The sequence below is a fragment of the Euleptes europaea genome, chromosome 8, assembly GCF_029931775.1.
Source record: "Euleptes europaea isolate rEulEur1 chromosome 8, rEulEur1.hap1, whole genome shotgun sequence".
In the NCBI taxonomy this organism is placed as follows: Eukaryota; Metazoa; Chordata; class Lepidosauria; order Squamata; family Sphaerodactylidae; genus Euleptes; species Euleptes europaea.
The window spans coordinates 15,821,031-15,892,708 of record NC_079319.1 but is presented as its reverse complement, the minus strand read 5'-3'; the positions used below and the strand labels follow the sequence as shown (position 1 = coordinate 15,892,708).

General features: G+C 45.9%; 2 protein-coding genes across 2 annotated transcripts in view; both read left to right on the top strand.

Moving 5' to 3' along the window:
- The window catches only part of COLEC10 (collectin subfamily member 10), a 23,205-nt gene extending 4,502 nt beyond the window's left edge, over positions 1 to 18,703 (top strand). Inside the window, exons 2-6 of the mRNA XM_056854377.1 lie at positions 3,569 to 3,640; positions 10,698 to 10,769; positions 13,466 to 13,519; positions 16,527 to 16,622; positions 18,309 to 18,703. Of these exons, the coding sequence (XP_056710355.1) occupies positions 3,569 to 3,640; positions 10,698 to 10,769; positions 13,466 to 13,519; positions 16,527 to 16,622; positions 18,309 to 18,700 (686 nt within the window). The 3' untranslated portion in view covers positions 18,701 to 18,703. The remainder of the gene's footprint in view (positions 1 to 3,568; positions 3,641 to 10,697; positions 10,770 to 13,465; positions 13,520 to 16,526; positions 16,623 to 18,308) is intronic.
- Positions 18,704 to 41,780: 23,077 nt separating this feature from the next.
- Positions 41,781 to 66,974, top strand: MAL2 (mal, T cell differentiation protein 2). The gene is made up of 4 exons (XM_056854736.1): positions 41,781 to 41,942; positions 53,905 to 54,075; positions 62,328 to 62,504; positions 66,786 to 66,974. Exons 1-4 carry the CDS (start codon positions 41,808 to 41,810, stop codon positions 66,855 to 66,857), a joined length of 555 nt encoding a protein of 184 aa, XP_056710714.1. The 5' UTR covers positions 41,781 to 41,807; the 3' UTR covers positions 66,858 to 66,974.
- The last annotated feature ends 4,704 nt before the right edge of the window (positions 66,975 to 71,678 follow it).

Here is a 71,678-nt window from a genome sequence, read left to right as displayed (position 1 = left end):
TGCTGTGGGACTATTTTGTGAAATACGTTTGTTGTATATATTTGTATATATTGTTGTTCAGTACCACACTTTGTTCTTATACCCTTATTGCATGTTATTTGATAGTTAGCTGTTTTGTTGCTCTGTTCTTGTCATATATATAAATTGTGTTTGCTTAAATACTGTGTGTGCTGTAGCTTGTTTTGAGTTACTCTCATTACAGCACCGGGTGATTCTTATTTTGCCCTAGTACCTGGAGGTTGGCAACCCTAACTATGCCACACTGGCTCCCATAGATAGAAAACTTCTTCAATGAGTCTGCAAGTCTTTAGGGATGCCACAAGAGTCTCTGTCGTTTTTTGCTACACAGGATGCTCCCAGCCGCCCTTCTGGATCACGGCCGTGTGGTTGTTTTCAGCAGTATCCAAGTGGCAACTCCCTGTACCCTCGATGAACCTCCTCGAGGCCGTAGGGAGGTGCAGCTTCACAGACATATTGAAGCAATTGCCCACGTCAACAAGGAGCCCAAAAAGGGAGTGTACGTGCTAGCTCTAAGCTGCCGGGATCCTTCTCCAGCACTTCAAAGGGGTCTGAGTTAGGTTTTTCATGTTGAATGGAACGGCAGGCGATTTGAAAGGGACGAATGGGAGTGTTCTCCGTTCGCAATGTGGTGTGTTTCAAAAGTCCCCCTTTCATTATTCTGACAAGCGTCAATTATAAACATCTCAACGGCCGCCGGTGCTTCTGAGTCCTGCTTCTTGTGGTCGCCAGTGCCGCGCTCCATCTTCCAGACCTAATAATTGTGCTTCTGCAATTCTCTTTTTGGAAAATATCAAGTTCAGTCTGACACACAGTTCGCCCACAGTCTGAGCTCTCTGCTGGAAATGCCCAAAGTCCTCGCCACTAAAGGCTAGCCTAGCTGTTCTTCCTGGCATCTTCGGAATCATTCCTTCTTCTGTAGAGCTTGCCTGGCCTTATACGTATTTGTTGGTTTCTTGGTTTCTTATCAGAATCCTGTGGCAAACAAACCCCAATTCTGCAGCATGCATAAATTAGGCCAGTTGGCATGATCTCTCTTATTTTGCACTACTGGTTTCGCTTTTGATAGGTATGGGGAGGGGTAGAGAGAGGTGACCAGCAACGATTCCCTCCACTATTGAAAATTTTATTCCAGTGTTCCTTTAGTTCCGGTTATTTCACCACACGTTAGCAGGTTTGGAAAAGACTGCAGAAAAACCTTGCTTGATGAAGCCATGGAAGGGCTAAAAAAATACAGTTTAGGAGTCAGAGGCAGAAAACTTCTGTGCAGAAATGGCTGCAGCGCCCACACTTTTGAGCAGGGGTGTCAAACATACGGCCTGTGGATCGGATCTGGCCCCTTGTGAGCTCTTATATGGCCCACAAGCCAGCGAAGGATACCACCCCTCACCCACGCTTGATCTGGGCTGGTGAGGTATGGCCTGGCCCGACCAAGTGACATGTATGTCATATCCAGCCCTTGTAACAATGGAGTTTGACACCCCTGCTTTTGAGCATATGTTCACAACCGTAAGAGATGAAAAGAGATGACACACGAAGCTGCCTTATACTGAATCAGACCCTTGGTCCATCAAAGTCAGTACTGACTTTTCAGGCCGGCAGTGGCTCTCCAAGGTCTCAGGCTGAGGTCTTTCACATCACCTGCTTGCAGAGTCCCTTTTACTGGAGATGCCAGGGATTGAACCTGGGACCTTCTGCATGCCGAGCAGATGCTCTACCAAAGAGCCACGGCCCCTCCCCAGGTGATGGCTAAGATAACTGGGGCACGACGACATGATAGAGGCTGATAAAATTTCGCATGGGGTAGAGAAAGTTGACAAACAGAATTTATTGTCCCTCTCCCAAAATACTAGAACTTGAGGCCATCCAATGAAGCTGGGGCGTAGAGTGATGGCCACAGGTATTGATCACTTTCAAAAAGGATTAGACAAGTACTAATAGTCTGGGTTTGAATTCAGGTCCCTTTCCAACCAGAGCATAACCTACATCAAGGTTATGGCATACAGACTATAGAATATACCACTGTGTATTAGCATGGTGTAGTGGTTAAGAGTGGTGGACTCTAATCTGGAGACCCGGGTTCGATTTCCCACTCCTCCACGTGAAGCCTGCTAGGTGACCTTGGGCTAGTCACAGTTCTCGCCAAACTCTCTCAGCCCCACCTACCTCACAAAGTGCATGTTGTGGGTAGAGGAATGGATTGCGATTGTAATCTAGTTTGAGACTCCTTAAGGTAGAGAAAAAGCGGGGTATAAAACCCTACCCTTCTGCTTCAATTATGCTTTGCTGTAAGTAGAAGCTCCTTCTAGGTAATTTCTGTATCATTTAAAATGTCGTGTTTAAATGTCTATGCTTTGTTTCAGCATCGCTTCAGCTCTGTACCAAATTTCTGCTTGTTCCCAAATTTCTGGAGTCCAATTCTGCTTTACTTATTGGATGCCCCTGCCTGTTGATAGTATTGACTTACACTGCATAATCCGTCAGGAGTCACAGTGAGACAAGTGGGCTAGAGATAACATAAATAAATAAAAATCAGGGTTCTGCGACCTGTGGGTTCAAAGCCAGATGTGACTCAGTACAGAATGAAATATGACTCTAAAAAAAGAAAACAAAACAAAATCTTTAAGTTAAGGTACACTGGAGGGGTGGACAAGATGCTAAAACAATTAGAGCATGAAGGGAATGGCAGGCACAGATTTCTATGAGACTAAAGGGCTTCTCAGAGATGCTTTACACAAAAAAATGAAATGATAGAAGTGAACAGTTGCCTGTCGTCCAAGCATGAACCATGCTCAGATTTATGACACTGGACTAAAATAATCACACAGGGTGCCCCTGTGTATATTTACTACTTATTGTGAGACCTCTTGTGTGTGTGTGTGTAGCGTGCCATCAAGTCACAACTGACTTACAGCAAACCAGTAGGGTTTTCAAGGCAAGAGACTAACAGAGGTGGTTTGCCATTGCTTTCCTCTGCACAACAGCAGTGGCATTCCTTGGTGGTCTCCCATCCAAGTACTAGCCAGGACCAACCCTGCTTAGTTTCTGAGATCTGATGAGATCAGGTTAGCCTGGGCCATCCAGGTCAGGGTGACCTCTTTTGTCCCACTTCGTAATAAAGGGCTCACAGCGAGGAGTGTTTGGGCTGCGGAAACTTTATGGATCGCTAATCAATTTGTCAATGATCGGTAATGTTCAGTTGTATAGTTTCAGTTATACAAAAATGTTTTCTTATGCTGGCTTTTGGTTGCTCTCCTCTGAATGTGGATGTCCAGGATAATGTCTGGAACAACGTGACGCTTGTCAGCAGAGAAAACCAACTGTACTATTAGCCACTAGAGGGCAGCAAGAGCCAAAGTTTGGTACCTCTTTTGAGTGCGAACCTTCCAAGAGGATGTTTTTCCACAGATGAAATCAGCCTTTTATTTTTCTGTAAGGCTGGGGTCCCCAATCGTTTCCAGCTTCAAAAACCATGCCAGGGGACTATTGCCTGAAATGTGTTGCTCTGAACGATATGTAACATGGCTACTTTTCCCATTTGTTTTCAAAGGAGATGAAGGTGAAAAAGGAGATCCAGGAGAAATGGGAAGACAAGGAAAAGTCGGCCCTACGGGATCCAAAGGTCAGGGTACACACTGTCCTTTGTTGTGCAAGCATACTGGACAACCCGTTACTTCTTCCAGTGTGTGTGCTGTTGCTTATTTGTCACGCCTCTGAGTGCATAAAAAAATTTCCCGGACACACACCAACTAAGTATCATAAACTCTATGCCTTCATTTTAGTTTAAAATGAGCAACCAAATCTTTGCTTATTTAGATATTTATACCCTGCTTTTCTCCCTAAAGCAGCTTCTCCTCTCCCTCTGTTTTGCACTCTCAACCTAACCTACCTCACAGGGTTGTTGTGAGGATAAAAGGGAGGAGAGGAGAACAATGTAAGCTGCTGTGGGTCTAGGATTATCAACCTCCAGGTAGTAGCTGGAGCTCTCTCGCTATTCCAACGGATCTCCAGCCGATAGAGATCAGTTCACCTGGAGAAAATGGCTGCTTTGGCAATTGGACTCTATGGCATTGAAGTCCCTCCCCTCCCCAAACCCCGCCCTCCTCAGGCTCCACCCCAAAAACTTCCCGCCCGTGGCGAAGAGGGACCTGGCAACCCTATGTGGGTCCTAACTGGGGAGAAAGGCAGGGCATAAATGAAGCAAAAGAAAAATAAATAGGCGTGTTAATTAAAGTGTGGCAAGAGTAGTCCACTTGGAAGAGCGCATGTGTTAAAAGGCCTCTTAAATGTTCAGCAAACTTTATGGCTGGTTCCAAACACAGCAGTGCAGACCTGCAGTGGATTTCAGGGCAAAATTTCCCCACAAAGATACTTTGTACTGTCTTACGTGTGTACCAATAACGGCCGTACAAATTCTGTCCGTGCATTTACAGCGGCCTAAATGCCTTAAGCTTTCGATCAATGCGATTTGATGGCTAAATGCGTTCGTGACCACAGCTACGGTCAAAACACTCCAATGTGACATTGCTTCGTAGTACAAAGGGGAGGGAGGGGTTGAAGCAGATGAGGGGACCCAATGGATTACCTGCCACGGGCGTTTATTGGAGAAGCGTGGTGCAGATGGAAAACCTGATAGAATTGGAACTGTTCAGTTTGGCCAGCTGGTTTGCAGCATTAAATGATCCCAAAGCAAGAGGACGGGCATTTGTCCCTGGTGTTATGAAATTGGTTAGGGTCAACACTGGACAAGGGAGACGCTGTTGAAAATGGCATCCTTGTGTCTAGGTCTCCCCCTTCCTTCAGAAAGGTGTAGCATGCTTACTAGGGTTGCCAACCTCCAGGTAGTAGCTGGAGATGCCCTGCTAATAGAGACCAATTGGTGGGTGTCAGTTCACACTCAGTGGGATGTGCATATTCTGCTGCTATTAAAAGAAGCCACAATGTAAAGGTCAGTTCTAGGGTTGCCAGCTCTGGGTTGGGAAATACGTGGAGGTTTTTGGGGTGGAGCCTGAGGAGGGCGGGGTTTGGGGAGGGGAGGGACTTCAATGCCATAGAGTCCGGTTGCCATTTTCTCCAGGTGAACTGATCTCCGTCAGCTGGAGGTCAGTTGTAATAGCAGGAGATCTCCAGCTAGTACCTGGAGGTTAGGGAATAGAAACAGCATGGGGCTCAACAATAACACAAATAACCACAAAGAATGTCAATTGTCACATGTGATCACAATCACTATATTCTAAGCTAACATATGCAGTTGTAAACTACCACATAAATATACACAACGTTACAAAGATCCATACATTTACATAGATAGACGTATAAGTTTCCTCAACGGAATGAGACCTCCGAGTCCGCACCACTCCAGCTCCCAATCCAAAGTTAATGAAAGCGCGGGTGGGTCCAACTGCTTTCTTACAATGGTTCAGGTTGTAATACTGGTTTGTATATGTCTCTCCTATACGATGTGTGCAGTTATCAACTGCAGTTGATAGCGGCACACATTGTATAGCAGAGACATATACAAACCAGTATTACAACCTGAACCATTCAGACCAGATGTTTGAGTAATTGGTAATAGATTTTACAACCCATACACATGCCTGGTTTGATTTGAACCGTTTGTATATGTATCTATTTATTTATTTCTGTAAATGTGTGCAGGCTTAACATGGGTCTTAGTTAACCGCTGATGAAGGCCCAACAGGCTGAAACGCATCTGGTTACATTGTGGTTACAGATATCAACCGTAGGAAATGCCACTGTGCTATTTTAATTCTTTTTAAACATTTTCAACCTTTACATAGCTCTTCGAATAAATTATATTTTCAGTATTTATATATATTTATATATATTTTCTTTCTACCCAACCTTGGGTACCCAGGGGTGGTTACATTGCCAGACTATGATCTGGGAGACCCAGGTTCAAATCCCCACTCCGCCATGGAAGGACGCTGGGTGAATATGGGGCAGTCACCGCTTTGGCCATTGAATTCTATGACTTTGAAGTACCTCCCTTCTTCAAACCCCGCCCTCCTCAGGCTCCACCCCCAAAATCTCCCAGTAATTCCCAACTTGGAGCTGACATCCCTACTCCTCCCCCTTCCTCCCATGGCCCTGATCCACATTGTGTGTTTGATGCTTCCAGTCTCTTCAACATTGACCCAAGGACATTTATCTCCAGTAGCATCCTTACAGGAACCGTTACTTATGTGCATTAATTTTAATCATGAAGCATGCGCCAGTTCTGAAGCTGTGGGGAAGGATAAAAGGCACCGACCGTCCACAAAAGAATGGAGTTAAATGGGGGGCAAATCTGTTTCCTTGTTTTCGGATAGCTATGAGACAATTCAGCACCACAGCACAGAATCTTTTTTTTTTTACTTGGGGATCCAAGTTTAACCACAGAATGGAGGAAAGCCCCATAGACCAGAAGCGAAACTTAACCCAAAGCGAAAGCTACAGCAAACTGAGATATTTCCCCTCAAGCAAAACACAGGAAGAGTCTTTTTGTGTAGGAATTGTGAAATTTCTTGGTGGAGGATTGGTAGAAGTAACCAGGCAGCAGCACCAACGGTGGACAGAAATTTGATTGAGGGGAAAAAAGAGAAAGAATTGGCAGAAACTATTTCAAAAAGATATAGCTAAAAGAGGGACATAAGGTGGGCTGGGGGATTTTATGTGTGGATTGGGGGAGGCTGTTGATTTAAATTCTGTGAAACTTTTTGATTTTAATGTCTTCTTGCTAGCTTCGGCTGTCTTTGTACACTGGGTCATGGTCTACAGTGAGAAAGGTGGGATAAAAAACGTTTTAATAAATAAATAAACAGGCCCAGGTTTCTCAGGTAGGGTTGCCAGCTCCAGGTTGAGAAATACCTGGAGATCTGGGGAGTGTAGCCTGAGGAGAGATTTTTGGAAGGGGACGGTCTTCAGTAGGGTATAATGCCATAGAGTCCACCTTCCAAAGTGGCGATTTTCTTCAGGGGAACTGATTTATATTGCCTGGAGATCAGTTGTGAAAGCAGGAAATCTCCAGCCAGCACCTGGAGGTTGGCAAACCTATCCTTAGCATCTTTCCTAGCATGGCCCTGAATAGTTTGGCTGTCCTTGACAAGCAGGGTGCCCAACTACCTGGTGATGGTGGGCAATTGCTCGCCAATTCACAGGGCTGCCCGCCGCCCCTCAACTGGACACTGGGTGGAAGCAGGCCCAGTGGACAAGGGATGCAGCAACAAGTGTCTCCGGTGTGATTATGTCACTTCTATGGCGATGAGGAAGAGCCAGATCACACTGGGGACACTCAGGCACTCTCCCCCAAGACGTGGAAGTGACATAATCATGCCGGGTGCCCTCGTCGCCACCTGGATCAGTTCACCTGGAGAAAATGGCTGCTTTGGCAATTGGACTCTATGGCATTGAAGTCCCTCCCCTCCCCAAACCCCACCCTCCTCAGGCTCCACCCCAAAAACCTCCCACCGGTGGCAAAGAGGGACCTGGCAACCCTCCCAGCGGAGCTCCCGCTGGCTGGTTGCCAGGATAGACCTGGCAACCCTATTGACCAGAGTGGTCACTGTGTCTGTCAGAGATACCGAGTGGTCAGAGGTACACTGCAGCCTTTGCCCCAAGATCTTTGCCCATCATAACAATGAGCCCGTTTAAGGAAAAGCTGGGTGCTCATGTTTTAAATAAATAGATTGCTCTCCCTGTTTATTTTAGCTTGATTGATCCATAAAGGAGGCCTCAGATTAACTCGCCCACAGTCTTATTTCTGAATTGTTCTCCGAAAAGCTGCTTTTAAACACACACACACACACACACACACACACACACACACACACACACACAAAGAAAATGATGCCTGGGGGCACCTCAACTGGGAGTTTCAGTTAGACAAACAAGCTTTGAAATCTCAGGCTGTTTCTTCTGCAGCAACCGGGGCCCCGATCATCTGCTCCCAGCCTTCGCAGTACCCCCCACCCCATGGCAGAAAATCAAAGACCACGGCTCTTCAAAGGGAATCCCATCTGTTTGATTAGGCTGTCAAAGCAGATATGAAGCGAAGCCTGAGGCTGGGAAGAGGAGCCTGAATCTTTACAGCTTGAGCTGTATGGACAGCCCTATCCCGACTGCTGGAAGAAAACACTTGTGGGACACTTGTGCCCCCCCCAGTGCCCCCCCCCCCCGGTTGTTCGTATTCTTTGCAGCACTCCTTTGTTTGGCATGACAAGCAGGAATGCAGCACCCAAAGCCTCTTCCATCAATGTCTCAGTGACACTCTTTGTAGGGTTGCCAGCCTCCAGGTACTAGCTGGAGATGTCCTGCTATTACAACTGATCTCCAGCCAATAGAGATCAGTTCCCCTGGAGAAAATGTCCTCTTTGGCCATTGGGCTCTATGGTATTGAAGGCCCTCCCCTCCCCGAAAAGGTCCCTCCTCAGGCTTCGCCCCCAAAACCTCCCACCGGTGGCAAAGAGGGTCCTGGCAACCCTAACTCTTTGCCTGTTGGATTTCTGCCTGCTAGCCTCTGTCAAAGACACAGCAGACTTCCTAGATGGGGGGGGGAAAGTGCTAACCCTACTCAGCAATACCCAGTTAGCTATTTGACCTCCTCGGGTCCACACAAGTTGTAACCAGTGCAGAGAGCCATCTTCCATTACCAAAGTGTTCTCCATTGTACTCCAAGTCCATCGGTCATGTTTTCTTATTCTTCTGTGCACACACGGAGTAAAAATGTGGCCAGCAGATAAGGTTGACAGCTCCAGGTCGGGAAATTTGTGGAGATTTGGAGGTAGAGTCTAGGGGGGCATGGTTTGTGGAAGGGAGGGACCTCAACGTGGTGTAGTGGTTAAGAGCGGTGGACTGTAATCTGGAGAACCGGGTTTGATTCCCCACTCCTCCACATGAGCGGCGGACTCTAATTTGGTGAACCAGGTTGGTTTCCCCACTCCTGCACATGAAGCCAGCTGGGTGACCTTGGGCTAGTCACAGCTCTCTCTGAACTCTCTCAGCCCCACCTACCTCACAAGGTGTCTGCTATGGAGAGAGGAAGGGAAGAAGATTGTAAGCCAGTTTGATTCTTCTTAAAAAGGTAAAGAAAATAAGCAATAAAAAGCCAACTCTTTTTCTTCAGCAGGGATATAATGCCATACAGCCAATGCTCCAAAGCAGCCATTTTATCTAGCGGAACTGATCTCTATAGTCTGGAGATTAGTTGTAATTCCGGGAGATCTCCAGGTCCCACCTGGGGGATGGCAGCCCAGCAATGCACACAAGACACATTTTCTTTTATCCTGCTTTCATTTTCTTGTGGTCTATGTGTGTTCTGAGCTCTCCTTGATGCTAGAAGTGATGTCCTGTTCACAAGGACTTCTGGACCCTGCACCAGGACCAAAGCTACTAGACTGGGATATTAATCTGATTCCTCCTCAAAGCAACTTGACAAAGAACCGTTGGTTCTGGTCAGACCTTCTGGGGCAACAGAAAACAACTCTGGACCATCTAGGGTTGCCAGGTCCCTCTTCTCAACTGGTGGGAGATTTTGGGGGCAGAGCCTGAAGAGGGTGGGGTTTGGGGAGGGGAGGGACTTCTATGCCATAGAGTGCACTTGCCAAAGAGGCCATTTTCTCCAGGTGATCTGATCTCTATTGGCTGGAGATCAGTTGAATTAGCAGGAGATCTCCTGCTACTACCTGGCAGTTGGCAACCATAGCCCCATCCTCTATATGGCAGCCCTTCAGGTACTTGAAGATGATTATCATATCACATCTCAGTCATCTCCTCTCCAGGCTAAATGTTATATGCCACCCTGCAACCATTGAATTCTTAGGCCAGGGAGCAACCAACTACAAAATCCAACTGTAAAAATATAATCCTATAATAGATTAAACACCAAGAACAAAATGTGATTAGCTAAAAAGCATAATAGCATGTCAAAACCAATAAAACTAGTAAAAACAAAGTTAATGCTATAAAGCTGCTGCATCCCTCAAATAAATACAGAAGAGAGAAGTCATATTTTCCAGAATAAATCAACAGAATCAATCAAATACAAACATTTTAATCCAGAGAGAAGATTAGGCACCAGATGAATAAGAGAAGGGAGAGCACGCCACTAACCAGAAGCCACCACAAAAAAGGCCCTCGGAATGTGAGACATATATTAGGGTTGCCAACCTCCAGGTGGGTTCTGGAGATCTCCTAGAATTACAAATGACCCCCACAGGCCACAGAGCTCAGTTCCCCTGGAGAAAATGGCTGCTTTGGAGTTTCAACTCTACTGCATTATACCCTGCTGAGGTCTCTCCCCTGGCACCATCCCCAAATCTCCAGGAATTTCCCAACCCAGAGTTGGCAACCCTCGCACATCAAGAATGGCCTTGTTAGATTACATCAAGAATGGTCTTGTTAGATTCTTAGACAGGCACATATGGCAGCAAGTGATCGTTTAAGCAGGTTCCCATATAATTTGCCAGCGACTGTCACTATCTATCCTCCCACCCCTAAATACCATAATGTAGCATATTTGAGTTATTGAATTTTGGCTGTGTTCGTTTTTTCTTGAGACAAGAAAGTACAGCTCTGGGTGTTTTGACAAACCACAGGTAAATAGCTTAAGAAAGTATTGATATAGATAATGGTCTTTTGGGAATGAACAAAACATGCATTCTTCTGTGTTCGCTTTCCAGGAAGCAAAGGAATGGTTGGAGATACTGGTGACCAGGGAACGATGGGTAAAATTGGACCAATCGGCCGAAAGGGTAACGTTTTCTTTTAATCCTTGGTCACATCAGCTGCCTTTTGAATGTATTGCAAGGCACAGAACTAAACATGGAATATCTGCTGTTTATTCTGCCCAAAGGAAAGAGATGGCTGTTATTTACAATTCAAAAGGTATTGTGTTTTAAAGTTGATGTTGTAGGGTATTTTCCATATACTTTAATCTGGGATGCATCCATTTTTAATGTAAAACTGAAAGCAGAAAAGAATAATTTTCACACAGAACATATAAAGTATGGAGGATACACCAGAAATCAAAGAAAAACAACTTCTTTTTAAAATGTTCTGAGTTCACAGTGGCTTCAACATGGCATCTATCAAAGGTCTGACCCCAAGAGCATGCTCAGTTACATTTTATAACACTAATATATCATCTGACCACTAGGTGGAAACAAAGAAGTATGCACAGTACTACAAAATGAAACGTCAATTTATTCATGTTTTATTAATATTTGTTAAGGGGTCTGCATTCTCCCAAAATGTATTCACTGTACTCTCAAAAATATTCCAAATGGTTTTAAAATGGTCAAATCAAAGCCAGCATCATAACAACAATATCATAAGGTGACTTAACTGGAAACAATCATAAGCAGAAGGATGAAAAATGAAGAAAACACACACACACACACACACACACACACACACACATACACACGGGTTGCCAGGGCCCTTCTGGCAACTGGCAGGGGTGGGGAGACTCACCAGAAGCAAGATTTTATTATTGTTTAATTTTTAAAAAAAAATTTATTTTTTTATTTTCTTTTTATGTTTAATTATAAACAGCAATAAAAAATTTAAAAAAAAATAAGCGGGAGGGAGGCCTAGGCCTTGTCGCCAGCGGTGCGGTGATGTCACTTCCAGTGTGCACCAGAAGTGATGTCATCACATCACTGGCCTTGCAGTATTGGGGCAAAAATTCTATGGCTTCTATGGGAGCTTTTGCCCCAATATCAGAGCTGATTGGCGGCTAGTATCTTTGTATCTTCCAGTATCCTCTACTATCTTTGCCCCAACTATTAAGACCAATGTAAAATGTACTTTTGAGCAAATTTTGAGGAAACAAAGGAAACTCCGATTTATTGTCACTTATGGATGGGAAAACAGACTCTATACGTGCTAATGTATAACTAGAATTTTTTTGTACTGATGGGAAACAAAAATACACAGTGCAATCCTAAACAGGTGGGCTGAGAGTAGGAGGTACATCGTCGGTCGGCAGACGGGTCGTCCGATTTCCTGAATCCAGCCCCCATGCTACACCAATGCCCTTATGCTGTAAAGATAAAAGTAGTCCCCTGTGCAAGTACTGGGTCATTCCTGACCCATGGGGTGAAGTCACATCTTGACGTTTACTAGGCAGACTTTGTTTATTGCCTTCCCCAGTCATCCATACTTTACCACCAGCAAGCTGGGTACTCATTTTACTGACCTCGGAAGGATGGAAGGCGGAGTCAACCTTGAGCCGGCTACCTGAAACCGACTTCTGTCGGGATCGAACTCAGGTCGTGAGCAGAGCTTTTGACTGCAGTACTCTGCGCCACGGGGCTCCTAACCAATAAAAATTGTGGCTGTTTTCATCCCAGCAATTAATCTGGTTTTTATTTGCATACTGGGATTTTGTTGTGGGGTTGGGTTCTCTGCACTGGTTCCAGCTGCTCCCCAGTTAAGCGCTGGCTCAGATGTGTGTTTCCCCAAATAGCATCTCCCTAGAACTGTTTTGAGTTGAGAAAATTGAATGGGGTGGAGGTGGAAATCCCATCTTCGTGTGTACCATGCTCCTGAGGAGAACCCACAAACCACGCATGACTTTTTAACGCCTGGCATAGGGTGGTAACCCAGACCCAACCTGCGTACTCTGAACTGTGGGAAAAGACAAACAACCAGTCTCATCAACTGAACATGAAGAAGAAGAGTTGGTTTTTTTATATGCCGACTTTCCCTACCACTTAAGAAAGGATCAAACCGACTTACAATCACCTTCCCTTCCCCTCCCCACAACAGATAACCCTGAAAGAGTGTGACTAGCCCAAGGTCAACCAGCTGCCTTCATGTGGAGGAGTGGGGAAACAAATCCAGTTAACCAGATTACCGTCCCTCGCTCATGTGAAGGAGTGGGGAATCAAACCCGGTTCTCCAGATCAGAGTCCACCTCTCCAAACCACCGCTCTTAACCACTACACTACACTGGCTCTGTTGCAATTCTGGGAGACCCCAGAGTCTCTCACTCCATGCACTGATACATTTAAAATCTATGTACAGCTAGTGCCAACAGTGCTTGTGAGGTATATGCATTCATTTCCTCCCTGCTCTAATAGTCCCTTTTAAAAACAGCTTCAAAAACTTGCAAATACTCTTTTACCAAGTGAAAAATGAAATAGGTGTGCACCTCACAGTCAATAATGGTTTCAACTCTTTTAAAAAAATTATTATCTGTTTGCAGCTCATCTATAGAGGAAGAAAAGCACCAGGCTCCTTCTGGCCACAAAGCCTCTGAACTTTTAATGGGTCAGCTATTAAAACGTGTACCGGAATGGAAGCTTGAGTGTTTAATTTGGCATGTCTACTCACACAGCCTTCTGCACCTCTCTATGAGTGAACCAGTGTCACTCAGGAGAGATCATATGTTTGTCTATGTGTACCTGCTGCTGTTTAAAACAAAATTTCCTTCTTCTTTCAGGTGACAAAGGATTGAAGGGTCTATCTGGCACTTTGGGAGGAAAGGGCAAAGCAGGTAAATTGTTGCCTTTCACTTGTACTTCCTCAGTCATTTGCACTCTTAGTTGAGGAATGGCCAACTTCTCTATTGATGCTCTGGACATAATCTTATAGAGAAGGGGGTGATCCATTTTAGATGATAATGTATCCTTCAAATGCAAAGCACAGAATGAACAGTCAACAAACTGGTCTCTTGGCCCATCCGCCATCTCCACCTGATGCAGGCTGATTTTATATGCATTTACTTCTCACTGTACTCAATAGGGCTGGGCCCCTGGACTTCCGCCCCAAATAGGGTTGCCATAGGGTTGGCAACTCTAGGTTGGGAAATTTCTGGAGATTTGGAGGTGGAGCCTGGAGACGGCAGAGTTTAGGAAGGGGATCCTAGGTGGTGTAGAGTGGTGGGGAGGGGGTCCTAAAGGTGTAGAGTCCACCCTCAAAAGCAGCCATTTTCTCTAGAGGAATTGATCTCCGTAGTCTGGAGATCTGTGTAACTACAGGAGTATTTGTGTAACTACAGGAGTATTTTTTCACACAACGCATAGTTAAATTGTGGAACTCCCTGCCTCGGGATGTGGTGATGGCTGCCAGCTTGGAGGGCTTTAAGAGGGGAGTGGACATATTCATGGAGGAGAGGGGTATTCATGGCTATTAGTTAGAATGGATACTGGTCATGCTGCATACCTATTCTCTCTAGTATCAGAGGAGCATGCCTATTATTTTGGGTGCGGTGGAACACAGGCAGGATGGTGCTGCTGCACTCGTCTTGTTAGTGGCTTCCTAGAGGCACCTGGTTGGCCACTGTGTGAACAGACTGCTGGACTTGATGGGCCTTGGTCTGATCCAGCATGACTTTTCTTATGTTCTTATGTTCTTTTCTCCAGGGCCCCTCTAATTGTGTTTGTATCTTTTCCCCAAGGAGCTCAGCGTGGTTCTTTCCCCCATCTCCATTTTATTCTCACAACAACCCGGACTAGCTTGATGCTCTAACCACTTGGCATCACTGGCTCCATCCAGCAGTAAGGTTTCCCTAGTTACTGAGTGTGTGCACGCAGACAGAGAATACATAAAAAGTGTACATGTATCACATATGTATTACAGCCTTTGAACTGTATTACAGCCTTTGAAATGTGGTGTTGGAGGAGAGTGTTATGGATACCGTTAGGGTTGCCAACTGGCAGGTGGGAGCAGGAAATCTGCTAATTCAACTGCTCTCCAGCCGATAGAGATCAGATCACCTGGAGAAAAATGACTGCTTTGCCAACTGAACTCTATGGCATTGAAGTCCCTCCTCTCCCCAAACCCTGCCCTCTTCAGGCTCCGCCCCCAAAATCTCCCGCCGGTTGAGAAGAGGGACCTGGCAACCCTAGGTACCATGGATGGCCAAAAAAACAAATCAGTGGGTTCTAGATCAAATCAAGCCTGAACTGACCCTAGAAGCTAAAAGATTAAACTGAGGCTGTCGTATTTTGGTCACATTATGAGAAGGCAAGAGTCACTAGAAAAGACCGTCATGCTAGGAAAAGTTGAGGGCAGCAGGGAAAGAGGAAGACCCAACAAGAGATGGAGTGACTCAATAAAGGAAGCCACAGCCCTCAATTTGCAAGACCTGAGCAAGGCTGTCAAAGATAGGACATTTAGGGGAACATTGATTCATAGGGTTACCATGAGTCGGAAGCGACTTGAAGGCACTTAACACACGCACAAATTACAGCCTAAATCAAGGATGTATACATATGAAGCTGCTTGATACTGAGTCATTAACTCTAATAGTAACTCTGCAACATTTCAGCTTTCCAGGAAGCCAACTGAATTGAATAGTGATATTTAAAAACAGATTCCTGGATTAAATTCTGGCACAAATTAAGTTTCTGTTTTACTAAAGTACTGAGCTTAAAAAGTAAACCCTGTTTTTGATAGGTTTTCTAAAGAGCATTAATCATCATAAAATGCATATTTGCACTTTCACTAAAGAGGAGTAAATAGTATGTAAACAAAGGATTTTGTGCCAATCTAATCCCTTTCTTCAACAGGGGAATTTACAAGTGATCCCCAGTACATGCTGCAGATTTTGCCAGAGCCAAATGGAATGCAGAGCCAGGTGGTCACATGACTACAAACGGCATGCTGTTGCCAGCTCCGTTTGAAGGAGCGCACTGCCGACACACCAGTTGTGTGTATCTATGGTTGCCAACCTCCAGAACTCTATGGCATTGAAGTCCCTCCCCTCTCCAAACCCTGCTCTCCTCAGGCCCCGCCCCCAAAATCTCCAGATATTTCCCAACCCAGAGCTGGCAACCCTATATGTATCAACTCTCAGCAAATTTGCAATGAGCTCACAGCTCCTTGTGTAGCTGTAAGCACTGTTTATTGCAATGTCCAAAATAGACATGATGCTGGGAGATTGTCATTGAAATAGCAGCTCTGCACAGTTATGGACATAAGTGCCATCAAGTTGCCACTGACTTATGGTGATCTCAGCAAATGGCATTCAAGTGAGAAGCAAAGCTGGTTTGCCATTGCCTTCCTCTGCGGAGTCATCTTTGGTGGCCTCCCATCCAAGTACCCACTCTGCTTAGCTTCTGAGATCTGACCAGATCTGGCTATACCATGCTGCCTTCCCTCCCCCTCTGCACAGTTATTAGCCTGGAAATTTTTGGATTGTAAGACACCAAGGAGCACTTAACATAAGCATAGTTAAGATGGAGGAGAAAAGATGAGCAAGATCATGCCCATTTCTTGGCCCCACTGGGTCAACAAAATTAGCCTCTTTTAGTATTAGTTTTATTTGTCCAAAGGTTTTCTAAACTTTGTGCGCAAAAGATGGTGGCAATGATTCCATGAGCCTCTGAGCAAATATTATTCTCCTAATCAGTCCACACACACACACATACATAAACCTTTATTGGCATAATACCTAATCAGTCCTTCTTTATATTAGATATTTTAATTTAATTTTAAGCAGCTCTGTACGTTTTATGCACTTCAGAAGTCAATATCTATATTTGCCTATATCGAGTTAGGTGCTGTCTGTGATTGTGGGAGATACCGCAAAGTCGTTGGACAACTGGATATTACCGTCGCTCGACTCAAGTCATCCATGAAATTTGTTAAAAACGGTATGTTACACCTCTAAATTGCATTTCCCTTCTAGCATGCTTGTCTTCTGCTACAACATGTGTCTGTCAAGTGCCGTCAGGTCACAGCCGACTTACGGCAACCCCTGGAAGGGGCTTTCCAGGCAGGTGAGAAGCAGAGGTGGTTTGACACTGCCTTTCTCTACAGAGTCTTCCTTGGCGGTCTCCCTTCCAAGTATGGACCCTGCTTAGCTTCCGAGATCTAACGATACCAGGCTATACCATGCTGCCTTCCCTCTGCCACAACGTGCACTGTAACATAATTTCACTACATCTGCTTTCTGAGGATCAGAATCCCTAAGATCTGGGAAGTAATGATGCTGTCATCCTCAGAGCACTGGCAGGACCTAGTCTGATATGGTTTGTTCAGTTCTGAGCACCATTAAAAAACAGGAAGGTGATAAATTGGGAAGGAACATGTATCAACTGTGAGCATGATAAGCAGGGCAAACAGTAATTTTATGAGACCTACATTGCAAACCTAAGCAGAGTAACACCTTTCTGAGCACATCAGCCTTTTAGGCATGACTGTTTCCTCACAGTCACCACACACACAGCTTTTGGGCTTTGCTTTGATTATGCATGCCTTTTTCGAACATCAGAGGTCTCCTCGTTCTTCCCGCATGTTTCCCCGCGTTTTGCCCGCATTTTCTGGATGCTGGCATTTTCACTCAATGTTATCTGCCCTCCTTACCACAGCTTCCATTCATCATGCCTTCTGCCCATACAGGTCCCATGAGCCCCAGCATTGCCTTTTTGGTGGTCCATATTTTCACCAGCAGAAAAGCTGGTTGGATCTAGCCCAGTGCTTACACATATCCAACAAGGTCTGGATATTATTGTGATGTATGCAAGCAGCCTCTAGAAGCGAGTTTCTGCTTTGCATGTCCTTTAGTTTTGGCCCTGCGGGCATCTGTATGTGAGGGAGCTATTGAGGGAGCTGGTTGAAAGGCAGAGCCAGAGAGAGTGAGGAAGCTAAATAAAAAAAAAAACATTTTAAGATTAAACAAAGCTGACGTGTCCGGTTATTCATGATACTACAGATATCAAGCCAATGGTATATTAAGGATATGCTAACAGCATTGAAATGCCTGAGAGCAACTTCTATGATACATGCTGTTTATGGATATTCGAGTACAAAATATAGTCTGGGGAGATCTTTTCCTGCTCCTGTGTATTTTAAAGGGAAAACTAGGAATATGTACATGCACACATGATTCAAAATGGACTTAGTGCATCTGTTTTGTGCTCTGGGATCTGCACCTAATTAAAAAAAAGACTTGGCTATAAAAGGATGTCATAAAAGAAGAAGGCAATTGCCTTTTCCACTGAATGTAAGATAAAAAGTAATAGGTCAAGGCTACAGGAAGGTAGGTATGGGTTAAATATTAGGACGAATTCCCTAACTGTAAGAACGTTCCCTAACTGTAAGAAATATGTATATATTTCAGACAAGTATGGGGCTGTAGCCAAGATATGGTAGAATTCAGGAGTCAAGATCACCAGAATCTATCTCCAGATGGTCTTGGCCAATGAAAAGAGAAACACATCCAAATCTTCACTCATGCCATTACAAAGTGGTTTCTTGAAGTAAAGAGATGACAATGGATATCCCCAAAAAGGCTATATGTTGACACTTTAAAAAGCTTTTTGCATCTCTTTCCCAAGTGTTGGCAGGAATCAGGGAAACTGAAGAGAAATATTACTACATCGTGCAGGAGGAGAAGAGCTACAGGGAGGCTCTCACGCACTGCAGGATCCGAGATGGGATCCTGGCAATGCCGAAGGACGAGGCCGCCAACGCAGTGATCTCCGACTACATCTCCAAGAGTGGTCTTTTCCGAGTCTTCATAGGAGTGAATGACCTGGACCGAGAAGGCCATTTCATGTATGCTGATCGCACCCCGATGCAGAACTACAGCAACTGGAAGGAAGGGGAACCTGATGATCCCTCCGGACAGGAAGACTGTGTGGAGATGCTTAGCACAGGCAAGTGGAACGATACGGAATGCCACCTCACTATGTTCTTTGTCTGCGAATTCCCAAAGAAGAGACAGTAGGCATCCGCCTGTGCCCGAGGTGCATTGTGGGGCACTCTGTATTGATCAAATAGAATTAAAGTCTAGAAGCAAAACCTGATTCCAGGGTAATGACTTCATTGTACCAGTATAATTGTATGCTACAATCCTGTCCATTTACTCCACCAACATGCTCCCTTCTTAATTTAGGTTTACAAGTTAAATATGGGAAATTACAGCAGGACTTTGATATACTTGAGGAACCCCTTCAACGGAGGGCATTTATGCTTGCCAGGCTGAATGCCCTCCCTTCGGCGGTACTAAATGGCAGGTTTAAAAATATTCCCTTTGAGAAAAGATTATGTGTATGTGGTTGAGTCAACACGATACGCTACAGCATATAATGATAAATTGTCACCTGCACTACGGTCCTCGTAAAAAAACAATTCTACCCTTGATTGATAAAATGCAATCTAGCCAAGACTTCTCGGTATGCCGTTTTTTGTTGAATGATACTATTTCTGAAGTCACTTTAAAGGTGGTGGAATTTTTGATGGATGTTGTCAATATAAGGACTAAGGTCTAAACCATATTTAAATCGAAAATGTACGGACAGTGAATTTTGTGTACTGCTTACGTCAGGGGTGTCAAACATAAGGCCCGAGGGCCGGATCCGGCCCCTTGAGCGCTCTTATCCGGCCCGCGAGCCAACCAAGGCAGCCACCTCTCCCAGTCCCGATCTGGGCTGGCGAGGCATGGCCCGGCCCAACCAAGTGACATTTATGTCATATCCGGCCCTTGTAACAATTGAGTTTGACACCCCTGGCTTACATCATATTTCTGAGTATATGCCAATAAAGGTTGATTGATTGATTGGTATGCTACAATCCTAAGCCATGTGACTTGCATATGAATAAAAGTTTTAGTAGCACGGCTTAAGTCCTTTCCATTGTCACTTGCACTGAGTCGCGGAATTAAGTCTCTGTCCCTTTCCAGTTTCTAGTCCTCACTGTTAACTCACCCTTAATCTCTTCTTGTATCTTCAGTCTGCATGACCTCTTTTAAAATTGTCACATACGTGAGTGTAAGACAACCACCAGCAATAGCGTTTAGATCAAGAGCCACAAGGAAGAAAGGGAATCTGTGGTGGTGAAAAATCCTTAGTTGGCTGCGATCCTCGGTATACTTACAATCAGCTCCTCGACAGATTTACTTGGAAGCACATCAAACTGAGTTCAGTGAGAATGTACTCCTTAGCATGATGATACTTAGCATTTATATGACACTTTCGGCATTTGAAGTGCTTTATTGTGCTTGAAATCCATGCAGCAGCACTGTACACTACATAGGTAAGTGCTGTCAAGTCACATCTGACTTCTGGCAACCTCAACAAGGGGTTTTCAAGACAAGCGAGAAGCAGAAGTGGTTTGCCATTGCCTTCCTCTGCAGAGTCCTTCTTGATGGTCTCCCATCCAAGTACCAACCCTCCTTAGCTTCTGAGATCTAACAAGATCAATCTCAATGTGCTGCCCATGGGTGCGATAGAGCCTGCCAACACCTTTTCTGGCACCCGCCAAGTGTTTTTAGGAAGTGGGTGAGGCCAGATAGGGCTTTTGCCCAGCAAGGCTTCTGATTGACTATTGGAGATTTGATTGGCTGTGCAGATTTTTTAAAATGTTGTTTAACAACAGCTGCCACCACAGCACAAGGATCTACACTGGGTTACTGATGTTAAGCTGTAGCAATAATTTTATGGCTGGCTCTGCCTCCTGTGGCAGCCATTTTGTTGCTGCGCACACCATGCTGTGTCACAATTCCCACAGGCTCAAAAAGGTTGAGAACCCCTAATCTATACCATACCATTCCAAGTCTTCCATACATAGGGTTCCCAATTGGCTGGTGAGGGCGGGCAATTGTCCACCAACTCACCGGGCTGCCGGCCAACCTTCTGCTGGTCAGTGGGTGGAAATAGACCAGTGGGTGGAAAGTGCGCCCCGCATTGCCAGCACTTCTGGGTTATCCCGGAAGTGTCGTCGACACTCTAGCAATCTCCCCCAAACTCTACGGTTAGCATGTGTGCAAGAAACCTCTCCGCATGAATGCATGCATAATGTTCCCATTGGAGGCAAGGTAGGATCTGGCAACCCTATCAAGACAATACGCCAGTATAATTATCCCTATATTGTATGGGAGGATTAAATCAGAGTACTAGGTTGCATGAGGCAGGTCATCTAAGTGAGTTTGTGGCAGAATTAAGATTGAAAGGACGGCTGCTTCCAGGTGGGTATTCAACCGGCATGGACAGTGGGATGTGTGCCCAGATAAAAAGTGTATGCCCACAAGATGTCATTCTGAACATGACTTGTGGGATTCCTGGGGCTTTCCCCTTGCAGTTGGAGAAAAACAAAACTGGCTTTTCTTCGGTTCAAAGGGGAAACCTCAGAGTGGGTGCAGGGAGCGTCCCTGTGGAATCACCCTTCACTAGCACTAAAGGGAGGGGAGGAAGAACTAAACTCCACTTTCAAGATGGCATGGGGCAGCTTGCAGCCACACACCTAGGGCTGCCAGGTTGCCCACTATTTACCACAGAGATCTGGTAAATTCCTAGAGCGGCACAGGCTGCACTATCCTGCCTCACAGGATAAACCACTTGCAAGCACATCATAACCTTCACATTTGTATAATAAATGGTACACCGTATTTGGATAGTGCTGGATGTTCTTTCTTTTCTTTTCTTTTGGTGTTTCTGTGGTAGGGGGGAGGTTATTACAGGCCTGCTCTTTGCTATTGAACATGGGGAAGAAATGAAAAGAGGAACTTGAATGACAGGTTAGTTCGGGAGACACCTCCTGAGTCACCAGCTTCTTGGGATGGGTGTTCACAACTCCCTGCACCCTGTAGCCAAATTAGCACTGTCTCAGAGGCATTTATTCAGAGGATAGGAGTGGCTCTGAAGCTCACAGTTGTGGTTAACAGCATCAAAGGCCCAGTCCAATGATTTTTTCAAGCTTAGTTGGAAAGACACCACTGTGTGGGGGACTAAGGATGCCAACCTCCCAGTGGGGCCAGGAGATCTCCCAAAATTTAAACTGATCTGTACCCTCTGCTAAAGAAAATCCCCCGTCGTTCTGAAAAAACTCGACCCAAAACACTCCTCTCTGATGAAAATTCACAGGTCACTAGTAATATTGCTAAGCTTTGTGCTTTTGCATATAAAGTTCACCACAAGTACAATTGAAAAAAATGTGAAATGAATTTAAATCTCAAATCTTATACTCATATTTCATTTTAGCTTTTACGGATTTATTTATAGCCTCCATTGTCACTGGAATTATACAAGTGGTAAAATGGTCTTACTGTTATCGTGAATTAGTCTTCTGGTGTTGTCCTATCAAAAATTGTTTTCTTCTTGAATGTTTTATATATGTGAATATGCATTTTACTGGTCAAAGCCCGTAACAATAATAAAAGTAATAAAAGTAAACTAAACTGATCTCCAGGCTACAGAGATCAGCTCCCCTGCAGAAAATGGACGCTTTGGAAGGTGGAGTCTACAGCATTATACCTCACTGAGGTTGCTCCCCTTCCCAAACCTTCCCCACCCCAGGCTCCATCCCAAATCTCCAGGAATTCCCAACCACAACTGGCAATCCTGAGGACCAGGGGGGAAAAGGGAAGAGAGAATTATTAAAACATGGCGGGTAGAAGCTGGATTCAGTATATGGGGAGATGCTAGGGTTGCCAGGTCCCTCTTTGCCACCGGCAGGAAGTTTTTGGGGCGGAGCCTGAGGAGGGCGGGGCTTGGGGAGGGGAGGGACCTCAGTGCCATAGAGTCCAATTGCTAAATTGGCCATTTTCTCCAGATGAACTGATCCCTATCAGCTGGAGTTCTGCTGTAATAGCAGGAGATCTCCAGCTAGTACCTGGAGGTTAAGTACTCAAAGATTAACACCTCTGTACTAGTACCTAAGGTTAGAAAATAAGTACAGAACAAATCACTATAGCCAAATGCTCAAAAAGTGTAATAAGCATAAGCAAACATCACATAATATACAGTAACTATCAATCCAAGGTAAGTGTCTACAAGAGAGTAACAATCAATCCAAAGGTGAGTGTCTACAAAAGAGTAACAGTCACAATCAATCCAGCTTGGAAGTCTTCAAAAGAAGAGAAGGTAAACAGGGATACGATCTTCCTCAGTCCCGTTTAGTTTGAGTCTTAACAAGTACACTTGTTTCAATGAAAGCTTTCAAAGCCAGTGGAATAATCTCCCATAGGGATGAAGAAAAGAAGCATACCATGTAGAATTAATATTTCATGTACTGGAGAATACCATGTACTGGAGAATGAATATCCTTGTTTAGAAATCATAATATATGAAATATCTTGAAGACTTGAAGCGATCGTATCCCTGTTTACCTTCTCTTCTTTTGAAGACTTCCAAGCTGGATTGACTGTGACTGTTACTCTTTTGTAGACACTTACCTTGGATTGATAGTTACTGTATATTATGTGATGTTTGCTTATGCTTATTACACTTTTTGAGTATTTGGCTATAGTGATTTGTTCAGTACCTGGAGGTTGGCAACCCTAGGAGGGGCTGTGGAAGAGCCTCAGCTTTGCATGCAGAAGGTCCCAGGCTCAATTGCCAGCCTCTCCGGTTAAGAGGACCAGACAGTAGGTAATGTGAAATGCCTCTGCCAGCCTGAGTTGACAGTACTAAATAGAGTTGCCAACCTCCAGGTGGGGCCTGGAGATCTCCCAGAATTACAACAGATCTCCAGTCTACAGAGATCAATTCCCTCAGAGAAGATGGCCGCTTTGGAGGGTGCACTCTATGGCATTATACCTTGTTGAGGCACCTCCCGGGGCTTCCCCCCCAAATCTCCAGGAATGTCCCAACCCAGAGTTGCCCTAATATTGACTTTGATGGACCAATGGTCTGATTCAGTATAAGGCAGCTTCATGCCTGTACATGACTCCTGCGTGTTTGCTCAGAGTGAATCTCACTGAGTTCAACAGGTCTTACCCTCCAAATAAGTGTACATAAGATTACATCCTTTGTTCACTTCCACTGGCCGCATAGCCGAGACAGTTATCTGGGCCTCAGTGTGGGGATTAGGTTACTCCTGTCCTGATCTATTTGCATTGGCTTCTTGCTTGTTTCCAAGTACAATTCAAAGAGCTAGTTTTAACCTTTAAGGCCCTTGAGTCCAAGATAACTAAAGGACTGCTTTCTCCAGGATGCATCTACAAGATATAGGGTTACCAACCTCCAGGTACTAGCTGGAGATCTGCTATTGCAACTGATCTCCAGACGACAGAGATCAGTTCACCTGAATTGCCGCTTCGGAAATTGGGCTCTATGCCTCTATCCCTCCCCTCCCCAAACCCTGCCCTCCTCAGGCTCTGCCCCAAAAGTCTCCAGGTATTTCCGAACCCAGAGCTGGCAACCCTAACAAGACACTAGAGGTTGAACTACACTGTTGATGAGTTTGCTACGTGTCCTGTCAAACTTGGGCATTCTGTGTTGAAACTTAATTCTCAGGCACCTGTCCAGAGATGTTAATTTCTCTTTTGCAGTGAATGATCAATTTGTGGAATTGCCATCAGATCACTTGACTTTAGTTTGTTCTAGAGCAAGGCTGAGTGGTCAGCTAGGCATGACAGATGATCAGGATGGTGAAAACCAAGGCCAACCATGAAGAGCTCCAGGAGGATCTCCACAAATTGGATCAGTGGGCAACAGTGTGGCAAAAGGAGTTCAATATAGGAAAGTGTAAATTGATACACATTAGAACAACAAAAAATCCAAGTATATGGTAATGGTCCCTGAACTTTCTGAGCCTGAGAGGGAAAGACACTTTGGGGTCATAGTGGATGGCTCAATGAAAATGTCAATCCAGTGTGCCACAGCAGTGAAAAATGCAAACTCTGTGCAGGGGATTAGTAGGAAAGGGACGGAAAACAAACCGGCCAATATTACAATGCCCGTGTATGGCTCTATGGTGCATCCTTGTTTGGAATACTGTGTGCAGTATTCTGGTCACATCTCAAAAACGACATTGCAGACCTGGAAAAGTTCTGAGAATGACAACAAAGATGATTAAGTTGAAGCACCTTTCCTATGAGCATAGGGTGAAGAATCTGGGACTTTTCAGTTTAGAAAAGAGATGTTGGGGACAATGACATAATAGAGATTTATAAAATTATGCATGGGATAGAGAGAATGGACAGAGAGAACTTTTTCCTCCCTCTCCCAAAATACTGGAACTCAAGGGCATCCAATGAAGTTGATGGTCAGGAGGTTCAGGACGGACAAAAGGAAATGCTTCTTTACACCACGGGTTATTATAATGTGGGCTAAAATGGCCCTAGAAAATAGCCCCACCCCCTATTACAGAGGGAGGGAGGAAGAGACAGCAGAAAGAAAAGGGATACCATGGACTACTCCTTGCTTGCCCACACAGCTTCTGCCTACCATGAGTCATCTGAGCTGAACGGCACCCTTGCCATGCACGACTTTGCCAGGTGGAACCCTCGTTGCCACTGGGCTGGCAAATGGTGGCAGTAGTGAAGAGAGTCATGCCCTGCCCTGGCCGTCATCCCACTGGGAAAAATCCTGGTGACTGTAATAGTCAATCTGCCCCTGGAGGGGAGGAAGTGGGTGAGAGTCAATGAAAAAGCCGGCTACATCCAAACCGAAAAGAGGGCCAACAGCAAAAGAGAACGTTGTTGAAGGCTGACTTGTGGTTTGCGTAGGATGGGAGAATTGCAGGCTGCGGTGGAGTGAGCTTTCGCATATCTGACAATCTCCATAGCTAGCTAAATGTCGCCTGCCTGATTCTGTGCTAGCCACACCTACTGCCTGCCATTCCTGACACATTTCCCCAGGTTGATGTTTCACCACACAACTTGGAAGCCAGCATTTCCCTCTCTGATTATCATTTCTAGGGTGGAGTTTGTAATAACTTGTATCATCTTGTTCTGCAGAGAATCATCTGAGTTCAAGAAGCAATCGTGAAGCTAATGAGAAACAAATATTGCCAAGAAAGGTATGGGTGTGTGCGGAGGCACGTGCATTCCTCAAAGTATGATTCAGCAAGGCACTTAAAGCTTGTGTTTAATTTCAAGTATGTGTTTAGCAACCTGATGCCAAACTAGGGTTGCCAACCTCCAGGTACTAGCTGGAGATCTCCTACTATTACAACTGATCTCCAGCCGATCAGATCACCTGGAGAAAATGGCCACTTTGGCAACTGGACTCTATAGCATTGAAGTCCCTTCCCTCCCCCAAACCCTGCCCTCCTCAAGCTCCACCCAAAAAATATCCCGCCGGTGGCAAAGACGGACCTGGCAACCGTATGCCAAACACACTGGGCACAATCCCATCCTTTAAAATCTCGTGGATTTCATTGAGGTAGTTAAGCACACCCTTACATCTCTCTCCTTAAAACCATTGGGATTTTAAAGTATGGCTGGATCATGCAGAGGCAATTTCCACGCTAAGGTGACTTAGGCCTGGCTTACACATGTGGAGGGGGGAAACAGAGCGATCCCAAGCAGAGTTACACCCTTGCAAGCCCATTCAAGTTGATAGGCTTACAAGAGCCAAGTTTGAGTCCAATTGACTCCAATAGCACCTTAGAGACCAACAAAATTTTCGGGATATGAGCTTTCGAGAGTCAAAGCTCCCTTCATCAGATATCTAATAGAGGGAGCTTTGAATCTCGAAAGTTCATACCCTGAAAACATTGTCTCTAAGGTGTCAGTATGGTTGCCAACCTCCGGGTACTATCAAAAGAGAAACTATGTGCTGTTCCAAAAGTTGTACAAAATCACAGCAGCATCGGCCACCAAAACCTAAGCATGAATAATCAATGAATACGCATTATCTAATTGTGCTGGAATTAACCAGTGTATTACCACCTCAAGCCAGCACAATTAGATAACGTGTATTCATTTATTATTCATGCTTAGGTTTTGGTGGCCGATGCTGCTGTGATTTTGTACAACCTCCAGGGAGTAGCTGGAGATCGCCTGCTATTACAACTGATTTCCCGCCGATAAAGATCAATTCACCTGGAGAAAATAGCCGCTTTGGCAATTGGACTCTATGTAGGGTTGCCAACCTCCTGGTAGTACAAGAATATGCTGAGATATCTGCAAAAACTGTATTGGAAAACCAAACAAACAATAACAGCAAAGTGCTATATACAGAAGTGACAAATCACATCAGTGAAGTGCTATGTACATAAATTGCCACAGCTGCTACACCTCATATCCCTTGAGGAACCTGTTACAGTCTTTGTAAGAAGCTGTGCACCTGGTCTGCTTTAAAATTCTTAAGACTATTGTACTACAGTTCTTTATGAAAATTGAATATAGCAAGGCCATGTATCCATATGAGGAACATATTAATCTTCATTGAAGTGAATACATACACTTATGGTGAAATATGTGGGACTGAAGAAGACTCCGAAAGATGCTGCATCCCAGCATCTTGTTCTTCAGTAATATGAACATCCATTGAACATCTACCTGCATTTAGGATACGAAAAATATATGCCTAGATTGCTGTATAAGCTTATGGCAATTTATGTACATAGCACTTCACTGATGTGAATTGTCACTTCTGTATATAGCACTTTGCTGTTATTATTTGTTTGGTTTTCCAATACAAACTGTTTTTGCAGATATCTCAGCATATTCTTGCACTAATTTCCTAACCTATGGTAACAGTACAGAGATGTTTGTTTTTGTTGGTAACCTCCTGGTAGTAGCTGGAGATCTCCTGCTATTACAACTGGTCTCCAGCCAACAGAGATCAATTCACCTGTAGAAAATGGCCGCTTTGGCAATTGGACTCCATATGGCATTGCAGTCCCTCCCCAACCCCCACACTCCTCACCAGTGGTGAAGAGGGACCTGACAACCCTACATGTCATTTGGTGTCAGCTTACTCATTACTCCTCCTAAGCTGCTTCCAGTTTGATGGATGATGTGGGGGGTGACCTAATGCCCATTGTCGGCCCCACTGAGCTGAGTGGCCCTGCAGTGCCGGCTTGTAGCACAGCAGGTGCTGCCCAGTTTGACTTATTCCTGTGCCATTTTCACTTCCCATGCCAGTCTGGTTTATAATCAGCATCTAAGGGCGTTTTCACTTATGCAATTTAACAAGTCTCTCTTGCTCCGCAAAGTAAAATCTGGTTATTGGCAATGCAGAACAATGAGCATTTGTAATTAGGGTTGCCAGCTCTGGATTGGGAAATACCTGGAGATTTTGAGGGTGGAGTCTGAAGAGGGTGGGGGTTCAGAGAGGGGAGGGACTTCAATGCCATAGAGTCCAATTGCTAAAGTGGCCATTTTCTCCAGGGAACTGATCTCTATCGCCTAGAGTCATTGAAGTCTCTCCTCTCCCCAAACCCCACTCTCCTCAGGCTCCACCCCCCCAAATCTCCAGGTATTTCCCAACCTGGAACAGGCAACCCTAAATGCACATGAGCCATCCAGCCGCTGCAGGATTTACACTCACATTATAAAGTGATTGGAGCAACCACCATTTTAAGCCTCATGCAGGAGAATACCCTAAGTCCTATTTCTGTGGATAAGGCAATATATGTATGATTAGGAACAGTCTTAGGGCCAATGAGTTCTCAGGCTTAGCATGCTGAACCAGGGCTGGGGAGACCACCAGAGAGTTCAAACCCCCACTCAGCCATGAAATTCACTGCGTAACCTTGGGCCAGGCATTCTCTCTTAGCCTAACATACCTCACAGGGTTGTTGTGAGGATCAAATGGAGGGAGGGAAAATCCCACACACTGTCCTGATCTCCTGGGAGCAAACGCAGGATAATGTAGGACACACACCCTAGTAGCACTGAATTCTAACACTTCCTGAGCCAGAACAGTGGTCTATCGACCTGCCACCCAGTAACTAGGACAGGAAGCTTTGATCGATAGGTTAAAGCTTTATTTGCTCAATCATTAAGGTCCAGCGTTAACTCGTGAAGCTAAATTTTAATCAATCGGGGCTAATTTTATTCAACCGAGAGCAAAAGGAATGTTTTTGTTATGTTGAAGTTTTAGGAAGGGAAGGAAAATAGAACGAAAGATGCTCTATTTTGGCCCAAATTTGACTAGTATTTTCAGCAGCGATACTGTTGGTTATCAGGCAGCCATTTCCAATATATCAGGCAGCCATTTCCAGTATATATTTCCAATATATTAGCTCAGTGGTAGAGCATCTACTTGGCATGCAGAAGGTCCCAGGTTCGATCCCCAGCATCTCCAGTTAAAGGGACCAGGCAAGTAGGTGATCTGCCTGAGACCCTGGAGAGCCGCTGCCGGTCTGAGTGGACAATATTGACTTTGATGGACCAAGGGTCTGATTCGGCATAAGGCAGGTTCATGTGTTCATGTGTTCATTTAATCCCTCAACTGGGACTAAAAAAAGTTTCCCGTGCTTGGCTCTCGATCTGCCAGCAGGAATTTCTAATAGTACAAGTTGCAACTCCTCCCTTGTTGTGCATAACTTTTGTTCCCTTATGAGAGGAGGCACGCTAAGAAGAAGAATGTGGACGAACTGGCTTACCTTTTACCAAAGGACTAGCAGAAAAAAACCAAAAAACCAAAAACCTGCTTGCTTCCTTTTGGATTAAAGCCTCTTTGATCAAATGCTACGGCTTACCGGTCCAGTTGACATCAGAGGAAGGCCAAGGGAACATATTGCATAAAACCTGCCTGGCCAGGGATCGGCCAACTCACTGGAGCCTTATTGCAGTCAAAGGGCAGATCTGGTCGAGGAAACAATTCAACTTGATTTATTGGATTTATAGGCTGCCCTTTCCTGGCTCATATTCAGCTTTGCCTGTGGCCACTATGACCTGAGCTCACTTAGATAGAGGGTTGCCAACCTCCAGGTACTAGCTGGAGATCTCCCGCTGTTACAACTGATCTTCAGCCGATAGTAGGGTTGCCAACATCCAGGTACTAGCTGGAGATCTCCTGCTATTACAACTGATCTCCAGCTGAGAGAGATCAGTTCACCTGGAGAAAATGGCCGCTTTGCCAATTGGACTCCATATGGCATTGCAGTCCCTCCCCTTCCCAAACCTCACCCTCCTCAAGCTCCACCTCAACAACCTCCCGCCGGTGGTGAAGAGGGACCTGGCAACCCTAGCTGATAGAGATCAGTTCACTGTGGCCACGCCACTTTGGCAATTGGACTCTATAGCATTGAAATCTCTCCCCTCCCAAAATTCCACCCTCCTCAGGTTCTGCCCCAAAAACCTCCCACCAGTGGCGAAGAGGGACATGGCAACCCTACTTAGGAAGCACCTTTTTCCAGGACAGATAGAGTGGTACTTTGCATCCATCCATCCATCTATTTAGATGTGCTGTTGTTTAGATCTAGCTGTGGATTTAACGGTATGTTTTGTTTGTGGTTTTTACAGTGTAGGAGTTAGGGTTCTACAAGGGAGTAAGGGGGAGATTAAGAAAGCCTCTCCATAGTATAACACTGCTGAACTCTGGGGCTCCATGAACTGCTGCCTGTTCATGTAGTCCTGAATGTGAGCAATCCAGAGAAGAAGAAGGTCTCTCTCTGTGTGTGTGTGTGTGTGTGTGCTACATGGAGAGTTGGGGGCGCGGTAAGGGAGTGGGTCCCACAGGACAGAGCCACTGATCCTGTTCACCCCTGTTCCAAATTGCTATGTCATTGATGCAATAAGCTGCTTCAAAAAAACTTAAGCATTTCAAATTAAAACAACAACAACAACAAATGAAAATAAGAGTATTTCCTCTCCCACTTTCCAATAAGTTGTACATGAAGTGATTCTATTTTATCCTCACAACCACCCAATCATATGGATTTTCTGGCACTTTTCAAGCATCTTTTTTGAACTGCAGAACAGACCATAGTAGAGCAATATTCCAATTGTGTGTGCCTTTGAAACCACATTCCTGTTGACACAAGCTTTGGACACTTAAAATGACAGTATTATGTCTTTAACTTTGTTGTCCACTATAACTCCTAAATCCTTTCAAGAACTGCTGATGCTAAACAGGTTTGTCCTCTGCCTTATTCTTTGGCATGTTTGTTGTTGTTGATGATGATGATGATGATATAATATTCAGTATTTTTTTCTCACAACAGCCCTGGGAGGTAGGTGTCCTGAGAAATAGTAACTGGCTGAAAGTCAACCTGTTAAGCTTGAGCAGGAATTGGAATCCAGGTCTCCCAAGTCTACATCTGACACACTAGTGACTGCACCAGTCAAGATTTTGTCAGTTCATGCAGAAATTAAACTCTAGCCATAAACACCACAACATCCTCCAGGTGCATGAAAAGGAGAACTCACATTTATACTGATAATTATTATCTATGGTATATGCAACATCTCGGCATTGTTGTTTGGTTAACATTCAGTTTTTCAGTTTAATGAGTTGGTTGTGTGGCCAAAAGGAGAAGCCAGGAAGGATGGATCCATTACTGAGTTACTTCAATGTTACATGACTCTAACTGTGCTGAGTTTCAATGGAGTAAAAGTGAGGGGTCTGGAGACCAAGTCCTTTGAGGAAAGGTTGAAGAAGCTGGGTATGTTTAGCCTGAAGAGGAGAAGGGTGAGAGGGGATAGGATAACCATCTTTAAGTACTTGAAGGGCTGTCATATAGAGGAGGGTGCCGAGTTGTTTTCTGTTGTCCCAGAAGGTTGGACCAGAACCAACAGATTGAAATTAAATCAAAAGAGTTTCCGTCTAGACATTAGGAAGAATTTTTTAATAGTCAGAGTGGCTCCTCAGTGGAACAGACTTCCTAGAGAGGTGGAGAGCCCTCCTTCTTTGGAGGTTTTTAAGAAGTGGTTAGATGGCCATCTGTCAGCAATGCTGATTCTATAACCTTAGGCAGTTCATGAGAGGGAGGGTATCTTGGCCATCTTCTGGGCATGGAGTAGGGTTCACTGGGGGTATGATGGGGGGAGATAGTTGTTACATTTCTGCATTGTGCAGGGGGTTGGACTAGATGACCCAGGTGGTACCTTCCAACTCTATGATTCTATGAAAAGTGAAAATGCGTAGCCATGGATTGTAGCACATTAGCATTAATGGTCAAATACCCTCAGATGTACCAGCTGCTCTGGGCTACTGTCTTGACGTCAAAAGCAGGTGTGCTCCTGCCCAGAATGCATTTACAGCTGCCGCATGCTAGCCGAACACTGCTGAACATCTGCCACCTACCAGGGGAAATCTGTCTAAGGACATTCCTCACTTGCCTTTCTTCATAAAAGCTCTTGGACCTGATCCAGCAAGTGTTAGTGTTGCTGATACGCTAAGACAATTTTTAAATCCCTTGGATTAAAATGCTTTGTTTTCAATACCTGGCCAAACCCATCCACAGACCCAAAAAAAGGTGGTTGATATTATCATTTATTTGAATCAAGCATCTGTAGGAGAACATTCCAACCAACTGTGCTCCGCAGAATGGATCTGTCTGCTTGCCGTTTTCAGGATGCCCCCCAAATTTGCCGTTTTGAGGAACTGCTTTAACTTTGGCTCAGGGCAGCTCCTTTTCCTTTATGTCGAAAATTTGTATGCTGCCTCTCTCGATCTGCTGGAGGAAGCTCACAACTAAAGGAGGAGGGCATTCCAAAGATGAGGCGCCACTACCAAAAAAGCCCTGTCTGTATTCGCCACCTGCATTGCCTCTAAAGGCAGAGGCCCAGAGAGTCGGGCCTGAGAAAAGCATCTACATTTGCGGGCTGGACAGTACGGCAGGCAACCGGACTCTATGGCATTAAAGTCCCTCCCCTCTCCAAATCCCGCCTTCCTCAGGCTCCACCCCAAAAACCTCCCGCTGGAGGCGAAGAGGGACCTGTATTCCCAATGAAGATGCAACAGCTTTCCTCTCTTTTGTTAAAGACAAGAATGAAGTGTTTTCACCTAGATTGGTTCTACCTGCCCAGGCCACTGTTGCGGTATGAGTTCCCTCACACCATTCTTTTAATAAGCTGCCATTTACTGTTAGCAACACACACCTCTCTCCTGCACTAGAAACCAAAGTTTCTATTTCAGGACAGTTCAAATTCCACTTCAGGAGCAGAGGCGCGGTGTTGTTCCGTTCTTGTTGAGCCAACGCTTCTCGCCCCGCTCCTGCATTGCATAACTAGACTTGCTCATACGTTACTCTGCAGATACAACTATGCCACAGAACCAGAATGTACAGAGCTGCTCTGGCACAAGAGGTGTGCCCATTGAGCGAAATTTTAAAGCTAAATAAATAAAGGGCTGGATAGGCGGTTGCTAGATGCTCAATTTACCTGGTGCATTAGGGTGAGTGCGCTAGATGCAATAATAATAATAATAATAATGAGAACGTGTGTGGGAGAAGCCTGAAACTTTGCTCAGGAGAGCTGGGAACAGGCATCTGCTCTGCTAGTTTAGTTTCAACACCCACCCACCCCGCACGCACGCTGCATCCTTAATTCTGTCTTATGTCACCTCAGTAACATAAGAAACACAGCTGATCTAAACATTTTGTGGAATGAGATGACAGAATCCTGAGGTAGGAGAGCGGTATGGCTGCCAACCTCCAGGTGGTGGAGAATTCAAAATAATGCACTTGCAAATAGCTAGAATAAAGCACTATACATGCAATATGAAATGCAAATCGGTCTATTTCAAAGGAACGACCTAAAATGACAAGATATAATTACATGCAAATTACAACAGAACAAGGAGCAAAAGATTGTGAAAATATCACAATTCCAACATCCCTAAGGTAAGTCTTCATACAAATAGAGGCAAGGGCAATAGTCCAAAAGTCCAAGAATGGTAAGTATCAACAGGGCAACGAAATAGTTTTCAACCGCAATGGGCTTCCGGTAAAATCCCCATTTCATAATTTTTTTCAAGCTTCAGATACTTCTGTGTGCCAATAAAACCCTTATGGGAAAAAACTTCTATTCTTTAGTTAAATATGGACAGCTTCATAAGGCGTCTCTGGAGATTGCCTGGAGGGACAGATCGCCCATTTTGGATCTACATTCTCTCACCATACCATCATTTCTCTTGGGTCCTCAGATGCCCAAATGGCTAGTCTACTAGTATCTTGTTATATGCAATTTACCTCTTGTGCAGACCTTTAACAATGGCAGTACATTTGTCTTTTTTTTTTAAGAGCATCAATGCAAACTATTTCCTCAGGAGAAAATGGCTTCTTTGGAAGGTACGGCTGAGGACCCAGCCCTCCCCAAACCCTGCCAGGCTCTGTCCCCAGTTTTCCAGAAATTTCCAAACCCAGACCAGGCAACCCTAGAGAGTGGCTTGTAAGAACTAGGGTTGCCAAGCTCCAGGTACTGGGGGAGAAACAGGCACTTCTATACTAATACCAAAGGTTAGGAAAACAGTATAGGAGCAAAAAACATTTACAAACAAGGTACAATTTTTATATAAGCTACTGAGATTCCTATAAACATACAATGTACAAATACAAGTAACCACACTATAACCAACACATAGTATGTACAAAATATACAATAAAGGAGCAAAAAATCTTTCAAAGGTCTCAGCAGAGTACCAAGTATGTATAAGTTCAAGTTCAATTTTCAGATGAATAAGAAGCCACAATCTTCAATAGGATACGGCCGTTTCAAATTCACAATAGTGTAGAATCCTTCTTCAGTCCTTCAAAGAATTGCTTCTAAAGAGTGTATAGTCATACACAATCATTTTCATATCCCTCATAGGGTAAGTATAAATCAGGTTACCTTTTGAACGTCTTATAGTAACCTGATTTAATCTTACCCTATTATACTTACCTTTCTGACCTTTCTATTTGACCTTTTCCCACTCACGGAACAAAAGGTAAGTTTCCATTGGGTTACTTTGGACTCCCCTGTTGTGTTGAAAAAGCATGCGCTATTCTGTGTGACCGCTCAGTTAATTTCAGATGTTTCTCCCACGGCGATTGGGGAGCGCACCGGTCCCTCATGCTCTTGTCCAAATCTTCATCGGATGCTGGGCTGTCCTGAACAGCACTGATCAGGCTGTGTCGAAATTGATTGCCATTTTCGAAGACCAATGGAAAGGGTGAGGGGAAACAAGACCCATGACTTTGTTCCTTGCACTGTCCTTTTTCCAATTAACTCTTTGTGTCACAAGCACCAAAAATTTTACAACTTTTTTTCTGCCCCTCTACAATTCTCCCCAAGCTTTATGTCCCTCTGTAAATTTGGCCAAGATTGAGCAATCTTTCTGTTAAATCGAACAAATGGGATCTGGTTTTATTCCTGTTGCACGAGAAAAGTGCCGATCGCGGAAGGGATTCGCAAAGGGTTCCATTTGCATGGCTTCTGCTTCCAGGGATGCAATTCTCACCTCCAGGAGACATGTTTTCGTCTGGTTCCACGAATGTCAACCTTTTTCCCATAGGGGTCGGCTCTGATGAGGGAGAACAATGCTGTGCCGGAAGCTCCACTGACGGTGACAGGAGTCGAAGGCTGTGAAGGTGAGCATTTGACCGACAATTTTCTTGCCATTAACATTAATGTTTTCTCTACAGTCTGACCTAGATATGTGTGCTGGGGTGGTGGCACACCAACCTCGGTCATTTTACAAGCACTGCTCCCCATGAGGGACTTGTAATCTGCCTGACACTTGTCCCTTTGGTCTTTCATTTCCCCCAAGGAGGTTTCGAGCTGCGCACGAGCCTTCAATCTTTGCCTGGAAAGTTTACTGGGGGGGGAGAGAATGGCTTTGGAGACCGCCATCACGGCGACAGGTGGAGAACTGCTGAAAGCAAAAGGCTACAATGTCAAGCCGTACAGGCAGACATTAACACTATTGCCCCTTGCCGTCGCAAGAATAAGGTCCACCCCCCAAAAAAGCCCTGCACTAGCAGGAGCACCTTAACAAATCCCCCGTCCGTTCCTAGTTCTTCCATTCCTCTTGAAGGTGTTGATGGATAAGGAATGGCCGTGCCGACAGTGGGTGCGTGTGTGCGTTTCCACTGGCGAATCTCTTTCGGGCAGTTTTGACAGCGCCAAAGCGGGTGGCCCCCACTTCTTCACAGCATGGTTAGGGGGTGCTTCCTTGTGGTTTCCCCTCCGTCAGAGAACTGCTGTGGCAGGAGATCTCTCATCTTTCGTGGCCAGACTACATGAAAGAGATGTCTCCACACCACAGGAGGGCTTCATTTTTTGATAAAATTTTCAAAGGCTTTCGAAAAAGGCCTTGTTCAGGTTCAAAGGGGGGACAGTGGAGTGTACGGAAACATGCTTGGGTGGGATGGGGGGTGGATGGAGTGGTGTGCTCAGGTTGTGGTGACCGATGGTCTTCCATCAGGATGCATTGGGAAGTCCGGTGGGGTCCCACATGGTGGCCGACATTGATCTCTATGTCTACAACTCATCACGTGCTTTCCTTTGGTGTGCCCCTGCCAACTTGTTCTGTTTGTTCCAGCACCAGCTTGTCATAATTACTAGTGGTGTTGCTTCCCTTCCAGAGAATTCCCTTCCAGAGAATGCTGGGGAGCGAGACCAAGCTGAGCAGTCGGCGGAGGAGCGTTTGGCCAACTCCAAACGTCGCCAGAAAAAGATCTCCGTGCTTAATGATGTCGCAACACAGTTGCTGCAGCAGAGCTCATCCAAGGCAGAGGCCGCCCAGCTGCGACATTCAGAAATGATGGACCATCTGAGGCGTCAGGAGGAGGGGGAAAGTCGGCATGACGAGCTGGAGCAGCGCCGATTTGAGATCCTCCTGGAGGGAGAGAGAAAAGGCGGGCCTTTGAGCACGCCATGTGTAGAACCATGTCCATCATGGAGGCGGCAGTACAAAGCTTCGATTGCGTTGGTCATAGGCTCTTTAAAAGGGTGAATTCGGAGCCCGACACTATCCCAGCACTGAACGCTGAGCCGGTTGAGGGTCCGGTCAACCGTCATGGCCGGCCTCCTACTGGCAAAGCTTCTGCTGGTCAGAAGCGTTTCAGTGGGAGTCAAAGTAGAAGTGGACGTACCTTCCGAAAGGTTCAGAGAATGGATGTCTAGGGAGGCCCCAAATTTCCACCCTTACACTTTGTCATGTCTGGAGGTTCCCCTGGGGCACTCACTAAACTCCTTGTGTTTGGTTTCAGGAGCCAGGTTGCCATGCACGCCTTGTTTTGGCCGTTTCCCCACAGTACAGTTGGAAAGATTGTTCAGAGTGGACGGTGATGTCCAATGGAGTTCTTGCTGTTAATGTTCGCCCTATCAAACCCATCAACAAAGTCATCGTCCACAAACACAGCGATCTGGTAAAAGACTTTATTAAACTATTTTGAATTCTGAAAACATTGCTGCGAACTATAAATGCTACCCTACTTCTTCAAAAAATTAAAATTCTCACCGACTGCGTTACAAGTTTGTAAATTTAACTTACAGTTCTTTGAATTTTGAATAAAAAAATTACAATTTAACAAAACAAAAAAACCATCCGTTGCATTTCCGGGCTCGGTCTCAGTCCCCCATCCTGCCCTAGTCGAGGACGTGGCGTACCAGCTGATCAAGGCGGAGCTGAATTGTGTGGACTGTTGAAAAAGGAGAGATGTTTAATTTTCAGGGTGCAAACGCTTGGGCCAGTGGCGGGTTAACGTTAATGGGACCCTGAAGCTTAAACCGGTGGGTGGGCCCCTTCAAAAAGGAGAGCAATAGGGCGACATCTCACGAGGCCCTGGCCCCAGCCACATAGTGTGTCGTTGCTGGTTACCTTGGGGCCCCACGTTGGGATTCCAACCTCCAGGTCATAGCAAAGCATCTCCTGCATTTACAAATCCTATCCAGACAGTTTAGATTGGTTCACCTGGAGTAGATGTCAGCTTAGACTACTGAACTAGGTACCACCTAATTCCTTCCCCTAACCCTACCCCGTCCTCCTACAGCACTATCCAAAATACCACTCGTCAATAGCTAACAGGGACCGGGCAATCTCCCCCCTTGGGACCATCAGAAGCTTTGAGTGTCCTGTACAACAGAGCTTTTCCACCAGGCCTGTAATTGAGGGCGGGCAGAGCTAGGATTCTTCACCGCCTTCTCTCTCCTCTCCCTTGGGGTCTCTAATTAGAGGCTTGGGCTGCTTAGCCGGGCATCCAATGGGCCAGTGATTATTGGAGTGTCATCTTGTTGAATTACTGAAATGGCTTTTTGAACCTCATTGATCACTTTTAAACTCTACATATTCTTGATTTCGTTAGGATTGCTGTTGCCAGCTATCAGATAAAAGAGAGCAGTTGGGATCCTCACCAGCTGCCACCACTCTGGTGTGAGTCTAACTCAAGAAGGTCCAGAGCAGCACCCCTGCCCCTTTACCTCCCGTGAAACTTTTCCCTGATTTAGTGAGTAAAGATTGTTTGACTAAGACAAAAGGACTTTGTCTATTTTTGTGCGTGTGTGTGACTTACTCTATTTTCATTAGGCCATAACCAAACGATCCAATCCCTCTGAATCGGTAGCAGATACTAAGAAGTAAGGCTCAATTCTAACAAAAAAAACCGAATCGGGGGAAATTCGGCTGTTTGTTCGGTTTGGATGAACCGAATCGACAGCCCTACTTGGCAATCCTATGTATTACGCAAATACAGTGATAGTTTCCTCCCCCCCACAGATATGCATTCAAATAAAAAGGGGTTCTTAACATTCACATACAAATTACAGTTACATGCTGTAAGTCCAAAAAAGTTGTATATGAGACTGGTGTGTCTTACATTCAGGTTCATCTTCCTCTCATGCAAATACGGGAATATGACTTGTGCCAATGTTAGCTGGCTTGCTACAAGATGCTGTGCACGATTCTGGAAAGACCAGAATATAAATCTCATGTGTGTCTAAAGGGCTATCAAGTCGCAGCCGATTTATGGCAACCCCTGTAGGGTTTTCAAGACAAGGTTTGCCATTGCCTGTCTCTGCATAGAAACACTGGGCTTCTTTGGTGGTCTCCCATCCAAATACTAGCAGGGCCCTCCTTGGTGGTCTCCCATCCAAATAACTAACCAGGGCCGACCCTCCTTAGCTTCCAAGAACTGACCCAATCAGGGCCAGTCGCGGTCAGGGCTATCTTAAGAATAATAAAATAAATTGGGCAGCTCCGGTTCTTCCTTGGTTCCCTGGGCAGGGCGCCGTGGCATGGCCGCCACCTTTCCAAGGGTACCGATCACTTCCTTTGCCCCACCAGTATCTGGAAACAGCCCCCCCAAGAAGCCCTCTCCTTTCTCCTACACCCAGCCCTGGGTGCAGTGGTGGACTGGCCAGGGTCTCAGCTTGCCCAATGGCAAGTGGGCCCTGTGGGTCCCTGATGAATTGGGGGCCCTTAAACATTAGACAATATGTTAAAAATGTTAATGACCTTTTGTGTGTGTTAAGTGCCGTCAAGTCGCTTCCGACTCATGGCGACCCTATGAATGAAAGTCCTCCAAAATGTTGGGTCTTCCTCTTTTCCTGCTGCCCTCAACTTTTCCTAGCATGACCTTTTAGTTGCTCGAAAATATAATAGATTTATTTAAAATTATTTTTTTTACATTCAATTACAACAGTCTGTATTTATATTTAGTATCTACTGTATACTGCCAGTAACATGTACAGTATACATACACTGCAATTACTAATATATATATATATATACATTTATTTCACAAAGATTTTAATTGTACCTTTTTCCAATGATGTATTTTTTGAAAATTTTTATTCATTTCTCTTAAAAATTAAAGGGCAGCCCTATAGTTGTCCCTCTGTCTCCCGGCAACCAATATTTTTAGACCCAGTCTGCTACTTCCTCGGGAGGTGGTGAGCTCCCTGGAGGTTTTGAAGAAGAGGTGAAACGGCCATCTGTCAGCCATGCTGATTCGGTGACCTTAAGAAGATGATGAGAGGAAGGGCACCTTGGCCATCTTCTGGGCATGGGGTAGGGGTCCCTGGGAGCGTGGGGAGGGGAGGCAGTTGTGCATTTCCTGCATTGTGCAGGGGGGTTGGACTGGATGACCCTGGCGGTCCCTTCCAACTCTATGGGCGAAAACGCTTTATCCTCCTTGAATCCGTTTTAGCCAGGTGCGAACGCGCATGCGATCGATCCTGGCTGAATCCTGGCTGAAACCGGGATTAAAGGAGGATAAAGCGACCATGCGTTTTGGGCGAAAGCGCACGGTCGCTTTATCCTCCTTTAATCCCTGTTTTAGCCAGGATCGAATGCACATTGGGCGAAACACATGTGATCGATCCTGGCTGAAACCGGGATTAAAGGAGGATAAAGCGACCATGCGTTTTGGGCGAAAGCACACGGTCGCTTTATCCTCCTTTAATCCCTGTTTTAGCAGGCATCGAAAGCACATTGGGCGAAACGCATGTAATCGATCCTGGCTGAATCCTGGCTGAAACCGGGATTAAAAGAGAAAGCGACCATGCGTTTGGGGCGAAAGCGCACGTCGCTTTATCCTCCTTTAATCCCTGTTTTAGCCAGGATCGAATGCACATTGGGCGAAACGCATGTGATCGATCCTGGCTGAATCCTGGCTGAAACCGGGATTCAAGGAGGATAAAGCGACCATGTGTTTGGGGCGAAAGCGCACGGTCGCTTTATCCTCCTTTAATCCCTGTTTTAGCCAGGATCGAATGCACATTGGGCGAAACACATGTGATAGATCCTGGCTGAAACCAGGATTAAAGGAGGATAAAGCGACCATGCGTTTTGGGCGAAAGCGCACGATCGCTTTATCCTCCTTTAATCCCGGTTTTAGCCAGGATCGAATGCACATTGGGCGAAACGGATGTGATCGATCCTGTCTGAATCCTGGCTGAAACCGGGATTCAAGGAGGATAAAGCGACCATGCGTTTGGGGCGAAAGCGCACGGTCGCTTTATCCTCCTTGAATCCCTGTTTTAGCCAGGATCGAATGCACATTGGGCGAAACGCATGTGATCGATCCTGTCTGAATCCTGGCTGAAACCGGGATTAAAGGAGGATAAAGCGACCATGCGTTTGGGGCGAAAGCGCACGGTCGCTTTATCCTCCTTGAATCCCTGTTTTAGCCAGGATCGAATGCACATTGGGCGAAACGCATGTGATCGATCCTGGCTGAAACCGGGATTAAAGGAGGATAAAGCGACCATGCGTTTGGGGCGAAAGCGCACGGTCGCTTTATCCTCCTTTAATCCCGGTTTTAGCCAGGATCGAATGCACATTGGGCGAAACGCATGTGATCGATCCTGGCTGAATCCTGGCTGAAACCGGGATTAAAGGAGGATAAAGCGACCATGCGTTTGGGGCGAAAGCGCACGGTCGCTTTATCCTCCTTTAATCCCGGTTTTAGCCAGGTGCGAACGCGCATTCGGCGAAACGCATGCGATCGATCCTGGCTGAATCCTGGCTGAAACCGGGATTAAAGGAGGATAAAGTGACCAGGGCGAAAGCGCATGGTCGCTTTATCCTCCTTTAATCCCTGGGCGAAAGCGCCTGGTCGCTTTATCCTCCTTTAATCCCTGTTTCATCCAGGATTCAGCCAGGATCGAACACATGCGTTTCACTTAATGTGCGTTCGATCCTGGCTAAAACAGGGATTAAAGGAGGATAAAGCGACCAGGCGCTTTCGCCCCCTGTTTTAGCCAGGATCGAATGCACATTAGGGCCATTTATTCATGGAAGGTTTTGCATTGGGTTTGCCACTCTTTAGATGCACTTTCCCCCCATCCATATTCTCAAAACTCAACGATAAGCCCCCCTGCAGAGTTTTGAGAATTCAGATGGGGAAAATGTGCATCTAGAGAGTGGCAAATCCAATGCAAAACCTTCCGTGAATAAATGGAGTAGGTGAAACGCATGCGCTCCATCCAGGCTGAATCCTGGCTGAACCCGGGATTAAACTCCTTTAATGGTGCGCTTTCGCCCTACGATTCCGGGCATCTCCTGCCCGGGCGGCCGAAACCCCGGCGCCTCCGGAGGGAAGAGGGCGGAGGGTCGGCGGGGCGGCGCCCGACGGACGCGCCACCTTCCCGGCTGGCCACCTGCGCCGTTGCCCGCTCCCTCCTCCTCCTCCTCCTCCCTGCCCTACCTGGCCGCGGCCACGTCCGGGGCTGAGCCCGCGCCGCCACTCGCCTCCGGATCGCCCGCCCGCCAGGCAGGCTAGGCGCCATGAACCCCGCGCGAGGGGGCTCCATGCCGCCGCCCCCCACCGCCACCGCCTATTTCCCCCCGACCCGCGTCACCCTCCCGTCCGGCTTGGAGATCCTGCGCACCTACTCGGGGGCCTTCATCTGCCTGGAGATCGTGAGTGAAGGAGGGAGAAAGGGGTGGGGGGGGGCTGGGGGGGCAGCAGGGAAGCCCCCCTCCCTTGCAATCTTCTTGCAGCGGCCCCCGCCTTGCAGCGCACGAACGGCTGTTCGCCAAAGCCAAGCCAAGCCCGCCATGGCTGCTTGGCTTAGCATGAAGGCAATTCACAGTGGGTCGCCGTGTTGGTCTGTCTGCAGAAGCAGAAAAGAGCAAGAGTCCAGTGGCACCTTGAAGACGAACCAAAATATTTTCTGGCAGGGGATGAGCTACGCTCATCCCCTGCCAGAAAATATTTTTGTCCGTCTTCAAGGTGCCACTGGACTCTTGCTCTTTTCTGCTATTGCTTAGCGTGGGGAGTCCGGCGCGTCGGCGGGAGGCAGAAGTCCAACAGGTGGCCTCGCCTGGGCCATCGCCGCCGGGCTGGGGGGAAAGGAGGGACCTGTTGAACGTTGGCACGGCTCAAGTCGCGGCTGCCGGCCGGGGAGCCCCCAAATGGCCACTGTTGTGCCCGGGAGGTTTCGCCTTGGGTTTGCCGCTCTCTAAATGCACCTTTCCCCCCCCCCCCATCCAAATGCTCAAAACTCAACAATAAGCCCCCATGCAGAGTTTCGAGGGTTTGGATGGGGGGAATGCGCATGTAGAGAGCGGCAGATCCAAGGCGAAACCTTCCATGAATAAATGGCCTGTGTCCATAACCTGCCCCCCCTTTTTTTCAGAACTGCACATGGGGGCTTATTGTTGAGTTTTGGGGATTTGGATGGGGGAAATGCGCATGTAGAGAGCAGCAGATCCAAGGCAAAACCTTCCATGAATAAATGGCCTGTGTCCATAACCTGCCCCCCCCTTTTTCAGAACTCTGCATGGGGGCTTATTGTTGAGTTTTTGGGGATTTGGATGGGGGAAATGCGCATGTAGAGAGCGGCAGATCCAAGGCGAACCCTTCCATGAATAAATGGCCTATGTCCATAACCTGCCCCCCCCTTTTTCAGAACTCTGCATGGGGGCTTATTGTTGAGTTTGGGGGATTTGGATGGGGGAAATGTGCACGTAGAGAGCAGCAGATCCAAGGCAAAACCTTCCATGAATAAATGGCCTGTGTCCATAACCTGCCCCCCTTTTTTCAGAACTGTGCATGGTGGCTTATTGTTGGGTTTTGGGGATTTGGATGGGGGAAATGTGCATCCAGAGAGCGGCAAATCCAAGGCGAAACCTCCCATGCGTAAATGGCCTGTGTCCATAACCTACCCGCCCCCCCGTTTCCCGCACAACTCTCTTAATCGGTGTTTCTGTTTATACAACTTATTGTGGCGTTTTAGAGTGGCAGGATTTAATTTGTATAGTCTTGGCATCTTTTCATTTGATGTCAGTGTTATGCTGAGGCCAAAGGCAGGGTTTTTAAAATATCCCTTTTGAATCCCTTTTAATACCCACGACAGTGGCCTGTTTTTTTCCTCAAATGAAAAAATAAACCTTTGCTGGAAACAGTGCTAATAACTCAACTGTATGTTATATTATATTCAGTATAGAGCCATCGTGCTGTTTTTTTCCTCAGCCTTACAGCCCACCCCATTTATTTTCATAGAATCATAGAGTTGGAAGGGACTGCCAGGGTCATCTAGTCCAACCCTTGCACAGTACAGGAAATTCACAACTACCTCCCCCCCCATCCCCAGTGACCCCCTACTCCATGCCCAGAAGATGGCCGAGATGCCCTCCCTCTCATCGTCTGCCTAAGGTCATAGAATCAGCATTGCTGACAGATGGCCATCTAGCCATTTTTTACACACACCTGCCACCATCCCGAACCTGTTGAGTTCACGCCCCATCCAGATCAGGGTTTTCGGAGCCAGGCTTCCAAATGTGCTCGGGGCTACTTCAGATCTTGTGAGGGATTCTTCACAAGTTGAGATCACAATTTGGCATGCTATCAAAAGTGGGTTTGGAGGAAGAAGATCTCTATCAGTTGTTAGAAACTAAAAATGGCTTTTTTGCGGGGGGAGTGGGTTGGGCCCTGCTACCCTTCCCTTTTTCCTCCCAGATGGTACAGAAATGTTGCTTTCCCCCCCAGCTGTGGAGAAGCAGCAATTAGAGCATCTTCAACAGGTATATTTCTGCCTGCCTTGGAACCACAGGATCCCTGGCAGAAAGATTGTTGGCAACCTTTTTCTAGTGGTGTACCTTTAGAGGGAAAAGGGCTGGCTTTATTTATTCAGGGGTTTTTTGCCTCACTGTTCTCCCCAACTGGGACCCAAATCTCCTCTTCTCAGTTTTATCCTCACTGTAGCCCTGTGAGGTAGGCTAGGCTGAGCGAGTGAGAAAGTGACTGGCCTGTGGTCGCCCAGCAAGCTTTCATGGCAGAGTGGGAATTCAAACGTGGGTTTCCTTGCACCCAACACTACAGTTGCCATCCTCCAGGCGGTATGGAAATCAAACAGCCGAACTAGTGCCAAAGATAGGAAGTAATATAAAACAACGGCACTTATGGCAAAAAAGCATAGAACTACTAAAGGCTTTAACTATGAATTTCAATATAATATGAATGCATAAGTACAAGCACAAAACACGAAAACAATGTCTGTATCAAGACATCATAGAATTGGTAAAGTCCAAGAATGCCAAGAATAAGATAGGTATCCGGTATTGAGTCCTATTTCGCGTTATTTGTTCTGGAACATATGTTGTGTTGAACTATGACAGATCGTCGCAGGATTGCCAGAATTGAAAAAGCTAACGCGAAATAGGACTCAATACCGGATACCTATCTTATTCTTGGCATTCTTGGACTTTACCAATTCTATGATGTCTTGATATGGACATTGTTTTTGTGTTTTGTGCTTGTACTTATGCATTCATATTATATTGAAATTCGTAGTTAAGCCTTTAGTAGTTCTATGCTTTATCCTCCAGGTGGTGGCTGGAGATCTCCTGGGACTGCACCTGATCTCCAGGCAACAGAAATCAGTTCACTTGGAGAAAATGTTCCAGTTCACTTTGGAAGGTGGACTGTATGGCATGATACCCCATTGAAGCCCCTCCCCTCCTTAAACCCCACCCTCCTCAGGTTCCACCCCCAAAGTCTCCAGGTAATTTCCAACCTGGAGCAGGCAAACCCTACTTAACACTCTAACCATTGTACCACACTGGCTTTTAAAATAGATTTTATAGGTGTACTAAATAGATTTTATAGATGTACTATTTTTATCTCTTTTGTAAGCTACCAGGAAGGCTTTGGCTATGGCAAAAATCAGACATATTTTAAATAAACAAACTGTCCTTTGTCTCAGTTAATGAGTTCCACCTTCTTTACCTAACTCACCTATTACTGAAATGCTATTCTGAACTGGTATGTCTGCATATCACATCTAATCAGTCACGCCTGCTAATGTCATTTCCCTGCTTTTGACATTTACATGGCCATTGCGTGTCTAATTCACTGTTCTCTACTTAAGGATAGATGGACTCACATTCTAGCTGTATCTGAAGAAGTGAGCTGTGGCTCACGAAAGCTCAAACCCTGCCAGAAATTGTGTTTAGTCTTTAAGGGGCTACTGGACTCTTGCTCTTTTATTCTGAACTGCTACTTGTATCACTCCCTCCGTATGTTCTTCTGCTTCAATCAGTGCTTTCTCATGCTTCTTCGCACGGTTCCCCCAGCTTCTAGCTGTACTATGGAAGAGTTAATCTGGCAGTGCATGAACTGAACACCATCTAGAAAATGCAAATTAATAAAGTGGACGGCAAGTGGGGGAGAGAGACACACACCTGCTTCATGACTTGCCTGACCAGAGCCTCCCGGGTTTTTTTCCCTGTATTAAAATGTGCTTCCTTTTTTTTTTTTTTTTTTTTTTGGCAAGACACAGTCATTTTAGTAGATTACGATGGGTAGCCATGAAGTCTGTTACTAGCAGTAGAAAAGAGTAGGAGTCCAGTAGCACCTTAAAGACTAACAAAGCTCACGAATGCTCATACCCTGCCAGAAATTTTGTTAGTCTTTAAGGTGCCGCTGGACTCCTACTCTTTTCTACATTAATTTAAATCATCCTTTAAAAACTGATTTGATTTTAAATCTGGCGTGCCATTTTAAAATTCACTTTCTGAATAACCTGCATGCTCAATGGTTGCTGTAATGATTTAAACATTGGCCATCAACTCGCTGGAGCTTTTTATACTAACTGGGAGTTACTCGTGCTGCTACATGCCTTTTGCACTATAGAATGATAGCCGCTTACAAAGACAGGGTGGTTCCAATTGTGAAATGGGTTGGTTTTTGTTTAGCTGTCTCATAATTGGATTAAGCAATGATCCTGTGCACATATTTACCTGTTTGAATGTAGTAGGAATTTACTTCTGAGAAAACATATATAGGATGAAGTAGCCTAATACTGAGTCAGACCATTGGTGTAACAAGGTCAGTGTAGTCTGTTTTTACCGGCAGCAGCTCTCAAAATGCTCAGGTCTTTCATTGTACCTACTACGTCAACTTGATAAACGAGATGCCGGGTTTTGAGCCCAGGACCTCTGGGTTCATGGAAAGCAGAGGTTCTTATGCTTAGGCACAACTTCTCCAGTTGGGTTGTAAATTCCTAGGACTTTCCAGGGGAGTGGACATGTTCATGGATCCAGAAAGATCCGGAAGTTAACTGAGCAGAATAATATTATTTTTAATAAGATGAAAAACAAACTGCTGAATTACAACTAATAATGAAGCTCAATATCATGCATTCTCCAGGAACTTAATAGAGATCTGGGATTCCTGTCTCATTACCGATGCTGATTTCTCCACGCCTACTACCCCTCTGCATATGACACCTAATCCAATCATGCCTGCTAATGTCATTTACTTACTTTTTACATTTACATTGCCATTGTGTGTCTGAATTCACTCCTCTCTTCTTAAGGATAGATGGACTCACATTCTAGCTGTATCTGAAGAAGTGAGCTGTGGCTCACGAAAGCTCATACCCTGCCAGAAATCTTGTTAGTCTTTAAGGTGCTACTGGGCTCCTAATCTTTTCTACTGCTAGTGACAGACTATCACGGCTACCCATCGTGAAATGTTCATCTCGTGTGGTTAAGGAAGTCATAAATATTTAGTAAGGCAGAGGGGTTTTCCTTTTGTAGGGGTGGGCAGGAGTGGAGCAGGGGAGGAGAAGACTTGTTCTGCAGCTGCTAAAGGCACGAACCCAAAGGAGATTTCCCTTTGGGGTCGGATCTAGGGTCAAAATGCTATTTTGTGTGTTGTGTTGCTAGTGTGTTTGTGGATTTTGAAGGCCCACTGAATCCTGTATATAAATGTGAGAGATGGTAAACTCTGTTTTCGCATAGTGAAATTGTGGAACTCACTTTCCCAGGATGTGGAGATGGCTGCCAACTTGGAAGGCTTTAAGAGGGGAGTGGACATGTTCATGGAGGAGAGGGGTATCCATGGCTACTAGTTAAAATGGATACTAGTCATGAAGCATACCTATTCTCTCCAGGATCAGAGGAGCATGCCTATTATCTTAGGTGCTGTGAAACACAGGCAGGACAATGCTGCAGTTATCTTTTTTGTGGGCTTCCTAGAGGCACCTGGTTGGCCATCGTGTTGCTGGACTTGATGGGCCTTGGTCTGATCCAACATGGCTTTTCTTATGTTCTTATGTTAGTAACTGAGATAAGCTAATTGGAGGGCACAAAAGTATTAGTGCAGGATTGCGCAGGTCAGGTGGGGGATGCCAGTACATTATCCAGATGAGCTATTTGATATTATCCCCTAGATCTTTATGTCTGTGATTGCTTGATTCCTTTCCTGAACATATGACTACACATGCAACCACACCGTTGGGCCATGTTCCAAGGTCTTGTGCAGATTTTTTTCCCCCTAGCCCTGTGATTGGAGATTTTTGTGTGTTACACCTATGTGTATTAGGACATTTAGAAATAATGTATGCAAAGCCCAAAGCTTTCAAAGACCAAAACAATATTGGGTACTTTTTAATGTCATGGAAGCTCGTTGGGTGTCCTTGGGCCAGACACATTCTCCCAGTCTCACCTACCTCACAGGGTTGTTGCGAGGATAAAACGGAGGCGAGGAGAATGATGTAAGCCGCTTCAGGTCCCCGTTGGGGAGAAAGGCGGGGTATAAATGAATTAAATAAATAAAAGTCCCCCGTTCTGTCGAGGCACATGGTAAAGTCCGTTGCCTGGTCAAGGTGTGGCAAGCACCAGCGTTACAAAAGAAAGCTGGTCAGAGTTGAGTCCGTCCCAAAGGGAAAACCCTGTCAGGAAACACGTATGCCACCTTCAGCTCACCGGAGAAAAAGGCAGATGCTGGGGCTGCCCTGAATTTTTGCCTGCAAACATTTTTCAAGCTGGAGAGGGGAAAGACTGGAGGCCCAAAATCACCCTGGGTGGGGGGGAAATAATCCCAATTATGCCTTTTGTTTGACTGTTTGCATCCGCTGCGTTCATCGTCTCTGTTGTTCCTTCGGCGCCGGTTTTTTTTTCTTTCCTCTCGCGATCTCAGCCAACTGGATCGTGGCATCGCAAGTGTACGTAGCCAGTCCGAAGTGGCCCTGTAGCATCACATTTGGGGAGCGAAGCTGTGACAATGGACTTCATTGTGAGAGAAGAGGGAATGCGTCCGTGCAGCCCAGGCAACCGTGCCCGTGCCCTTTCACAGCGCAGCGCAACAAGGAAAAATGGCCTGGTTGCCTGGGTGAGGGGGGGGGGGTGCTGTGCCCTCCCTCCAAAGACACTTTTGAGCTCTTCCAAGCCTTCCCTCCGAAAAATGGCTGGGGGAAAGCTGCTTTTGGGAATGCATAAGAAAAGGCCAGGCTGGATCAGACCAAGGCCCATCAAGTCCAGCAGTCTGTTCACATAGTGCCCAACCGGGTGCCTCTAGGAAGCCCACAAACAAGACGACTGCAGCAGCATTGTCCTGCCTGTCTTCAACAGCACCTAATATAATAGGCATGTTCCTCTGATCCTGGAGAGAATAGGTATGCATCACGACTAGTATCCATTTTAACTAATAGCCATGAATAGCCCTCTCCTCCATGAACATGTCCACTCCCCTCTTAAAGCCTTCCAAGTTGGCAGCCATCTCCACATCCTGGGGCAGGGAGTTCCACAATTTAACTATGCGTGAAGAAATACTTCCTTTTATCAGTTTTGTATCGCTCACCCTCCAGCTTCATGATGGTAAGAGCAAATCGATACCCCGTTTCAGCTTAACCTTACAAAACATGGCTTGCCTTCAGTTTCCCTTTCACAGCACCTAGAAGAACTGTGGTGGAGCAGCCAGCAGGAAGGGTCTCCTACTAGGGTTGCCAACCTCCGGGTGGGACCTGGAGATCTACCAAAATGACAGCTGATCTCCAGAACACGGGGATGACTTCCCTGGAGAAAGTGGCTGCTTGGGAGGGTGGATTCTGTGGCATTACACCCTGCTGAGGTCCCTCCCTTTTCCAAACCCTGCCCTCCTCAGACTCCACCCCAAATCTCCAGGAATTTCCCAATCCAGAGTTCGCAGCCCTACCTAGAACCCTGTCTCGGAACAAGGACTGGAGCCTTCATAAGCACTAGGAAGACATGAGAGGGATTGAACCCAGAAACTGCTAAATATGCAAAGCTTGTGCTCTGGGCCTTCCCCAAATTTACTAATGTTTCCTGATTATAGTCTGTAAACCACACCGTCCACAACATATTGACTGTTCAGCTGTCTTGCTCCCCAAGATGGTTATCTAACTATAATGTGGGCTTCCTAGAGGCACCTGGTTGGCCACTGTTGTGAACAGACTGCTGGACTCGATGGGCCTGGGTCTGATCCAGCAGGGCTTTTCTTATGTTCTTATGAAGCTTTACGTCAGGGGTGGGGAACGTCAGGCCCGGGGGCCGTATAAGGCCCGCGGAATCATTTGGGCTGGCCCTTCATGGGTCCTGGCACATCTCTAGCTCAGAAGGATGTAAGACTGGTGATCTGCCCCCTCCCGCAGACAGAATATAGCCTCTATTCAAGGCAGATGTGAGGATGTTTTGCCAAGAACTCACCCCCCCTTGCAGAAGAGTCATTAGGTATGGAGCTGCTAGGACCACCCAAGAAACTGTGTTAACCCTTTCCCACCCAGACCGTGGAGAAACGTATTCCCTCTGTACTACAAGAGGGTTGGGGGCAGAAGTGGTGGCAGTGGAGGGGTTAAAGGGGGCAGGGCCAGAATGCTCGGGGGGGGGGTTTGAGTTCTTAGCCAGTGTGTCCTCATTTCATCCCTGCAGGCGGAGGTAGCAGGAGCCAGCTGTAGAATTCAGCCCTGACCAGGCAGAGCAGGAGCAACTCCGGCGTGTGGCTGGACAGCTACACCTGGCTGGTGCAACAGACCATCCTGTGCCACTAGTTGGATGCCTGCCTGCTTGCCCGCGCGGGGGGGGGGGGTCATCTGGAGCAGCTGCCTGCTTGGGGCTTGGTCGGCTAATTTTCAAGTTGATAACTTTGTATGGCCCGCGAATGATGTTATAAATATCCAAATGGCCCTTGGTGGAAAAAAGGTTCCCCACCCCTGCTTTACATCATGAATATATATGAATGTTGGTTCTTGTAGGTTATCCGGGCTATGTAACCGTGGTCTTGGAATTTTCTTTCCTGACGTTTCGCCAGCAACTGTGGCAGGCATCTTCAGAGTAGTAACACTGAAGGACAGTGTCTCTCAGTGTCAAGGGTGTAGGAAGAGTAATATATAGTCAGAAAGGGGTTGGGTTTGAGCTGAGTATTGTCCTGCAAAAGTATTGTCCTGTAAGTATCAAGATAATGTGCTACTTACTTACTGATACTTACAGGACAATACTTTTGCAGGACAATACTCAGCTCAAACCCAACCCCTTTCTGACTATATATTACTCTTCCTACACCCTTGACACTGAGAGACACTGTCCCAGTGTTACTACTCTGAAGATGCCTGCCACAGTTGCTGGCGAAACGTCAGGAAAGAAAATTCCAAGACCACGGTTACACAGCCCGGATAACCTACAAGAACCAATGAACTCTGACCGTGAAAGCCTTCGACAATATATATGAATGTGTTTGTGGGATAGCATGCTTCAGAAGCAGCCATTGGGGTCCCTATAAAGAAAGGTCAGCGGTTCAGTCCGCTTTCTTATCTTCCTTTTAATAGGAAGGTGCCTTTGAAAAAAGAACGGCCCTGCATCTGTGACTTAAGAAATCGAATCGATAGAGCACGAGTTTTTTGAATGCACCCCATATAACAAAATTCGTAGCGAAACTATCGGACCATCGCTAGAAAGGTTTCCCGGAAGATCTAAGAAAATTATGCTTGGATATCTTCTGTCAGATAAGAATCACCATTCGACACGATCAGTGGCCGGTTTTGCACCCTTGTCTGCAATCATTAAAAAAGTGAGAAGGGTCTTCAACACTGAAGAGTGGCAGTGGTTTCAGTCACCGAAATGACCTAATTTTTAGTATTTGCCCAGGAGAGTGTCTAAGGGCCAATTTGTAGTCAGACATGTGTAGTTTTAGCTGGTATCCATTAGGACTATCCTGTGTTTATTAATGAATTTTCATTTATTACTTTTATCCCTTTTGTAATTAATGTTTCCTTTATTTATATACCGGTCGTGGGCTGTAATAATAAAGAACTTAGAAACTTTGAACATCTGTGACTTTAACAGCAGCTTAACATGAAGAAAGTAAATAGGTGAAGACTTTCCTGGCATGGAATGTCAAGGGGGGAAGCCGTGGGGCGGATTGCCACCCTTCAGGTGGGGCTTAGAGACCACCTGGAGTTACAACTCATCTCCAGAGATCTGTTCCCCTGGAGAAAGGGGCAACATTGGAGGGTGACCTCTATGGTATTGTACCTGCTGAGGTGCCTCTGTGTGTTTGTGTGTGTGTGTGGGGGGGGGGTTGTTTGTTTGTTTGCATGTGTGTGTGTGTGCCGTCAAGCCACAGCTGACTTATGGGGACCCCGTAGGGTTTTCCAGGCAAGGTACGTTCGGAGGTGGTTTGCCATTGCCTGCCTCTGCATGGGCTGAGAGAGTCCGGAGAGTAATGCGACTGGCCCAAGGTCGCCCAGCAGGCTTCAGGCGGAGGAGTGGGGAATCGAAACCGGTTCTCCAGATCAGAGTCCACCTCTGATCACCACTATGCCATGCTGGCTTCCGCTGAGTTCCCTCCTCTCCCTAAGCTCTGCCCTCCTCAGGCTCCACCCCGAAATCCCCAGGAATGTTCCCATATAGTTGCCAACCCTATCGTTATCTCAACCCCACCCCTTTTAATATCAGATGTATGGGAACCACAATTCCCAGAATGCAGTGGGTGGAGGAATTGGAGGAATCAAGATGGAGGTGCACTGGGCAGACCTTTCCCACTCCTCTGTCAACAGCCTGCCATTGGGTGCCCCTTTGAGGGGGACCAGGATTTTTTCCACCCCAAAGTCTAACTCTGATGACACCATTAGGGGAAAGTTTCAACTGCTTTAACTTCCAGATGCTTTTAAGGGCCCAGCCCATGTCCAGTTTTTTAAAAAACGGTGTCCTTATCTAATAGGGTTTTCAAATTTATTAATATGGTCGACTGACCAAGCACGTGCCAGCACATCAAAATTTCCAGACTCAATAGTTTTGCACCGCTGAATCACAGACTGCCCGTACATATAAAGGTGTAAGGTCAATAAAAGCAACCCCTGGTTAAAATTAACATCTTAGAATATTTTACAATTTTATCAGTTTTAACAATCATTCTCTAATAAAGTTCTGAGTATTTTAATAGCAACAGACTTGGCAGTTTGGAGCGTAATCTGAGGGTCTTCTCCTAATAGGAGCTTCTTTGCCAAAAGCTCAACTGACTCTTCAGGGAATTTACCAAGTAGGGGGGAAATAAGCTTTGTTCTAACTTCGTGGTAGAATGGGCAACACATCAGTGCATGTTCGATGGTTTCAATGTCCCCTGTTCCACATGGACATAACCTCTCTGATCTAGGGATCTTCTTATATTTCCCTTCTAAAACAGCCGATGGTAGGGCCTGGCATCTGGCAAGGGTAAAGGCCTTCCTATAATTAATAGACCCAAGATGATAAAAACAAGCTGCAGATGAGACTAGGTATCTAGATTTATAAGGTACTAGGAAAAATAGTTATTTTCCAAGGTCTGTCTGGCGTTCAATGTCTTCCACCCTTGGCGTCAAGAAACTTGATGCTTGGTCTACGCCCATGGCTAACAGGGTAGGGCCTGGAGAAAGGCCCAGGAAGGCCTTTTTATTAAGGACCGTCTTTAGCCATGTTGACTGGAACTTATCCTGTAGAAGCAGGGGTAGCAGTCCTTGAGGGATAAGATTTAATTTGAGCCAAAGAATAATGGAAGTATCTAATAGGGTTGTCAATTTTTTCTCCGCTTTGTCTTTAACCATTGTGCAATAGGGGGTGGTGGTGGTGTTTTTCGCATACATGTCACTTCCTGAATTTCATAAAGGTGTGGAAGGCACAGGGGTGGGGTAGGAAGAAACTACCCAACTCGACAGTGGAGAGAGCGTTGATCCAGCTGTTTACACAAACGCATAGGAAAGTCGATTTTAGAATATGAGCCGAGATACTTTTCCGTCACTAGCCGAGAGCAGAGTCGCTTGAGTGAGAGGTGGCTTCGGGTTTGGCAGAGGAAACTATCCCGAAGTCCCGGCAGGTTGAGGCTTGTCATACATTACTGACGAGACTTTGCACTTGCGTGGCATATCTGCTTCGTGCAGATAGCAGCCCAGTATAAACAAGTCACGGCGTGAGTGTAAAGTCCCATAGGAAAGAGCTTTGGCTGCATCTGAGTCCTTTTTCAATCAGCCTTGAGTTCCTCTCCACATGGTATGATGAGTTAAAGACTGTTCACTGCTCATTTTCCCCACACATTATTTTTTACTTACGGCATTTATTCTGCAACTTGTTTTGTTTTCTCTTGTGTTCTTCTCCCCCCTTACTGCAGCTTCTGGGAGCACTTGTCTGGATTTTAGTAGCTGCCACCCAAGTCCCTTTGCCACTCCTGCAGGGCTGGGTGATGTTTGTGTCCGTGACCTCCTGCTTCAGTTCCCTGGGCTTCCTCTCGGTGTTTCTCTTCAGCTACAGAGAGAAAATCGCAATTGACTGGAACCGTTTGGTAAGCGCTGAGATGTCCGCGGGCTTAAAAACTGGAAACAAGTTGACTCCCGCTTAGTTCTCGGTAGGCTTTATAATGTGTTTTTGAAGGTTCACACAGAACGAGGTAGGTGTTTGTGGCTACACAGTCATGGTACTGTTCAGAACTGAAATATCACCATCGGTCCCCCAAATGGACAGACACTTCCAGGTTCTTGCACAACCCAAAGGGTGCAGTATGGAGCAAGGTGACACTACAGCTTTGTGCTATAGCAACTCTCCCTCCCAAGGGGAGATTTGGACTTTCAGAAAGGTCCTCAGGTACACTGTGCCTGGTTTGGCTGTCCTCTACCACCCAACTTGTCTCACACCCAGTGAGGTAGCAGCAAATTATGCTTATGGTTATTTATGGTACTTTACCAAATATTAAACAATTACATTAGGAGGAGGAAAAACACTGGCTGAAAAGGTTTTACATGTCTGATTTGGAAACCTGCAAGAACCCCCCCTTCTCATGCTAGTACTACTAGATCTTCCAGCTTTCATGGCCCAATATTATGCATGTTTCTCCCATTGAGTTCATGTAAATAGGTATCGGATTGCAGACTTAAATCAGATTAGGTAATTAACAAACTTTTGGAGGGTTAAAAGTATGCCCCCCAAAATTGGAGATTTTCAAAGTGATATTAATTTAATTTAATGTGGTATTGGAGGAGAGCGTTATGGATACACCGGACCGCCAAAAAACAAACAAATCAGTGAGTTATAGATCAAATCAAGCCGGAACTGTCCCTAGAAGCTAAAATGACTAAACTGAGGCTGTTGTACTTGGTCACATTATGAGAAGACAAGAGTTACTGGAGAAGACAATCATGCTAGGAAAAGCTGAAGGCAGCAGGAAAAGAGGAAGACCCAGCAAGAGATGGATTGACTCTATAAAGGAAGCCATGGCCCTCAGTTTGCAAGACCTGAGCAAGGTTGTTAAGGATAGGACATTTTGGAAGACATTGATTCATAGGGTCGCCTTGAGTCAGAAGCGACTTGACGGCACTTAACACACACATTATTTTCATATGCCTTTCAAAAATGGGAGAGGCCATCATATAAGAGGCATTCTTCATCTGTTGTGTAGCAGGGAAGGCCTCTTCTAAGACGGCATCTGTTTTAGCCTGTGTGTGCACCAAAGAGAAATAACATGTGCAGAACTTAGGGCAAAAGTTTCAATTAATGAACTGTCATTACATTGAAAATGCGAACCTAGTGCTGATTCATGCATGGTAGAAGAAGAGTTGGTTTTTATATGCCAACTTTCTCTACCACTTAAGGAAGAATCAAACCAGCTTACAATCACCTTTCCGTCCCCACAACAAATACCCTGTGAGGTAGGTGGGGCTGAGAGAGTATGACTAGCCCAAGGTCACCCAGCTGGAGGAGTGGGGAAACCAATCCAGTTCACCAGATTAGCCTCCACTGCTCATGTGGAGTGGGGAATCAAACCCGGTTCTCCAAATCACATTCCACCTCTCTTAACCACTACACCACACTGGCTCTCAGTACATGTCACATGGTGACTTTTGGAGTGTGTGATCTATTTCTGTCTGGGAAGTTACTGACATTTGCTGATGGGAAGGTTCAGCCTGTTGTGGCTAATCTGCAGCGGCTCATTCTCACTTGCATAAAAGTTGTCACATGTTGCTGCAATCAGTGAGCGATGAAGTAAACTGGAAAAGCAGTATATAATTATTTTAAATCCATTGCACTGCTGCCTGGAGTATTGCAAAGGTTGTGAGCACCTCTGGGTTGGGTCACTGTGGTTTGTTACCTACGTACATAAGTGCTGTCAAGTCACAGCTGAATGACAGCGATCCCAGCAAGGGGCTTTCAAGGCAAGTGAGAAGCAGAAGTGGTTTTGCCATTGCCTTCCTCTACATAGCCTTCCTTTGTGTTCGACTGCTGTAAAAAATGCAAATTCCATGCTGTCCATAATTAGACGAGAAATAGAGAATAAAAACTGCTGATATCATACTGCCCTTGTACAAATCTATGGTGAGACCACACTTGGAATACTATGTACAGTTCTGGTCACCACACCTAAAAAAGGATATTACAGAGCTTGAAAATGTGCAGAAAAGAGCAACCAAAATGATTAGGGGACTAGAGCAACTGTCCTATGGGGAGCGGTTAAGACGCTTAGGGCTGTTTAGCTTGGAAAGAAGACGGCTGAGGGGAGACATGATAGAGGTCTATAAAATTATGCATGGTTTGGAGAGAGTGGAGCATAATTTTATAGACCTCTATCAAGGGGCGAGGAATTACGTGCCCTGACCAGGATGGTCCAACTAAGGGTCGGCCCTGGTTAGTATTTGGATGGGAGACCACCAAGGAAACCCAGGATTGCTACTGAGAGCCAGGCATCGGCATACCACCTCTGAACATCTCTTGCCTTGAAAACCCTACTGGGTCGCCATAAGTCAGCTGTGAGTGGACGACCCTTTCCACCAAAAGATTTACATATCTAAAATTTTAAAATTTATCTTCAAAGCACTGGTTATTCATCACATAAGCTGATTCCCAATTTGTTTTTACCTGGTCACGGATTTTTTTTTCCAGTTTACTTAATACAGTTGTGTCTTATGTATGGGGTCATTTGTATTCAAAGCGGCATTTACATTGGTTTCAAGGGAAAGGCATCCCCCCCCCCCCCCCGGTCACCCATCCAGTTTGGATACCATTTCAGGGGTTGTTTCGTCCTTTAGGCAATGAAAGGCACAATGCATTTTTGGCTGTGATTCCCCCTCCCCCCCCCCATTCAGTTGGGATTAAATTAAAGAACATAAGAACATAAGAAAAGTCATGCTGGATCAGACCAAGGCCCATCAAGTCCAGCAGTCTGTTCTCACAATGGCCAACCAGGTGCTTCTAGGAAGCCCCCAAACAAGACGACTGCAGCAGCACCATCCTGCCTGTGTTTCACAGCACCTATTATATTCGGCATGGTCCTGTGATCCTGGACAGAATAGGTATGCATCATGACTAGTATCCATTTTGACTAGTAGCCATGAATACCCCTCTCCTCCATGAACATGTCCACTCCCCACTTAAAGCCTTCCAGGTTGGCAGCCATCACCTCATCCTGGGGCAGGGAGTTCCACAATTTAACTATGCGTTGTGTGAAGAAATACTATCCGTTTTGAATCTCTCACCCTCCAGCTTCAGCAGATGACCCCGCCTTCTAGTATTATGAGAGAGGGAGAAAAGCTTCTCCCTTTCCACTCTCTCCACACCGTGCATAATTTTATAGACCTCTGTCTTGTCTCCCCTTAACCGCCTTCTTTCCAAGCTAAACAGCCCTAAGCGTTTTACCCGCTCCTCATAGGGCAGTTGCTCTAGTCTCCTGATCATTTTGGTTGCTCTTTTCTGCACCTTCTCAAGCTCTATTTGTTAATATCCATCCCTTATTACCTTATTACCCTGGACCGCTCCCATCCCTCTTCTGCCTGCGTTCTGTTCTTCTTGTCAAGCTTTGGCAAAGATTTATAATTTCTACTTAGGCGGTAAAACCGCACATGTACTGATGGTCCGGGATAGATAACGCCAGCAGCAGTGAACTGTGAGGAGCAGAGGGTTCCTGCCAGGCATGCTCTGAAATCTTGCTGGTAGAGCAGTTGATCCACATTGTCTATACACCACTGCCTGCTAAAGATGACTCATTCTTTTCAGGAAGAGTAATTCTAGACTCTCCAGTGTATCGGATTTATTGTGAAGACATATTGCTTGGTGTTTACACAGCACATTTCAAGTGATCACATACATCACCTCCAGGATCTTTATGATACCCTTGTAAGGTGGTCCACGTCATGATCACCCTATTTAAGCTCTCTAAGTATTTGAGCCCCGTGGTGCAGAGTGGTAAGCTTCCAGTTCTGCAGTCCAAGCTCTGCTCACGACCTGAGTTTGATCCCGGCGGAAGTTGGTTTCAGGTAGCCGGCTCAAGGTTGACTCAGCCTACCATCCTTCCGAGGTCAGTAAAATGAGCACCCAGCTTGCTGGGGGTAAAATGTAGATGACTGGGGAAGGCAATGACAAATCACCCTATAAACATAGTCTGCCTAGTAAAGATCGTGATGTGACGTCACCCCATGGGTCAGTAATGACCCAGCGCTTGAACAGGGGACTACCTTTACCCTTTTAAGTATTTGAAAGGCTGTCACTTAGAGGATGGCAGGGAGCTGTTCTTGTTGGCAGCAGAGGATAGGACTCACAATAATGGGTATAAGGACATTAGGATAGTTTTTTTTACAGTAAGAGTAGCTCAGCAGTGGAATTGGCTGCCTGGGGAGGTGGTGAGCTCCCCCTCAAGCAGCGGCTGGACGAAAACTTGTCAGGAATGCTCTAGGCTGATCCTGCATTGACCAAGGGGTTGGACTAGATAGCCTGTGTGGCCCCTTCCAACTCTGTGCTTCTGTATTGTAAATGAGGAACGGAGTATGAATTATTTTGGAATAGATGGATGTGGATTTAAATTTTCTTTATCACCTCCTTGGTTTTATGCTGCTTAAAAGAAGACCTTGGCAGAAATGTTAGCATTTTTCTTTTTTCCTTTTACATTACCTTTCCCCTTTGCGAATATCTTTGTGAATAAGGCTACCCTCCGAAATTTCACTGTCGTGTTCCAAAAATGTGTTGATTTTGGCCAGATTTTAAGTGACAACGTGGGTTATAAAGCAGCAATGAACTGGGATCCTAGTCTCCAGTTTAAGCCTTCTGGCCCCCTCTGGGTACTTTTACCCCCCTTTGGATTCCACGGGTCTTGGCTTGTACTGGTGACAGAGAACTTCTTTGTAACAGTGGCCAAGGCAAGGAAGTTACCGGGCAGGGCGAGTGGGCAGAGGAAATGAGATAATTTACCTCCCAAAAATACCTCCCTGCACACAGTGTCCTACTCATGCGGATTTGTGTGCCCCCTTCATGAGCCAACACACCAGGAAGTTGTGTGAAGTTCTATTGGCATTTGATGCTTCATTCTGTACACGCTGCATTCTGTTTCTTGTGCTCTGTTTCGCTCAGGCATTGGTGCAAAGGACAGATGGACTTTGTAGGCAGAAACAGTCTTTATTATTAAATAGGGGAGGGGCCGTGGCTCAGTGGTAGAGCCTCTGCTTGGCATGCAGAAGGTTCCAGGTTCAATCCCCAGCATCTCCAGTTAAAGGGACTAGACAGGTAGGTGATGTGAAAGACCTCTACTCATGGACCAAGGGTCTGATTCAGTATAAGGCAGCTTCATGTGTTCATTATTGCTGTAAAGTTCGTAATTTACTTAATTTTTAAAAAAAATTCTAGCAAAACTCCCTTCTTCGTGATGTGTGGGAGGGAGGCTTGAAATGAGGCAGCAGGCTGCGGTGTGTCTCTGTACACATGCACACCGCGCACTCCGCCTCCCAACGAATCCCTGTCCGCAACCCTGGCCTCAAGTGCAGAGGTTTACTTTCCACCCAGGAGTGAATGGCAGCCATACGGGAGAAACTAAAGAGGGCCTAATTAGACGTTAGAGGGATTTGGGGCTTCTGGCTACCACACATCTCCCTCGTAATTTCTAGCAGAAGGAACTTGTGATGTGACTTAATAGCATTTCCTTGCCCTCTAATCCATTTTGTTGGATGGCGCTCGATGTGAGTGGAGGAATACTGAGCATGAAAATATCAGGTCATGTGTTTGTTTTACTAGTGATGACCAAGGAGATGCTCCTGACTTCGATAGCCCCAGGCTAGCCTGATCTCATCAGTTCTCAGAAGCTAAGCAGGGTTGGCCCTGGGTAGCACCTGGATGGGAGACCACCAAGGAATTCCAGGGTTGCTACACAGAGGCAGGCAATGGCAAACCACCTCTGTTAGTCTCTTGCCTTGAAAACTCTATGGGTTCGCCACAAGTCAGCTGCAACTTGTTGGTACTTTCCATAGGGTTGCCACCTCTGGGTTGGGAAATACCTGGAGATTTGGGGGGAGGAGCCTGAGGAGGGTGGGGTTAGGAGAGGGGAGGGGCTTCAGTGCCATAAGAGTCCATTTGCCAAAGCGGCCATTTTCTCTCGGGGGACTGATTTCTGTCGCCTGGAGATCAGTTGTAATAGTGGGAGATCTCTCGCCACCACCTGGAGGTTGGCATCCCTAACTTTCCACCGCCACCAGGGAGATGTGGGTGGGTGGCAGCTACACATCCCCTATCCTTCTTAGGGAGTCCATTTGGTGTAGCGTTTAGCATACTAATGTAGGGCTAGGGATCAAGTTCAGATTCCCGTTCCACCATGAACACCATTTCTGTAGTGTGCTTTTACCTTGAAATCTGTTAAATTCATTTTAAGCTGCTCAGTGATTTATGTTTTTATTCTCTGGCTGGGTCTTCAATGCTAGGTTTTAATTAACAAATTTTAATGTTTTGCATTACCTTTTATTTTGCAGGCTGCCTTGGGCAGGTTCCCTGGAGAGGCAGCATAAAAACATACTCACTGGGTGACTTGTAGCCAGTTGCTCTGTCTCTGTCAGCTTAGCCTACTTCAAAGTGTTGTTGTGAGGATAAAAATGAAAGATGGGAGAACTCTGTATACTGCCCTGAGCTCTTTTGAGGGAGGTTAGGCTAACAAAGCCCTGACTCGGATGGCCCAGGCTAGACTGATCTCGGCAGATGTCGGAAGCTAAGCAGGATCAGCCCTGGGTTAGTACTTGGATGGGAGACCACCAAGAAGAAGAGTTGGTTTTTTATATGCCGATTTTCTATACCTTTTAAGGAGAATCAAACTGACTTACAATCTCCTTCTCTTCCTCTCCCCACAACAGACACCTTGCGAGGTAGGTGGGGCTGAGAGAGTTCTGAGAGAACTGTGACTAGCCCATGGACACCCAGCTGCCTTCATGTGGAGGAGTGGGGAATCAAACCCAGTTCTCCAGATTAGACTCCACTGCTCTTAAACACTACACCACGCTGGCACTAACCAGCTAATTTAATTAACCCCATTCCCGATTTTTTTTTTGATATTCTAGCTAGGCTGTAGTCCAAGTTATGTTTCCCACAGCCCATAACCCCTGGGACAAAAAAGCCCACGACACCGGCAGGTGAAAGCCAATTTATGAATCACATAATTCATTTACAGAAGTCCTTGTCATTGGCTATTTGTTTGATGGCTACTGACATAGAAGAGTTTGAAAGGAGCTCCCGGTAAATGAAACTTTGTCATTGCTATCCTCACAATCACCCCATAAGGCAAGGCTGAGCTGAAAGATAGCCCAAGGCTGCTGAGTAAGATTCAGAATCGTCCAGGGACTCGAACCCAGGCCCCCTTAGGGGAAGACAAAGATTTTATCCACTGTCATAAAGCACATGAAATGCTGTGCTCTTTCTTTCAGCGACTTCAGTGCTTTTGCTCGAGGCGTTTCCTGGTTTGTCTGGGTTGCGACCTGGATTTGGAGACAAACGCTCCTTTCGAGTACGCACAGCCAATAGGTTTGCCTTAGGCAAGGAAAGGTGTCTGCATGGCAGATGCGTATAAAAGCCAGTCCCTTGGCTCCGTCACGTTCGAGCTCCTGTCACATTCGAGCGTGACCAAGAGACGGAACTGAGGTCAAGGCTGCCTCTTCCTCTGGATAGCCTCGGTTTTCAGCAACCCCCGTTAGATTTTGTACGGCAAAAGAAATGAGATTTGATTTGGGGCACAGCTACCAAAGAACTAAACCTCCTGCTCCAATCACTTGGGGCCCCAAGTGCAAAAGGCAAGTCAAACCCCAATTCCAGCTGGGACCCAAAGCATTATTTCCTAGCATTATTGTCTTTTCCAGTGAGTTTTATCTTCTCGTACTGGGACTAAACTACAACAGCTTCAATTTAGTCATTTTAGCCTCTAGAAGAAGAAGAAGAAGAAGAGTAGGTTTTTATACTCTGCTTTTCTCTAGCTTAAGGAGTCTCAAAACAGTTTACAATCATATTCCCTTCCCCTCCCCACAACAGGCACCTTGTGAGGTAGGTGGGGCTGAAAGAGTTCTGAGAGAAGAACTGTGACTGTCCCAAGGTCACCCAGCAGGCTTCATGCGGAGAAACGGGGATTGAGTTTGAAGGGACCACCAGGGTCATCTAATCCAACCCCCTGCACAATTCAGGAAATTCACAATTAACATGATGAGAACATAAGAAAGGCCCTGCCTTAATATTGTTCTGTGCTGTTTTAATACCGTTGGATGTTTACTGGTTTTAAATCTCCGACTAACTATTTTATTTTTTTTTCCTTCTCAGGATTTCTTTTACCACGCAGCTGTTTTCGTCTGTTATTTTGGGACCTTTTTGTTGCAAGCCGCCACAACGTCTTTGCACAGCCATCTGGTTAAGTTCCATTTCGACACCCAGTTCAACACTACCGTCCATCGCCCACTTCTAAACGAGCACGAATATAACTTGAGCATAGCAGCTGCTGTAAGTATCATGCGGGCACCTTTTCACGAGGAACAGGCTTGTGTGGTTAGCCGAGGGGGTTTCCAGCAGGGTCACCCCTTTCCTCTTCCTCTGCCCTTGCGCTTCTTCCACTTTTGATGCTTTTGATTGTTGGTGGCCGGTCTATCCACGCACGTGTGACTAGAGAAGCCTTAAGGGAGTGCCACAGTCATGCACTGGATGATGCAAACACAGCCACAAGCAGTTTGGATGTTCAGGAGGCCATTTTTATAATGGGCTTGGAACTGCTGTATAATGGAATAGCACAGGAGGTCGCTTCTGTAAGGGATAATGTTGTCTGTTGCACTGTTTATTGTATGGTCACTAGGGGTGTGGAGTGGGGAGGTAGTTGTGAATTTCCTGCATTGTGCAGGGGGTTGGACTTGATGGCCCTGGTGGTCCCTTCCAACTCTACGATTCTGTGTATCCCCTCCCTTTTTATTGAGATCTCCTCTACCTTTGTAACCCATTTTCTTCATTAGCGTGGAGCCAGCGTGGTGTAGTGGTTAAGAGCAGTGGTTTGGAGTGGTGGCGTCTGATCTGGAGAACCAGGTTTGATTCCCCACTCCTCCACATGAGCGGAGGAGGCTAATCTGGGGAACTGGATTTGTTTCCCCACTTCTACACTCGAAGGCAGCTGGGTGTCCTTGGGCTAGTCACACTCATCCCCACCTACCTCACAGGGTGTCTTGTGGGGAGGGGAAGGTAAAGTGATTGTAAGCTGGTTTGAGTCTTCCTTAAGGGGTAGATAAAGTTGGCAGATGAAAACCAACTCTTCTTCCTCTTCTTCTTCATTATGGTATGTAGGGTAGCTGGGCTGAGCCCAACAACCAGCAGGAGGGTTGGGGGCCGGGACATGGGGTACGTGTGACAGTGATGTCACTGATGTCACTCCGTCATTTCCAGGTACAACCCAGAAGTGACAATGGGCAGCTCTAGGGGTCTCCAGAAATCATAGAGGTTCCAGCAATTCCTAGAGCGACCCATTGTCACTTCCGGGATGTACCCGTGCAGAGAATGCCAGTGGGGTTTTGTTAATTGTTAATTAATTTGTTTTTCTAAACAGCCTATGTATCAAACTTTGCTGATTCAAGTTGATGCTTTAAAAGCTTGCCAATTTTTGGATTGGGCAAATAGCCAACCCTAATTTTGTTTGTTTGGTCCCTGCCTTCCTCTAAGGAGCTCAAAGCAATCTACACAGTTCTCCCCTTCATCCATTCTATCCTCACAGTGACCCTATGCGGGCCAAAGAGGGCATCCCCATGTGTTCTCCACGGGAACAGTCAGGCATACATCAGCTGCCAGTCAGCTGCCCGATGTGACAAATAACACCTCCCTGCGCTGTTTCAGGCCAAGAAAACGGCGATGGGGGGAGACAGAAGCCCTTCTTCCCCCTGCATTCCCCCTGCTCCCCAACCAGAATTGGGGCCCTGCAGAGCTTTTAGAGGGAATTCTCCACGGGGATCAGTGACTGGCATATGGCTGCCAGTCCCTGTGGAGAGCGCATGACAAATATCATGTCTAGTTAAATCCGGAGTGAGATTAGAAAGAAAATCATCCCAAATTCAGCGAGTGAGTTTTATGGCAAACAGGGGTTTGAACCAGTTTTCCCCATCACTAATTAGTACACTACACTGCCTCTTCACCTGTGCCCCTGCCAATCCTGTTTGCCCTCCTTCTTATGCCTAGGAGAGCCGCAGATCACTGCTTTCTCTGCCAGCAGGGGCACCCGTGTTACGGACTGGCCGTCCATGCTCTTGATCATTTGACCTATGGTTTGCATAATTCTATTAGTTCTCTCTCTTCTTTCTGTCTCCTTTGAGGCAGCTCTTCTTGAACTTTCTCGTTCCCCTTATGGGTCCTGCAAGCCTTGTTTTTACCCTCTACCAGTTTCTTCTGGAGTCATATTTACATTGCCGGCTTTCAACTGGTTTATTTACATTGCCGGCTTTCAACTGGTTTAATATTCTTCCTCTTCGGCGAACCCTGAGAGCTGTCATTCTGTTGAGGAGAATCCCCTGTTCCCAAAGCAGTTTTGCAGCTGTTTTTAAACCTTTGTCAGTCTTCGGTCTTTTAAAAGGTAAAGGTCCCCTGTGCAAGCACCGGGTCATTCCTGACCCATGGGGTGACGTCACATCCCAACATTTCCAAGGTAGACTTTGTTTGCGGGGTGGTTTGCCAGTGCCTTCCCCAGTCATCTTCCCTTTACCCCCAGCAGGCTGGGTACTCATTTTACCGACCTCGGAAGGATGGAAGGCTGAGTCAACCTTTTTCACTCGCCATCCCCCCTCCGACGACTTCTGGTCTCTGTGCTGATTATGCAGGCCGTTTCCAGCCATCAGAGGTCAACCCGCTCTCCCCCTGCGTTTCCCCACACTTTGCCTGCATTTTGAGAGACCTGTTTTATCTCAGATTTGAAAACGCAGGCAAAATGTGGGGAAACGCAGGGGGAGAGCAAGGTGACCTCTGATGGTCAGAAACGGCCTGCATAATCAGCACAGACCCAAAGTCGTTGGAGGGGTGACGGCGAGTGAAAAAACCTTGCATAAAAGACCTTCAACTCATTGCTAAGTACATCTTGTCCAATGAATTGTGAAGGCAGGAGGAAGCCAGGCTTGGTCCATGGCAGAAAAAGTGGTCATGAGTCATCTCGTGCAGGCCACAGTCAATGAGTGTGTGTGTTAAGTGCCATCAAGTCACTTCCAACTCATGGTGACGCTATGAATCAACGTCCTCCAAAACATCCTATTTTTGACAGCCTTGCTCAGATCTTGCAAATTGAGGGCTGTGGCTTCCTTTATTGAGTCAATCCATCACTTATTGGGTCTTTCTCTTTTCCTGCTGCCCTCAACTTTTCCTAGCATGACTGTCTTTTCTAATGACTCTTGTCTTTTCGTAATGTGACCAAAATACGATAGCCTCATTTAGTCATTTCAGCTTCTAGGGTCAGTTCAGGTTTGATTTGATCTGTAACCCACTGATGTGGGGTTTTTTTCATCATAGACCTTTAATGGCATAACAATTATTACAAAAGAATGGGATCATAAAACTTAATAACAATAATTTAAAAGTAGATAAAGTAAGGAACAATATGATTAAAGATCAGGACTTCCAAGATTTTGCACTCTCAGCACATCCGCTAAAAAATTGGCAACATCCTCAGTAATCTCTGGAATTGAATCATTCATGAATTAACTTAATCTTGGTGGCCAGTGACGCAACCTTACACTTAAGAATCTTTTCTAGCTCTTTCATGGCTACCCTTCCCAGTCTCAATCTCCTTCTGATTTCTTGGCTGCAGTCTCCCTTTTGGTTGATGATGGAGCCAAGGAATAGAAAGTCTTGAACAATTTCAATTTCCTCATTGTCATCCTTAAAGTTGTGTAATTCTCCTGTAGTCATTACTTTTGTTTCCTTATTGTTCAGCTGTAGTCCTGCTTTGGACCACAGTCCAATACAGTTTGTTATTTCTCAGTACCAATGGGCCACCTGCTTACTTTCTTTCTGTTGTGACATAGGGATGATAACATCGGCCCTTGAAAAACCTGTACAACCAGAGGCATTTCTGGCGGGGGAGGAAGTTGGGAAAGGTGTGCTTGCATGCTAGCAGAACCTGAGTGTCACCTGGGCTGACTTTGTTTTCTCCTCTACCTGCAGGTATTTCAGCCTGGGTGTAACCAGAGTTGAGAGCCTTTGGGTAAAAACCAAAAGACCTAGGACCTAGACTCATAGCCAGGGATCCAGTGACGTAGGACTCACCCAGAGACTTAGGACTCATCCAGGATATGCTTGTATTTTTGTTTGTTTTGTTGTGTAAATTATATTGTTTAAACGGGTTGGTCTAGAAATGGCTTTAAGGTGGGTTTGGTCCCTTCAAGGAGGAAAGCACCATAGAAGAAGAGTTGGTTTTTATATGCCGACTTTCTCTACCGCTTAAGGAAGACTCAAACTGGTTTACATTCACCTTCCTTTCCCTTCCCCACAACAGACACCCTGTGAGGTAGGTGGGACTGAGAGAGTGTGACTAGCCTAAGGTCCCCCAGCTGGCTTCATGTGTAGGAGTGGGGAAACCAATCCGGTTCACCAGGTTAGCCTCCGCCACTCATGTGGAAGAGTGGGGAATCAAACCCGGCTCTCCAGATCAGAGTCCACCGCTCTAAACCACCGCTCTTAACCACTACACCACGCTGGTGTTCTAATCAATAAATAAATCTGGTATGAAATCCATCTTGCTCTTTTTTTCCCTTTCTCCTTTTCCTGCAGATTTTTGCCTTTGTAACCACTATATGTTACGGGTGCAGCACAACCCTCGCTTTGAGAAGATGGAAACTATAGCGCTGGAAGAGAGGAAATATCTCCGTAGCATCCCATCAGTTTCGCGTAACTGTGCAGATGATCAAATGGTTATACCACTTGTCCGTCAAATCAGAGTGGCGTTCCAAAAAAGAAGAAGAAGAAGAAGGTGTTTGGAATAAATGTATATTTTTTCTAAAATGTTGATATGCAGATAAGTCCATGTCTCCATTATATTTGTTGAGAAGAGGGGAGAATTGTTATTTATTCCTCTAGTTTTTCAGTTGCCTAGGTTATTGAGTAACTTTTGGCCCTGGCTACAGATAGTATTATAAAAGCAAAATGATGAATAATGTTATCGTTATCAGGCAATTATTTTTTTTGTGTGTGGTGCTAACCGACTAGTTGGAGGAGGAAATAAAAATCTCTGCAGATGTGCTGTGTCTCTCGCGCCACACGCAAATGCAGAGAGGCAGCTATAAAGTTATAAACTCTGCGGCACTTCCGGCTAATAATTAACTAGGTTTGTGCGGCCCACGAAGCGTAGCTGCAGAGCAGTCTCTTAATTTCTATGGGACTTGTGCAGGGCTCTCACATGACCCTCTTTGTCATAAATGGAGGGTGCTCGATATCAGTGTATGCTGGATTGTTTCCATCCTTATGCTGGTATCTGTGCAGGCTGGGTCATGGGATCCTACGCTAGTCTAAATAGAATATTTCTCAGACCATTGCCTGTTTGTTTTTACAAAGTACTTTATGGGAGTTGGCAGATGTTTTTAAACATCACTTTTCACCTCCAAACCCGAAAACGTTTTATGGAGAAGTTGATTTGAGCCTGGGATGAACGGCAGCATGGTATAGCCCGATCTCATCAGATCTCGGGTCGGTTCTTGGAAGGGAGGCCACCAAGAAAGGCTCTGCGGAGGAAGGCATTGGCAGACCTCTTCTGCTTCTCACTTGCCTTGAAACCTTGAAAGCCCCTTGCTGGGGTCGCCATAGGTCAGCTGTGACTTGACGGCATTTTACACACATAATTAGAGTTTAAAGGACGGGAGGCAAATGAGTAACATCTTCAAGTCTACTCCCATGTTGTAGTGGCAGAGAATGGAGGAGTGTCTTCAGAAGAGCTCTCTCTCTCTCTCTCTCTCTCTCTCGAAAAGCCTGGGGACATACACGTTTGGGCTGGAATTGTTCAGCCATGACAGCTGTTTAATTCATGACTTCCTTTTAACGCTTGAAGAGCATATTTATCAGTTTGATTGTGGAAGGGGCCGTGGCTCAGTGGTTGAGCATCTGCTTGGCATGCAGAAGGTCCCAGGTTCAATCCCGGCATCTCCAGTTAAAGGGACGAGGCAAGTAGGTGACGTGAGAGACCCCTGCCTGAGACCCTGGAGAGCCGCTGCCGGTCTGAGTAGACAATACTGAATTTGAAGGACCAAGGGTCTGATTCAGTATAAGGCAGCTTCTTGTGTTCATGATTTAAATTGGAGCGGTGCTTCGGGGAGAGAGAAAAATGCTTCTGCGCCTGAACGCATAGTTCTCTAGATTCAGAAAATGTACGTGAAGCCACCATTTGAAAGTTATTTACCTACATTTAATCAGAAGAGAGTGTTTGGCGGCATTTCTTACATTCCTATCGGCTAACTCTGTAGCCCATACAGCCAGTTCATAAAATGAATGGACAGATAGTGGTAACATTTTCAGAAGGTGATTGTGTTACATCAAGTGACTCCCCTCAACCCACCCTCAATGTCCAGTGCTCGAATGGATTGTCCTTCATTCTCTTTCTAGCCTTGTATCGGAGCTGTCTAGAGGTCCCGTTCCAAGTGTTGCCAGCCAAGCTTGCAAATAAAATTCTACCAGTGCCAATGTATTTAATCAAAACTTGTTTTTATAATGTATATTGTAGACTTCAGCACTTACCCGAACCAGCTTGTCATTGTATGCCTGCTGCTTCTTCAGTTAGCCATTCTTGTTCTAGCAATCTTTCTTTATATTGCAAAGTATCTCTAATGCATTTACGGTCTGAATGCGAACATGTATATTTTTGGTTGCCGATTGTACAGTTTCTTTTGAACAGAAATGTTTGCGCTGTTTCCCCTTATTTAAGGATGCAAATTCTTTTGCTTAAGTGCTCACAGATCTGTATTGCGTTTGTCCTTTCTGCTAATACCAATTAGTGAAACATCGTGTTAATGGAACACGACGGCATGTGTCTGACCTACTGTCTAGTTTTGATATTCTGTTTCGTTGTCACATCAAATCAGAGGTATCACCAGGAAAACACGGCTTCGTTGAGTTCAGACATGGCACCCCATACACACAATTGGAGTGGATTGACAGCTCTGAACAGGAGTTAGGAGAAGAGTTTCCTGTTCAGTGCCAGAAAAAGGTGCTTCGGAAGTGTTTGTGCTATTGAGACCTGGCACCATCAAGACAGGAAAGCTGAGATTTCAAGGGGTTTTAGCTCCAGTTTGCCAACAGAGAGTTTATGCTGTGCCAACCAAGATGCACGGCACATACAGCCTGATAATGCTGTAACGAATGTGCCACTGAGCATTGATTAGCTTGGTTTGTACATTTGTTTTCTCCTTTGACTATTTGTGGGGGGGTGGGGGGAATCTTGTTCAGGGCTATGTAGAACACCAAGCCCTGATTTGTGCTATACTTTGTATAAAGGTGTGTTTTACCAGCTTCTCTTCCCCCCCCCCCCCCATTAGAAATGTTCTTAGCAGCATTAAAGTGACCAAAAATACTTTTGATGGCTGAAATGAGTGAGTGATTTGTGTCTCGGTAAAGTCCGGTTTGGGGTTTATTGGGCCCAGTTTTTTTCGGTAACCCCAGAATAAGCCAAATACCCATCCAGGTACATTGGTATTTCGACTTTATTTCTGGGTTTACCAACAAAAGGGTCCATTATCGTCTATGGGGATTTTTTTCAAAGCTCCTGTGAGGGCATTTTTGAGTAGAGTCACCAAATTTGCAGCGTAGCTGCAAGGGACTCTCCTTAGACGGACACTGAAGTTGGGTGAACGTTGGGACAGGGGGTCCAATTTTATGGACCCTCAAAGGGGTCACCCCCACACTCCAAAGCTACCATTTTCTCCAGGCAAACTGATTTCTGTAGTTTGAAGATATTGTAATTCTGAGAGATCTCCAGCTTCCACCAGGAGGTTGGCAACCCTATATGCCTACCCCACCACAATTCCAGGGGACCCTCCTGCCCAGTATCAGCTCCTTTTTTCCTCATTGTTTCACCCTCACTTTAAACAGCTCCAACCACTGAATTATAATATTAGGATTCACTCCAAGGAAGAGTCCTCCTGCTAAGACGCACCCCTTTCACTTCAAGTAACAGAAACTTGATCAAACCACAGACAAGGAGTTGCCAAATTCCATTTTCTTACCACCCAAAGTGGCTGTTCAGGATTTGAACAGCCACGTACACTTTAACTTGCACCTAGAAGTTACTTGTTTCTAGCTTTGGCCAAAGAGAATGAAGGCCAAACCACTCTGATGATGGACGCTGATCTGGAGAACCGGGTTCGATTCCCCACTCCTCCACATGAGCGGCGGAGGCTAATCTGGTGAACTGGATTTGTTTCCCCACTCCTACACACGAAGCCAGCTGGGTGACCTTGGGCAAGTCACACTCTCTCAGCCTCACCTCCCTCACAGGGTGTCTGTTGTGGGGAGGGGAAGGGAAGGCAACTGTAAGCCTGTTTGAGTCTCCTTTAAGTGGTAGAGAAAGTCGGCATAGAAAAACCAACTCTGTGAGGTAGGTGAGGCTGAGAGAGTGTAACTAGCCCAAGGTCATCCAGCTGGCTTCATGTGTAGGAGTGGGGAAACCAACCCGGTGCACCAGATTAGCCTCCTCCGCTCATGTGGAGGAGTGGGGAATCAAACCCGGTTCTCCAGATCAGAGTCCACCGCTCCAGACCACCACTCTTAACCAGTACACCACGCTGGCTGCAGGGTAAAGCAACTGCTTTGCCAAAAGAAGATCCCCAATTCAATTCCAGGCATCTCCAGTTATTTACTAATGAATTCATTTATTTATAGCCCACCTTTCTTGATGAGATTCATGGCCGACTGCAGCATTAAAAAAAGGGCAATCATACAGCACAAGATGTTGAGTGAATAATTCAGCTTGACTATGATTACGGAATTAGAAGATAATGCAAACCACAAACTGCCTAGGCAAGGTATAGTGGATTTACAACAGTAGAACACAGTGCTGCAAAAGCAAAAAGGGTACCTAGAATAATCAGGCCCAACCCATTAATTCTGAAACGAATGGAGTTAACCAAGCGGCTGATGCGAAGTGGGCTTTCCTAATTACAACCGTGAATTCTATCTGGCAGTCTTATTGCTCAGGACTAAAACCATATTGGGCCTGAGAGCTCACTTTTTGGGCTTCCCTGGGGTTGCCAGCCTATAGATACTAGCTGGAGATCTCCTGCTATTACATCTCATCTCCTGCTGATAGAGATCAGTTCCCCCGGAGAAAATGGCCGCTTTCACAATTGGACCCTATGGCATTGAAGTCCCTCCCCTCCCCAAACCCCGCCCTCCTCATACTCTGCCCCCAAAACCTCCCGCCGGTGGTAAAGAGGGACCTGGCAACCCTAGGCTTCCCTCATCTTACAGAGTCAATTTTTGGCTTGAGAAGTTTTGTAGTTTATTTCAAGTTTATTTCAAGCCCAAGATAACTCTGAAGGTTAACTATTTAATAATGTTTTATGTGCTATATTTTGATAAGATCCGGAGGGTTAGAGAAACATACCCATAAAGCTTTTAATTTGTTATTAAAGTGTAACTTTTATTAATGATTGTCATCCAGTTTTGTGGTGTTTTTTTTGT

Excerpts from the sequence above, each read along its gene's own strand:
- MAL2 (XM_056854736.1), top strand. The coding sequence starts at position 41,808 with ATGAACCCCGCGCGAGGGGGCTCCATGCCGCCGCCCCCCACCGCCACC. Across the intron at positions 54,076-62,327 it reads CAATTGACTGGAACCGTTTG|GATTTCTTTTACCACGCAGC; the intron begins GTAAGCGCTGAG and ends TTTCCTTCTCAG. Across the intron at positions 62,505-66,785 it reads ACTTGAGCATAGCAGCTGCT|ATTTTTGCCTTTGTAACCAC; the intron begins GTAAGTATCATG and ends CTTTTCCTGCAG.